We start from the raw sequence: 72,089 nt of genomic DNA on the forward strand, positions 1-72,089 counted from the left end.
GGTCTTAGGGACCGGCAATTATCTTGGTTTACCATCCATGGTAGGCCGGAGCAAAAAGGCAACTTTCAGCTTTATCAAAGATAGGGTTTGGCAAAAAATCAGTAGCTGGAGCAGTAAATGTCTATCCAAAGCAGGTCGAGAGGTTATGATAAAGTCTGTTCTTCAAGCTATCCCTTCCTATGTTATGAGTATTTTTAGGTTACCACATACCCTCCTGGACGAAATAGAGAAGATGATGAATGCCTTTTGGTGGGGACATGGTGGCTCCAGAAATAGAGGCATGAATTGGCTTACTTGGGAAAAGCTCTCTGTTCATAAAAATGATGGAGGTATGGGCTTTAAGGATTTAGCAGCTTTTAACGTTGCTATGCTTGGTAAACAAGGGTGGAAATTACAAACTAACCCTGATAGCCTTGTTTCCAAGATTTTCAAAGCTAGATACTACCCAAATAGTAGTTATCTAGAGGCTAAACTGGGTCATAATCCCAGCTTTGTTTGGAGAAGCATTCATAGTGCAAAGGTGGTGGTTAGACAAGGAGCTCGATGGAAAATAGGGGCCGGTTTTGATATCCCTATTATTAATGCACCTTGGATTGGGTCAGGTTCTAGTATTCCACCCATTGGGGAAGACATGGTGGCCCTCCAACCGTACTCAGTTGGAGAACTAATAGACCAAGAGCAAAAAATCTGGAAGGAACCATTGCTTCGTCAACTTTTTGTTCCGGAAACTGTCCAGAATATCTTGAATACTCCTCTTCATCATCAGGTTCAGAGAGATAAATTGCTCTGGAAGGCGGAGAAAAATGGCCATTATTCAGTTAGAAGTGCTTACCGGATATGTGTAGAGGAAGTGATTAACAACAATCATTTGCGTAAACCAGGGTATTGGAGTGGTATTTGGAGACTAAAAGTCCCCCCCAAGGTAAAAAGTTTGATCTGGCGCATTTGTAGAGATTGTTTCCCGACACGGAAGAAGCTACAAAGCAGGGGTGTTAATTGCCCTTCAGAGTGTGTCAGATGCGAAGACCCCCATGAAGATAGTTATCACATAATGTTTCATTGTCCTTTAGCAATCGAAGCTTGGCAGGCGGTAAATCTATGGCACCTGATTTACCCTGCTATACACCAGTTTGACAATGCTCCTGACATAATCTTTAACCTACTACAAAACGTACCAGCTGTTCATATAGAGAATATTGTTACTATTATGTGGAGTATATGGAAAGCAAGGAATCTGAAGCTGTGGCAACAAGTGTCAGATACAACCATCACTATCTTGGAAAGAGCGAAACATTTGCTACAAGGTTGGAGAAACGCCAAGCTTAAGCAAACTCCTCTAAGTTTGGATAGCTCATCTTCCAATCAAAGTTCCTCTTCCCAAAGCAAAAATACGCCTGTTAGATGGAGCAAGCCAAGAGCTGGAAGGTATAAGTGCAATGTTGATGCATCCTTTCCAAGTGATTCCAACAAGGTCGGTCTGGGAATTTGTATCCGGGACTCAGAAGGGAACCATGTACGCTCCAAAATTATGAGTTTTTCTCCAGTTTGCTCGGTAGACGTAGGAGAAGCTTTGGGTTTATACCAAGCAATAAGGTGGATACAAGAACTTCAATTAACAAATGTTGATTTCGAGGTTGACTCTAAAAGAGTAGCTGATTATTTCAACAAAGGCCATGGAGATATCATCGAATTCGGCTCCATTATGGATAAGAGTATCCAATGGTGTCACAATTACTTAACAAACTCTCATGTTGAGTTTATTAGGAGGCAAGCAAATGAGGTTGCTCACACTCTAGCCAAGGCAGCCACATCTAGTACTAGCTTCCAGATCTTTGATGATATTCCTACATGTATTAGTGATCTAATTTTTAATGAAATGATATAATTTTCTTTCTCTCAAAAAAAAAAAAAAGATAATTCTATGTCAAATTTATACAAGAAATCTTTCTAGCAAACACATTATGTCCTTAAACCGTATTTAACACTAATGTTTTGAGGCAATTTCTTCGTTTGCAACATTAATGAAGTTGTACTCCCGTTAGAATTGTTTGCATGGTCTTGTTTTTAATTTGTCGAGCACATTGGTACGGATGCAACTATAGATCTTATAAATTAGAAATCACTATTCTTGAATTAAGAATTTCTTAGTATTGGATTGAATCTTTGCTCTTTTACTCTAAAAAGCTTGTCCCAAATTGTCTTTACAATTTTCTGCATATACGTTTGGATTGTATGTTTCATGCTTGACCCTAAATGCAATTGACATTGTGGTTTGAAACTGAGATCAATTGCACTACTTAACAAAATTATATATGCAGAATGATTATTATTTTTTATTTAAAATGAAAAATTGAACATATCTTCGTTGGGTTTAATTTGTAAAGTTTATCATTGTAAATTACATGCTTTCATTTTTGAAATAGTATTAATATCAACGCAGTGCAACCCTCAAGATGATGTTAATTCACTAGTGAGTTTTAAAGTTTTAACCCAACTCCCAAATTGTCAAAATTTGAGTATCATGTGGCCCAAATCTGCAAAATCATACATAAAGTCGTCAAACCATACATTATCAATCTTCCACTAGAAATCAACCTTTCTTGTCGAACATGATTAACCAAGCTCACTTTTAAGTTGCAAACTTGCTAAAATCATCATGCTACCATTTACATGCATCCCTGCAATATTGTAAATCGGATATCTAATATTACCTAATTGTACCATCTGATAATTTACTATTGAAGACGTATAAATTTTAAAGCTTCCATCAAAAGAATTTTGATATCCTATTAGAGTTTGCAATCATACTATACTCTTTAAAGTAATAGTATGGTATGATTGCAAGCTCTACTTTGTTATTGAAATTATTCTAATGGAAGTTTTAAAACTTATACATCTTCAATAACAAGTTATAATTTGTTACAAGATGGTAATATTAGTTTTTCGGTTTACAATATTTCAGGGATGCCTGTTGATGGTAGCATGATGATTTTTGCAAGTTTGCAACTTTCTCAAAACGTGAGTTTGGTTGACCATGTTTAAATTAATTTTTTCCTTTATAACCTCCAACTTCGTATCCATCGATTCAAATCAATTGAGCTACCCAACCTATATGAACTCTCCGATGCTAAATAAATTTATATCACCCGTGCATGTAAATGGGTAGATTGTATGTGTAGCTTGATTTTTTTTTTTGACAAGATGTGTAGCTTGATTGTTAACTTGAATCGTGTGATATATGGATTTATATTGTATACATGAATTTATATTGGCTTAAATGTGTTTTTGATCCCTTAACTATTTATTTGGTATCGCTTTGGTCCCTTAACTAAAAAAAAGATTGTTTGAGTACATTATATTTATCTCCGTTACCTGTTTTGGTCCCTTCCGTTAAAAAAATTCCAAAAACCGTTAGGGTTTATATTATTCATCTTCTTCCTTCTCCTTCCATCATCTTCTTCATAATATTCATCATTAAAAACACACCAACTCAGAAAAAAAAATCATTTTAATTTACCAAACAACAATTTTTTTTAAATCCAAATCCAACCTCTTCAAACCATTACATGCCCAAAAAATTCATTCTCTTGCAACCGTACAACCAAATCCTAACCTTCACCAAACAATCCATTCTCGAACCAACAACAACAACACTTGATTATAAAAATCTTTTTTTTTTTTTATTCTTTAAACCCACAAAGGGAGACTGCAAGAGAGGGAGAGTGGGAGATCGAAAAGAAACAGAAGAATGGAAGAGAAAGGGGAGAGAGAAGGCGGCGGTCGGCGTGAGAGAGAGTTCAGTGAAGAATTGCAGGGAAGAGAGAGAAGTCAGAAAATTGAAGATCATTTGGGTTTGAGATTCAACAGATGATTAATCAAAGAAGGAAGCTTTGAGTTTAAGATTCAACACATAAGAGGAAAGATTGAAGGATTTGTTGATTTGATGAAGAGGATTTGGGGTTTGATGATGATGAAAAAGAATTTTTTTTTCTGGGTTAGTGTGTTGTTGATGATGAAGATCATGATGAAGATGATGGAAAGAGAAGGAAGAAGATGAACCCTAACAGTTTTTTGAATTTTTTTAACAGAAGGGACCAAAACAGGTAATGGAGATAAAGATAAAGTACTCAAACAATCTTTTTTTTAGTTAAAGGACCAAATCGATACCAAATAAATAGTTAAGGGACCAAAAGCACATTTAAGCCATTTATATTTGAGTAAATTACTCCTCCTCCCTTCAAAGATAATGCTATTATATGAATATATATTGTATACAAGAATTTATATTTGAGTAAATTACTCCCTCTCCCTTCAAATTAATGATATTATAACCTCTCTCATCATGATTGATTCAAAATATATACAATCATCCCTTCAAAGATTCTGATTTATATATTTTTTATCCAAATAAATATTTTTCCGTTAACTTTCGATTTACCTTGCTAGACAAATTTATATTTTACCAAAATGATTTTTTTGTCCATTTTTTTACTTTCATATCTTCCAATGAGACAAAAAAAAAATATATGCATGTATTCTCAAAAATTGAGATTAGACACAGTTAAAATACCATCTGGTCTATACATCACATTGGTCGCTATGATCAATAAGTCTTGATTGTCGGGTCAAGATTGCAAGGTGTGTATTTTGAGTTTACATTTAAAATTTGATTTAGTGAAGTCGAATATAAATAGTCTGATCTTGATTCAACGACTAAGATATCTGGTTGTGATATTTTAGAGAACCATTGTTGCTCTCTCAAATGTGGATGCCACTACTCCCTTTGTCAGAGCTAGTTCCAATAAGTCCCTCTTTCCTCATTTTCTCTTCCTTAGATTTCCTACAAAAAATAACCCAAGAATTGACCTCCAAAGCAATGGAAACACCAATAAGAGTAGAAAGCCCTAAACAATAACTCAATTTGGCATAAGACCTACTAGCTCCAATCACTTCAAATCCTTGAAACACATTCACAAAGCCAAGAACCACACAAGAGTAACCAACAAAATGGTGGTAAGATTTCCAATACTTCCTAAACTTGTTCGTAGTATTTGGCCTAAACAACAATGCCAAAGTCTGCAAAGCTCCGAGGCAAAACACCGCTATTCCGAGCTTCCTGTGGAGTCCGTACTCAACTCCTGGCGTCATTTTCCCGAGTTGAATACCAATACCAAACCCAACGGTTCCAAGAATAAAACCAAACATTTGTATTCCTGCATGAGCATAGAACCATGAAGGGCCTAATGTCTGAAAGTGTCGAAGATAACGTGCTGTTATCGCTCCTGTTGGTAAAAGTATACCCCAAGATATTGCATTTAGGACGCCATGAATCACTCTTAACATTGTGAGGTCAGTGTGTTGAGATGATGAGGATGATGAACCTGACAAAACATCAAAAGTGGCAATAGAAGATAGATCAATTGATGTTGTTGGATGAATGGTTGGTGAGTAGCCTTGAACATAAAGACCTCTATTCCAAACAAGGTGGATTTTGGTTTTATTCGATTCGAGTTTGAGTTTAGCGTAGATTTGAATAGGCGCACCGTTATGAATGGTTGCCATTTTGCCACCATACATAGCTGCAGAGGAAGAGAGGAGGTTGATATTATCAAAGGGTTGAGAAAGAAGTGGTGATTTTTGGAGTTTTACAGTAGTGTCAAGGATGAAAGGTAGAAGAACTATTTGTCCTGTATTTGGGTCTGGAAATGATATCAAAGCATTAGTTCCTGTCATTTGTGGTGAAGTAGGGTTGATACCAAATCCAACCCAACCAGAAGGTGAAATGAAAGTGCCAAAGAAAATTAGTTCTAAGGTGGAGCTATGAGGGTGTAAAGTCCATGCTATTGAGGCTTGTTGTGTAGGAAGATTCATGCATTTTTGAAAGGTTTTAGTGGAAGTTTCTGTTGTGCAGTGAGATGAGAAAACAATGTGAGGAAGGAAACATAGGGAAAGTGAGAGGAGGAAGAGATAAACATGGAACATGGTGATAGATGTTTGTAGTAATGGATGTTTGTTACTAGCTAGCTTTTGTAAAAGATTTGTGTTTTCTAATGATGTCTTTAGGGGTGAAAAGTGTGAATGTGTCATAATTGATTTTGAGGGAAGTTAGTTTGTGCTTAACTTTGAAGGAAAGCCATTAATAGTCTATCTATGCGTTTGGTGGAGATTTATTTAAAAAAGAAAAAAGAAAAAAAGAGTGGACTCTATAATAAGAATTGATGTTTTTGGCTTATTATGATTGGTTAGAATTTATAATCTAACAATATAAGAGTACAAGACATTATGGTCTCATATAAGATACACTTGTGTCTAGTGGGGCTATTCCTTTTTGTGGTAGCTATGATTTTTATAAGATATTGCAGATTATGTCTGCATATTGTGCTTGCCTTTGAAGCTATGTTATAATCATATAAGTTATGACATTATAATTTCAGCATTGTTTTTGTTTTCTAAAAATTTATAATTATAATCACAGAGAGATAGTTTTTGGACCCTTGTACTATTTAATTATATACATTGACATGTTATACAATATTGTTTTTTACTGAAAGTTTTGGCAGATATGAAGAAAAAGTAAATGTAATTTTTTAACAGGCATGACAATCGGATTATAGGACACCTCCAATAAAAACTATAATTAAAGAAGAAAAGCCTCTAATGTAGACAAAGTCCCAAATAAGAAAATCACGAGTCACAAAGGAAAGTGCAAAGGGCCACAACAATAATGAAATCAGCATGCTTGTGATAATTACTTTTGGCTCGTTGGGTTTTTTTATATCAGAAACAATAGAGTATCAGATTCAAAACACCTAAATCCAAGTCTCAACACTTTTTTGTAGGATTCAAAACAGCCATGTTCACGAAATCCTAATTTAGTTAAAATTGTTGAATGTCATAAGTAACCAAACATTTATTTATTTAGGTTGTAGCTCCTGGGATCTATTGTGCACATGATACAAAGAAGTAAGCAGTCCTCAAAATTGAAATTCTGGAAGCAGAAAATCGGTGGCCGATTTATGGAATCCGGGGCCCGATTTTGCAGTGCTATTGCAGCCTTTTGATGCGTGAATTTTCGATGCCCACGGTGAAAATTGGTGGCCGATGTGTCATAACAACATATTTTTGAAACGTATTTTTATGGGCCAGATTTGTTCCAATTTTATGAGGGATACTTTTACTATAAATATAAACTTTGTATCGAGTAAACCTTGAGATAGAGGGGACTGAAAACAAGGGTTTGGAAGGCAACACAAAATTAGGTTTATATAGAATTTGCTCTTGGCAACAAACACTAAGGTTGGGGTTCATTCACCATGGGAAACTATTAGGACTGAGTCTCTTGGTCACGGGAAGAGATTGAGACTTTGGGTAGAATTAGACGAGAGACTCACGGGAAGAGATTGAGACTTTGGGTAGAATTAGGCGAGAGACTTATTCTTGTAACCTATTGATATCTCTTTTGTAAAGTTACTCATCATACTGGTCAGTTTTGGGCCGAATTGTGTAAACAAATTTCGTGTGTTCTCTCTTCATTTCTCTTGCTGTTTTCTACCTTTGCTTGTGTTTATAACTTCCATACATTTATTTGGTTACTTGATTATTACTTGCTCCACACATCAAGCTCCACACATCAAGTATTTATTGGTGTTATTTTTCATAATAAAGTCCGGTTTCCAAATATTTTTTCTAGTTAATGAACAACTGAGAGCCAATAAATTACTAAAATAGATACAAAATGTTTGTAAAAAAAAAAAGATACAAAATGATTTCTGTGTTTGCTTTTAATTGATTACATGTTGCTTTTTTATATTTCTTTTACATGAAGAGGACTAATAAATAATAATTGATTAATACATACCCACGTACAAATTGAAAATTGAACAAAAATATAAGATAATAATCGGTTATTATACAAATGTAAACATATATTTGAAATTAAACAAAAAATATTGAAGCCTGTTGGATTTGTCACTAGCACAGCTTCCCTCAATTGTCTTTTATCCTCGCTACGTCCACCCAACCAGCTGTTGCAGCACGACACCTGGTTTGGTGGCAGTACCAAAGATAGATGATCGAGGAGGACAATGTCGAAGAGGAAGGAAGCTTGCACTTGTCATCAATGGCTTCATGAAATTGGAAGGAGCAAAGGCTATATAGCATAATACGAAACACAACCAAGCGGTGGAACACAAGACAAGGAAGAGTGATTGGTCAATGAAAACAAGACTCAAGAATGGTCATGAAACATGTGTTGAGGAGAATAAAGTGCCTACAAGTGAGTATGAGGAATGGAAAGCTTGAAAGGTGAATATTCTGTTCCAAATAATAATTTGAATGGAAAAAAGAATGGAAAAAAAAAAAAAGTTTCTTTTGGACTTAATCAACATAGGGCTATTGAATAAAGGAATAATATTTGAGTGACATTATGGTTGATGATATTGATGTTATTGGTCAATCATAATATCACACGTGTACAAAAAAAAAAAACAAAAAATATTATGAAAAAGAAAGAAGAAAGACACTTGTGACATTGTGGTTGGTCAATGTCACCAACCACAATGTTACCAGAATTTCACACACTTTGCTTTATTTTATATTATTTATATGATAAATTCATAAAATAAATGCAAATAAAAGTATTTTATATTATAGTATTTAGATGGTGAATTTTGTGTAATTTGTATTGAAAATTAAAGTATTTTTGAAATGAGAAAAAAATTAATTCCAAAAGAATTGAAACGAGTAGTTTACTTTATAGATAGGACTAGCGGAAAGACGGGCATTATCATGTCCGTCTGTGCGCTCTTTCTACTGCGCTAACGTATGTGATTATTTTATTATGTTTGTTTGTATAATTTTGATTTAAATTTTTAAATATTACTGTAAATTATTTATATATTGATTTATAAACAAAATATTGTCAAGACATATAACTAAATTATTTATGAACTCAACATATTTTAGTTTGCCTACATATAAAATAATGATAATTTATTGTTTATTCTAATAGTAATTAGTAACATCATAACATAAATGTATAAATGACATGTTATGTAAAAAAAAACATTGCTATGATTAAGATAAAATAATATCTTTAATGAAAACTTTTGTTGAATTTTGAGAAACTCCTCTTGATAAAGCTACATATAATTGACCATGGCTGAAAACATGTTGTGGAAGATAGATTCCGACATTGGGAATGGTTTTCCCTTGTGACTTATTTATGTAATAGCAAAACCTAGTCTAACGGAAAACTTTTTTTACTAAGCACAAAGGGAAGTTCTGAACTCACATTTGTTTTTAATTTAATTATGGGTAAGAATGCTCTTTTTTCAGCATTGCTTCATGTTAGGATTTCCATATCCAACATATTCTTAAATAAACCACGGCATAACAATCGTGTTCCATTACACATGCCATATATAGGGTCTATGTTTCGCAACAGCATCAACGTTGCACCTTTTTTTACCTTTAAAATATATGGTGGAATACTTCCTTGAGCAATTGAGTTTAAGAATTCATATTGATATGATATAAGTTATGAGTATTCCCTTCAACTTCGTCAAATGACAACAAATTATGTTCTTCTCCTGGAAACTGATTCATAATTATATCATTCAATTTTTGAACATCATCATTTGTAGGTGTAATTATGGCTATTTTGACAGACCATATATGATGCATCTCATCTATGCAAATCTAATTGTGGAAAAATATGATCAATAAGAGTTTGTATTGACCGTTATCCTTCCCATGGTAACGCAATTTGAGGAGGTATCCTCACCATATCATTGGGTTTGGTAGGTTCAACACCGTCACCAATTCACATAAGAAATTGTGCAAATTTCGGATCATTCATTGATAGCATATTTTGTACTAAATGTATGACCTTGGTATTAGCCCACAAATAAGACCTGATAATACATGCAAATATCATGGTTCCTTGAAAGTGTGTATTTGAAAAATTTATACCTGTGAAAATTTGATTGGGCACGTTTGGCTCACCGATATCATTAGTGCATGATATTTCAACTTCATTTCCTTTTTCTTTTTCTTTCCGTCGTTTATAATTTTATTGTCTTTGAAGTAGTCGTTGTTGTGTTTGCTCATTGTCCATTCTATGTTTTCTTTTCCTTTCATATTCTGTCCTTACTTTCTAGTGATCCTCCCTCGATAGTTAACTTTTTTTATTTCCCATTTTTCTAATAAGAACCGTAAAATATAAAAGATTAATAATGAAATGTATTTTTGTTTTTTGTTTTAAAGGGGTAATAATGAAAGAGTTACTAAAAGTACCATGTATATATTTAATTTTTTTAAACAAAAGAAGGCATGAATTTTTAATATTTTTTTTTTATCAATGTATGACTGTGATATTTGTCCAAATAGCAACATCCATCATTGCTCAATTTAGGTGTGCTCTGTTTACCCAATTTCAAGTCATAGATGTGTGACATGTCGCCAAAATAAATATATTTAAGTGTTAAAATTAAATAGAATGTGGAGCAAATGTAAATGTGAGATTGTTCCGAGGCTATGCTACAACAACAACAGTGAGGGAAGGCCATTTGAAAATATTGCAGGTCTTTATCAATAGTGGAGTGTCACAACTTGCATGTGAAGAGGACAACCATTGTTGACTAAACTAACTACAAAAAAACTTGAGTGGGGAAACAAAGATCACCTAGAAAGCTTAAAGTAGTTGAGTGATAGAGGGTTCAATGTCATCATCGACGTTACGTACCTTGCTGAAGCTATATTGTCTTTATTAAACAAATAATGATTTATTTAATAATTAAAAAAAAAAACCATGGTTCTCTTTATATAAAAAGAAAGCCACGTTATCATAGTTTGTAGAGTTAATTAAGTAAATGGTCCCTATAAATAACCATAATTTTGTTTTTAGTCCCTACAAAAATAAAATCATATTTTTTAGTCCATGTGACATTTTCCTTTAGAATTTCAGGGATCAAAAGTGCTGACGGAAATTTTTTATAGGTACTAAAATTGCTGATGAAATTTTTTACAGGGATTAAAAATGATGACACAAAATTTTCAGGGACTAAACAATGCAATTTTATTTTGTATGACTAAAAATGAAATTTTGAATATTTACAGAACCATTTACTTGATTAACCCTAGTTTGTATAAGCAATTATAAACCAACAAAGTTAAATAATCCATAAAATTAATCGACTATGATTAGTTGTAACATGAAAGAAAAAGAAAAAAAAAAACTTACATGTTAATTATGAATTTTGATGTAGAGGGCTGAGAGAGGTTGAGAAAAACTAAACAATGCGGAAACAAACTATGAACTGTGAGAACCCTACTTATTAATATTTAATATTTAATATAGTGCTAACAAATCTTTTTCTAAAATATTTTGAGTTGTAATCTTTTTTCTAGAGGATTTAAAGTCCAATCATTACCATTATTTTTCGCTCATGTTTGTTACTAATATTTTTTTTAGAGGATTTAAAGTGCAATATTTAGTAATATTTTTGCTCACGTTTGTTACCAATCTTTTTTTTTTAGAGGATTTAAAGTTCAATCTTTAACATTATTTTTTGTTCATGTTTGTTACTAATCTTTTTTTGTAGAGGATTTAAAGTCCAATCTTTAACATTATTTTTTGCTCACGTTTATTACATTTGTTTTAATATTTAAATTAAATTTATTTTTATCTATTTGTTACATGTGTTATTTTATTTAAAATGGTAATTTCTTTATATATATATATATATATATATATATATATATATATATATATATATATATATATAGTATAGATAAATGCTTATCCCAATAGTTTTGTAACAAAAACACAAAAAAATAGTTTTGTAACAATATTATTTTTCATTTGGCTTAAATATGTAAAACGTTCCTGTAATTTCGCGTGTTTTTGCAAATCGTCCTTGTATCTTTTTTTGTTTCAAAATCATCCTTGTAAGTTACTAGCCGTTTGCAATTCGTCCCTCCCGTTAACTCCCGTTACAAAAACGTTGTGGTGGCAGACGGAGACACACGCGGCGAAGTGTGAGTTGGCAAAAGCTTGCTTATGTGTCAAGAGAGATGATGAGTGGTTAGAAAGGAGGGACCAAAACCAAAAACGCAAAATTGCAGAGGGATGAAATTAAAAAAACATACATTTTGTTCATTCCTCTCCCTCTATTTTTTCTTCTTCATATCCAACCCCAATTAAAACTCTACCATCTTAAGCATTAACATATTTTAGTCTGCTAGTACCAAGCATCACTCACATGTTAAACCACAGCAGGAACATAAATAAATCCATTTTTTCCATTTAGTGTTAAATCCAAACCCAAAATTTCATAAATCCTCAAACAAGATAGATCCAAAAGCACCCTTTTGTTCATGCAACAACTCAAAAATCCAAAACATACACGTTTTAATTCATCCAAAAGGGTACTCGATTCAACAAGAAAAAACAAATTTTGGAGGAGAAACTTGAAAGGAGAAATTGTGAGTAAGTGAGTTAACTAGAGATGGGTGAAAAGGAACCGTTTACTTGCAAGATTCGAGAATGTCCCACAAATTATTGACCTCATTGTTGTAATGGAGAATGAGTGATTGTTCTACAGGTTTGAGAGGGATAATTTCAGAGTATCAAATCTCAAACGCTTGATCCAAAAATACACCTAGATGAGCAATGTTTCTTCTTCTCCTTTCCTTCCATGATTCTTTTTCTTGTTTCAATAGAAAAGAAAGAAAAAGAAGTAGATTTTTGCAATTCGTTCAGCCATGTTTCTGTTGGTGATTCCCCATGTTACTTCTCTTTTTGAACGCATTCAACAACACACTCAGCTCACCCTTCTTTTCTATTCTTCACATGAAATCAATGAATTCAAGTGGTATCATGAGCCTTTACCTAGTGTGAAGTGTTCTTGATTTTGGGGAGAAAAACTAAGAATATGTTGATGCACTCTTATCATCAAAAATCCAACACATACACATTTTTAACTGGGGTTGGAGATGAAGAAGAAAAAGTAAAGGGAGAGGAATGAACTAAATTTACTTTTTTTTTTTAATTGCATCCCTCTGCAATTTTGTGCTTTTGGTTTTGGTCTCTCCTTTCTAGCCACTCATCATCTCTCTTGACACATAAGCAAGCTTTTGCCAACTCAGACTTCACCATGTATGTCTCCGTCCGCCACCACAACGTTTTTGTAACAGGAGTTAACGGGAGGGATGAATTGCAAACGATTGGCAACTTACAAGGATGATTTTGAAACAAAAAAAGATACAGGGACGATTTGCAAAAACACGCGAAATTACAGGGACGGTTTGCATATTAAAGCCTTTTCATTTTATAAACTCATCCTCAATTGCTGCAACGATACTTTTACGTCTCCTCGGGTTTCCATTGGTTTGATCCATCAATCTCATATCCGCTTGGTTGGTTGCTGCTTGAAATTCAAACTGCAGCTTGCAATATTCGTGAAATCGTGATGAAAAGATTCGTTGTCGTGGTTTCGACAAATGAGACCGCAAAGGTAATTAAGACTCAATATATACATGATGATATTGCTTTCTCTATTCTCTCAAAATTACCTATTAAATCAACCAAACGATTTGAATGTGTGTGCAAATCATGGTCTCTCTTATTTGATAACCCTAATTTCATTAGTGCCTACGGCAAGGGTTTCTTAACAAAGGATCATTCTATTTATGATGATACATCTCTCCTCCTACATAAAAAAAATACTTGCTCCTTTTGCTGGTTATTGGAAAGAAAGATTTGAGTTATATTCTGTTTCTGGTGAGAGGTTTGGAAATAGGGCCAAATTAGATTGGCCAAGGCCGCTTCCAGGTTATGTTTCTGGTTTTGATATTTTAGGTTCTGGTAGTGTTCATGGAATTCTTTGTCTGGTTTGTGCATATAAAGAAAATATTATATTGTGGAACCCATCTACTAAAGAATTCAAGCTCATTCCTCCCAGCCCTTATAGTTCTGGACCTTACTGGGAAGCTTAATTGGGCTGATAGGGAAGCGTTTGGTTATGACCGTGTCAAAGATGACTATAAATTGTTACGACATTTAGGATTTTCTCAAATGAGTGATTGTGATCTTGATGTGCTTCCATGGGAAGATATATCTTTCGACTCCTTAATATGGGAGATGATATTTTCGATATTCGTTCTGTGCTGACCCACTTGGTGCTTTTAAATGGTTCTATTGCGTTGATCTTAAACTACACAGACACATCTACATTTCACATTTCAATTTTAGGCGAACTCGGTGTAAAAGAATCATGGACTAAGATCTTCATTGTAGGGCCCTTACCTTGTCTCGAGTATCTTATTATCCGAGCAGGAAAGAAGGGTGAGGTGTTGGTCGCAAAAAAAGACGCTGAACATGCTTGGTTCGATTTAAATACTCAAATGATTGAGAACCTTGATGTTAATAAATATGAATTTGCTTGTAGGTTAATTATTCATAAAGAAAACTTTCTTCCATTGGAAAGAAAAAGTATTTAATTTTTTCTTCTTATTTTCGTCCAAGAGGTGATTGTTGTTATTAGGATTTTACCATGTACTGAAAGTGGTTTGTCAATTATTAATATCATAATCATTATCAGGAAATTTCTAGCTTATTTTGAAGGTTTACTGTCGTTCTTTATGTTACCTTACCTGATTTTTCTTTCATTTATAAGAATGATCATTTGATTTTATTGAATGGCCTCTACCATTAAGTACAAATATCTTATATTTTTAAACCTTAATAATCTAATGAGCAAGATATATCTGTTTGAATTTCATTACTTCCTATTTGCAATATCTATGCCTAGGCCTAATTGGTTCAAACACTCTTTTTAAACCATTCCTTTCATTAGGTTGTGCATGAATCCAAAGTTCAAACAAACACATTTCTTGTCTGTGATGTGTTTGCGGCAATGTACTCTTGATTGGTAGATTTTATGCCATTGGTGTTTGGCCTAACCTAGAATGTTTCGTGCTATGAATTATGCCAAGCCTGTTTTGTTTTCTTCACAACTCAATTTATAATTTCTCAGTTCTCAATTATTTCCGCAGCATGTACTTGTGACATATATTTGGTATAAATACTTATATTGTAATCGCTCGATAATTAAAATATATTTTTGATCATTTATAGTCTAATTAATATTTATATTTAAATATTTATTTTGTATATGTCCAATTTAAACATTCATTATTGTTGGATGGAGGAGGATACTTCTAATTTAGCTGGTGTCCCAAATTAAATTAAGGGTTATATGTTTATCCCCTGTAATATTAGTGAATTCCGGTTTACCCCCTGTAAAAAAAATGTGTTTAGATTCCAACTCTGTAATTTGAAGAATTTCGGTTTTAAACCTTCATGAATTTTGGCTGTACAAAATCAATGATATGGCAGGGGGTAACCTGAAATATCGATGATATGATAGGGATAAACCGAAATTCTCTCAAATTACAAGGGCGAAAGTACCTTAAATTTTGTAATTTGATGTCATGAAGGTCCAAAATAAAAAATAAAAAAATTCAAATAACAGGGTTGGAATCTAAACAACTTTTTTTTACATGAGGTTAAACCGGAAATTGCTAATATTACATGGGTAAACATATATGGCTTAATTGCACTTTTGGAGCCCCTATCTTTTTAAAAGTTGCGGTTATGGACCCCTAACTAATTTAAATACAAAACAGCCCCCTATGTTTTGATTTTTTGGCAGTTTTGGACCCCCAAAGCAAAATAAAAATAAAAAATTTGAAATGTGGCACCTCACTTAGGGTGTCACGTTAGCGTTGACCGAGTCAACACTGGACTGGGGGTTCAAAACTGCCAAAGAATCAAAACATAGTGGACTGTTTTATATTTAAATTAGTTAGGGGTCCATAACCACAATTTTTGGAAAGATAGAGGTCCAAAAGTGCGATTAAACCAACATATATTAACCCTTAAATTAATAACTCCCTCCCTATGGAGAGAGGTGCAAAATACTTCCAACTTGTTATAACCAAACTCGCATGAAACAAAGATACAAATCCAACAAAACGCACACGGCAGTCCCAAAAAATACAGACTAAATGAAAGCAATGACAACAACTAAATCAAAATCAACGTAACTAGATGCTAGGAACAAGTACTTCGTAGCCACACAAAAACAAAAGACACAAGACACTCACATCTCCTCAGACAACACAAGCCAAAATGTACCACCACCAAAAATGGCACCAATAGAGACGCAAAAACGCAGCAGCACAAATTCAAAAGAATAGACCACATATTGCTAGCAAAAAAAAGCAACAAATTCAATTTTCTTCACTAGAACAAAAGCCGCAAATTCGAACCAATCATTCAAGAAAAAACGCAATTATATTCCCAAATGTTTTGAGAACTCAATAACGGAACCGTAGTTTAAGATGGATCAAACAAAGCTCTTGATACCACGTTAATAGTCTAGGTTTCAAAGACAATAACAAAACAACGACGATAGCTAGGGTTTCATAGAATACTAATAGCTTAGCATTACAAAAGGGTACAAAAAAAATAAAAATAAAACATAAAGGACTCTAAACTAACGGACCCAATAACATAGCCCAATAACTTTATCATCTAACAAGCCTTTGAACAAAAGACATTTTTTTGTAGTGGGTCATTGACACTGTTGATTACACAACACATCGCACATGCAGTGGCAGATCCGACGTTTGCATAGGTACATTGCTCACAAGACCACTCATTATCATTAGTTATTATGCTGGACACTGTAGCTCGATTTGTCCCCTTTCCTCTTCCACTTCTTCCCTTACTGCTCCCTGCGACATTTTTTTTAAACTCGTTGCTTTGCTTGTAGCAGCTCCATTACTATCCACATCACATAAACCATTCTCTAATGCACTAACCAAATTCTTGAAGAAGTTTTTAGTCACACCGGTCAATCCAGCTAGTTTTGAGCGAAAATCGTTGAATTCTTTAGACGGGTCTTCAGTACTGAGGAATACTTGGAGTTCCTTTTCCGCGCATTGATGAAGTCTCTCCAAACTTGATTCTGCCTCACCTTGCAAGTACTCAAAGAACTGCTTTTTAGCATGCTCATGCTCTGCTAAATAGTATCCATATGCATATGTCCACTTCAATACCCGCCTGCACTCAACTATTTGTAACCAAGCCTCGGTTATGAACTTAAGCTCTGCTTCAGCTTGGCACTGTGCGTCACGAAGCTTCTCTATATGAACCGTTTGCATCTGGTGTAGATCAGCAAGAGCTTTTTGCCTTGAAGATTGGTTGCTAGCCCACCGCTCATAATAATGTGTATACCTCTCCAATAAATTCTTTGCCATTTCTCTTCTTTTTTCAGTTTCATCATAATCCCCCTTTAATTTAGAGTTTTCATAACGATTGCAAGCGTCGTAACCGCCAGTGCTGCTACCATGGTCTGACCATGCACCAAGGCATAGCCAGCAAAATTCAAATTTGCAAGGTGGAGTACAAGTCATATGCATGCACCCTAGGTTTTTTTCAATTGGTCTCTTGCACTTGGGACACGGCTTCGAGTTAGCAAGTATCCAGTTCGTGTTTTCGGATTCTGAACTGTTTTTCAAAATCCACTTCGACACTGTGCCACAATCCACTGGACGGTGAGCATCTTCAGTGCAATTCCAGCAAAAGCTATATGAACAGAGGCAAGATACGTCATAATTTTCACCACCAGCAACAAAATTAACCGCATGTTCACAACCAGGAGCAGGACACCACTTGGTCTAAGCAAAACAAAGAGATCAGAAGAAATAATTGTGTCGTTTTATGCTATTAACATGGATGTTGTGAGTTTGTTAACAAATTCATCCTTTTTATTTTTAGCGACTTTGAATTTGTATTGTATCGATGCACTCTATCAATTTGAATAAATAAATATCGTTTATTTTTGTCAAAAAAATAAATAAACAAATACATAATTTTGGTGTGATATTTTCTTTTCCAATTTGACCCTTTATGTGCACGCGAGTGTGTTTGTGTGTGTGTGTATATATATATATATATATATTTTTTTTTTTGTCAGGTAGCCTAGTGGCTAGAATTCTTCCGGGGTTCGAACCCCGAACCCTGCATATAACAATGCATGTCCCTGCCAACTGAGCTATATATATATTATTTACAATTTAATCATTTTTAATTAAATTATTAAATCTCTTTCTTTCAAAAAAAATAAATAATTAAATCTTTTAAATACTTATACTACAAAAAGATCAAGTTTTAGTATAATTAGTTTTTATTTCAATTTTACCTTTTACTTTTTTTGAACAAAAATTTTACCTTTTACTTAAACTTGTTTTATAACATTATCTTACTTTACAAATCAATTTCATAATCAAATGATATTTCATAACTTCTACTATTTTTACCATGAAAAAGTGGGTGGGTAAACAAGCATAACATAACATGCATCTTGTGCTAAAAAAAACAAAATTTCAGATTAATCGCAGAAAACACTTATATAGCGGAAGCGGTTATATATGTTTGTTTCAGTTTGAAGGTTATATAAACTTGAGCGGATACACCAAAAAATTTAGTATCTTTTTCTAGGTTTCGCGTAAGTGTGCTTTTTCACACTCTCATTCTTCCGTCGCTGGTTAGTTACTCAGGCTACCAATTGCAATCAAAGCTCATCGGAGATGGAGAAGAAATATGTGACTGCCATGCAAGAAAAGGTTGGTACCTATATACATGATGATATTACCTTCTCAATTCTATCAAAATTACCGATTAAATCTTTGAAGCGATTTGGATGCGTACGTAAATCATGGTCACTTCTATTTGAAAATCCTTTTTTCATGAACATGGTCCGTACCAATCTCTTATCTGACGACCCTTCTTATCACCATAATGTATCTCTCATGCTACTGCGTCAAAACCTATACGGAGACATATATACGAGAGTTTTGTATTCTTTTTCTGGCGAGAAATTTGAAAATACAGCCAAATTAATTCTACCAAATCCATTTCAAGAAGGAAGTGAAACTCCTTATCGTTTCTACCGTTTTGAAATTTTTGATTTCGGCGGTTTTAATGACTTTATTTGTGTCAAATGTTTTCTTCGTAGTAAGTACACACCTGCTAGTAAGTACGAAAGTTATGCACGATTTGCACTATGGAATCCAACTACAGAGGAATTCAAGGTCATTCCTCATAGCCCGAATAGGATTCAACCGTTTGCTGCAAATGGTAGCCATGATGTGATTAATTTTTACTCATTTAGTTATGCTTGTGGATTTGGCTATGATTCTCGTACAGATGACTATAAGATGATTAATTATGTGATGTTTTTAGCCCCACCGTCCTATGAATGTATTGGTTATAAGCCATTGGGAGATACACCTGAACCCTTTTGGAAGATATACAGTCTAAGAAGTAACTCTTGGAGGAAACTTGATGTTGTTATGCCTCTGCCTATAAAACATTTTTCCTCAACTAGGGACAAGGTGTACATGAATGGAATGTGTCATTGGTTGGGTATTATAATGCATTCTGATTCTGAATTTGAAACAAAGTTGGTGTCATTTGATTTGAACAAAGAGGTGTTTTTTACCACACCTATACCCTTGGACATAGATGATGGCTCTCTTGGAGAAGGATCTACACAGAAACAATTGGTGGTGTTAAATGGATACATTGCCTTGATCACTTATGAAGACCAAACGACTACTTGTAACATATCAATTTTGGGTGAACTAAGTGTAAAAGAATCATGGATTAAACTCTTTATTGTTGGGCCGTTGCATTGCGTTGAAGAACCTTTTGGAATGACAAAGGGTAAAATAATCTTCAGAAAGAAAGACAGAGAAATAAATTGGTTTGACTTAAGAACCCAAATGATTGAGGTGCTTGATCTTAAAGGAGAATATTGTAATATAGCAGTTTACAAGGAAGACCTTCTTCCAATTGGTGGAATAAATAAGTAATTCCTTTTCTTGGATATGACATTGCATACAAATTGATATGGTTTCAATATCAATAAGAATAATCTTTTGCCTTTAGTTTTATGTAAAAATAGTATCTATGCTTTTATGAATAAACTGAATTTGGTTCAAGCTTTATGGCTTATAGTTCAAATCAATTAATCTTGTTCACGTCCTCTCTCTATAAAGAAAGTTATGTTTTTGTTGAGTAATATTCTGATTTTTGCCTTGTGAAATCTCAAGGTTGGCATTTAAAACTGAAGGATATTCGTTGTCACACCTCAGAAACATTGGTTCATTAGGTTGCAGGAACCTCGACGTTGAATCCCAGCATTGTTTGTGTCTATGTTGAAACACACCGTTTTAGTAAATGGGAAAAAACAAAAATAAATAAATAAGTAATAATAATAATAATAATATAATATACATAGAACTTTCTACACACTCACGTGGGAGAAAAAAAAAAAAACATAACACATAACTTTCCCTTTCCATTCTCCTTCACTTCCGTTAGCTCTCTGTCCCTCATTCCTCTTCTTCCATTTCTTTTTCCTTCCTTTCCCAAATCAATCATCCTTAAGAATAATTGGTCATCTAAGTAAAGCAACTTCATATTCAAGCTCTATTGGTAGAATTTTGGGGGTTAGGGTTTGTGCTTTGAAGTAGAAGGAGAATACCCATATTGTGAGAGTTGCTCATTGAGACTCTTTGAGGTATATTTATCAACTTACAATTCAATTAGTGTTTATTTACACATGAAGATTCGTTAGAAATTATTTTGTAGGTTAGAATGGATAATATAGGGATTTCATGGTTAACTCTAGTTAGAGAAGTGGTAGAATGAGTTTCTAATTCATGAGAAAATATTATTGATGTTCAGATTCGGTGGAAATTACTCCGGTGGTCATTCAGAAAGGCATCACTAGGAATTGAGTTCTTTCGTCATATCTGTGAGTTGATGACGATCATTATCACTTATTTTAATTATCGCTATTATTGATATTTTGGTGATTTTATAAGTTAAAGTATTTCTCAAAACGGGAAGCACACCCTTTGAACATTTTTCTTATCGTTGAAATTGATGTTTAAGGTCATGAATATTATTATGGTCTCTGTTTTGAACTTGTCTATGATTTATTGAGCAAATGTTTTGCAATCGAGATTTAGTTACATCTACTATGATGTGAGTTTTGAGATATAGAGAAATACGATTTTGAGAAATATGTTTGAAAATTAATTTGGTACTATTATACACTCCATTTGGATTTGAGTTTTCGATTGACCTATGTCTTATGATTTATAAAGTAGTGGATTTAAGAATTGAAATTTATTTCATGTATCTTGGCACTAGTTTTCAATGTTGTAAAGCATGGTTTAAAGTATGCACTTTTGAAATGAATTGAAACTAATATGTACGCGATTTGGATTTGAATTTACTTATGATAATAAGTAGTAGATTTTCGATTGAGTTTTGATGAACGTATATCGACATAAGTTTCGTTATGTTCCGAAATATGGTTTTAGACATGTGTTTTAAGAATGGTGTTTTGAAGATTACGGTTATAATGACGACGACCTAGGTGCACCTAGTATGTGATTTCAATTAGGTAGAGTTACCCCATTAGATGGAGCCGCCCCTATGGAAAGGCCGCCATTAGGAGGAGAGGGCTATCAATGAGAGGTAAACTGTCTAATTGAAATTGTTTTACACTTTGTTTTGAGTCGAGAGAAAAGAGCTATCCGTTAGATGGAGCCGCCCCATGGAAAGGCCACCATTAGGAGGAGAGGACTATCAACGAGATGGAGCTAGTTCTCGATTCACCCATTTGATTATTTTCACTAAAGTTGGATTTCTATACTTTATTTAAAGTTGATTATTTTGGTATTATGAAATTGAATATGGTTTTATATTTTCTTTGAAGTGATTATTTTGATTTCATTTCATTAAGTTCGATTTTTTTATATTTTATTTGGATTTGATTATCTCGATTCATTTTCATTATAATCGATTTCTATATTTTCTTTAAAGTTGTGGATTTGATTTCACCTCTTGACGACATTGAAATTCCGATAGTCTTGTTTGGTTTGATAAATTTACAAAGTTTTATGAATTTTCATGGTACACTTGATTGTGAGTTGTTATATTTTTATACGGTTACTAGCCTTGTAAATTAAAAATTAGATTTGAGAAAAGTAACTAATCGTGCTCTTGTGTGTTTCCCTTCTAGTTGGTGGTGATTGTTGTCTCTCACTAAGTCCCTGTGACTTACTCTTTTATTTTCTATTTTTTTTTTCAGATTCAAAGTCAATTGTGTAGAAAGCTTCTAGCAGGGTTAAGGATCTATCAATGTCACTCTTTTGGTAGGTTTCCTATGTATATAAATTGAATGGTCGATGTATCTGCAGCTATTGGTAGTCTAGAACTGTTCTGTTGAGTTGTACAAACATCTAGTTATGTTACTTTGAGATTCTGGTTGATAATACAAGTTTATAGACAGGATTCATATCTTGGAAAATATTCAAAGTACAGAGGATACTCTGTTGAAATTTCAGTGGATATCATTTTAAATGAATTTTGATTTAAAAATTGTTTAAATTATAGTTTGTTAAGTGTCGTCAATAGGCTTGCCGGACTAGGATGTTCTAGTTCGTGCGCCGGTCACGATTATAAATTTTGGGTCGTGACATATGTTTTGTTATATAAAAATCCTTAACACTTTCATGTCAACTGAGGCAGGACCACACTTCATGATTTGGTGTGTTCAATTGGTATATGCATGATTTGTGGTTGGTAGCTTTGAAAGTTAAATCGGCATTGTTGATCTAGAGGTGGTTGGTTGAGACATAATGTTGTTAGACCACAGTGGCTACAATGTCCGACCCTCTTGAATCAAAGCTGACCTTGATCATCGACTTTATCCTGATATTCATTCATCTCCTCCCAAAAAAAAAAACACAAGATAACCTACGATTTCATTCTTCTTCCAGTCTTTCCTTTCATTATTTTATATTTGGTGTGTATTCGCCTTTCGATTCTATTATGGTTGACTTTCGTGAACTAGGTTTCTCTTTAATTTCGAAACCACTTCCTATCTCATTGCTTGTCATTTATTTAAACTAGATGCTGAATCGTGCAACGCGCGGGAAAACTTTAAAATAAAAAAAATCTTGGGGAAACTTAATATGTGATGTAAACTTTAAATCAAAACCACTCTCTCTCTCTCACAGACACACTTGGTGATTATTTATTTTTTGTATTTTGTAGAATATGATTGCATGTTTTGTACACTAGTTTATTGTGAAATTTTCCAATATTAGGTTCTGTTATATGGAGCCTTTCATAGGTAAATGTAAAGATATTGAAAGAGAAGGTGAAGCCCGGCATCGTGAATGTTTCCACAAAACGATCAGAAAATGATCGTATTGAGTTGGAACCTGATACAAATGTTACTAGAACAGATTAGACCTTGTTAATAATTAGACTTTGAAATTGGCCCATTATATTTGTAATATTTTTTTAAAAGTACTAAACAGAACTTCTAATATGTTGGATATAAATTTTGAAGTTGTGCCTTTCAAATATTTATCTTACTCTTCATATGATATTCAGCAGGATAAACTATAAAGTTAGGTCACTTTGGTTAGTAGTATCAATATGCTTATCTGTTAGCATAGGCATTATATAATTTTAAATTATGATTATGGCTTGATTATTTGTAATATGTATTTTGCTACTATAATCATCTAAGTCACTTCAGAGTATAACCTAACTTCGTTTTCATTTCTAATTTGGTGCGTCTTAGATGTGGACCTTTTCTGTAAAATAATACTAATCTACTATTTGGAAAGTTCAAAGGAAAACTTATTTATTTATTTTTTTTGAAGGCAAGGAGTTTTTAAGTTATTGTTATTATTTAAAAAGTACATGCACCATTTTTCTAAGAATTACATAAGTTAATGCCTCAAAAATTTGGGTCGTTACAGCTCCTGTTCTGATTTTCATCCGAACTTTGTAGGGTCCCTCACAGTTGGCGGCGAGTTTTCTCTCTTCAGAGTCTTTTTGGTTTCGCCGGAGAACGAGGTCGCCTACTTTGAATTCTCGCTTGATTACCTTTTTGCTGTGGCGAGAGCGTCTATTTTTTGTTTTAGCGCTGTCTCTCGCAAAATAGCATCGTTCCTGACTTCGTCGACAAATTCGAGCTTTTCACGCAGGTTTACCGTGTTGGTCGGGAAGTCAGTGTCGGCCTCTATTCGCCATGTGAGCTCAGTTAGCTCAATGGGAATGACCGCTTTTGTCCCATACGTGAGTCGAAAAGGTGACTCGCTAGTTGTGGAGTGGGGAGTAGTTCTGTAGGACCATAGGACCGTATGCAACTCTTCAGCCCGCTTAGTTTTGGTTGCGTCCAACCTCCTTCGTATTCCTCGTAGAATGACCCTGTTTGCCGCTTCGGCAAGACCGTGGGCTTGAGGGTGTTCGACGGAAGTGAAGCTTTGTTTGATATCGATGTTCCTCAGGTAGTCTTGGAATTTTTGGTCGGTGAATTGAGACCCATTGTTGGATATCACCAGGGCTGGTACTCCGAATCTTGCTAGGATGTTCCTTTTGAAGAAACGAAGTACGTTCTTGGCCGTGATTTTCGCTAATGGTTCGGCCTCGATCCATTTGGTCGAGTAGTCGATGGCGACTACCAGATACTTGAGCTGCCCGTCGGCTTTGGGGAATGGACCCTAGAGACCAATGCCCCACCATGCGAATGGCCAAGGTGAAATTAGTGATGTTAATTCAGCAGGGGGTGCAAGGTGCATGTCCCCGTGTCGCTGGCATTTGTCACATAGGTTCACGTAGTCTTGGGCATCTTTCAGCATTGTAGGCCAGAAGTATCCCGCCCGCATGACCTTTTTCGCGAGAGCTTTTGTTCCAAGATGCTGTCCGCAGATGCCGTCGTGGACGTCAGCAAGGACTTCTTGGGTCTCGTTAGGTCCCAGACACTTGATAAGTGTAACATCCCAGACTGCTTTCAGGATTGTCGACTGACTCCACAAACCAACACGGGTCTTTTCAGCGTGTTTTGTCCTCACTCGCAAGCTTACCGAGAAACTTCCCGGTAGGTCACCTATCCCAAAATTGCTCCAAGTCAAGCACGCTTAACTGTGGAGTTCTTGTGGAATGAGCTACCGAAAAGAAGATGCATCTTGTTGATATAGGTAGTACCAAACAATTCTTATAAGTCTTCTTTCAACCATGTAGTCCCAATCCTACACGGCCTCAGGATCCCTCTCATTCCGTTGTGATTCGGTTCCTCTAGAAGTTGTCGAGAGCCGCTCATGTTGTGCCTTGTGCACCGGCGACCACTCCCCGCCCTCGTCAGCCTTGGGTGTTACAATAAGTGGTGTGACGAAACCCCTTTTGTATAGGATTCCTTCCACTAAAGTGAATGAGCATGCCCTCCGTTTAAGCCTTGTTCTCTCATGTGGATCTGAAGGGAGTTCCCCGTTAGCTATGTAACGGGAAATGGGTCCTCTCCAATCCTCCACTCCAATGATTGCGTTTACTTCGTGGAATTGAACCTTTCGCCTCTGAACGCTTGGTTCGTTGAGGACATCTTGTATGTGATGAGATAAAACCGCAAGTGCACGGTTCTATCGAAGTAGTAAAATAAGAGTATCGTTCTGACAGGGAGTTATGAATTCAATTAACTTTTAATGAAGATTAGATGAAAGAGTTTTAGATAAAAGTTTGGATTTTTAATTACAAGAAAATAAATAAGATAAAAGTCTTGGAATTATTGGTTCATCCTAACGACAAGTCCTTCACAAACCAAACTATTAAACTTATAACCTTATGTTAGACCTAACTTCTAAAGACAGTTTCTCTTTTTTTCCTCTAGCAACCAAGCCTATTTCGCTGACTTGATTACTATTAGATTTTTGTCCTAAGTTGCAACCAAGCCTATTTCGCTGACTTGATCACAATTTAGAATCCTTGAAGTTCGAAACTATATGTCTCAAAGATTGTAAAGACTATTTCGCTGCCTTTACAATCTTTGTCTAAGTTCACTTGTTCGAATATCAAAACTCCACTTTCGTTTTACGAATTGATATTTGAGATGATGGACGAACAATTATCAAACCCTCCACTTTCGTTTCCACAGTTTGATAATGGTTAATCCATGTTAAAGCGGTGAATTTAGATTAGAGATTAGGGTTACATAAGATCAAGGTTTAAAGCTTGGTTTGATTAGGATTATGTCATTAGACTTATCCAGCAATCCCAAGACAAGAGAAGTCTACTCACTAATGTTCATCGTAGACATGGAGAAGAAGAGAGAAAGCATAAAAGTAAATAACAAGAAAGTAAAAGGAACTTTTATTAGAAAGACAATTGTCACATATTGAATTCCAAGAAAAGATGAATATTTGTGATGGCTAGCTACTCTATTTATAGCATACATTCGACATAAAATCTAAGCAATTACATTACTAGAATGTTCCACAAGAAACTGCGGGCTAAAATAGAGTAGCTTAAAATCAAAGCAAAAGCAGCAAAAGCGATTCTGGAGGGTGGCACAGTCGTGCCAATGCTAGCACGGGCCGTGCCAAGCTTCTGACTTTGGGGAAAAGATATTTTGTCTCCAAATCTTCATATTTTCGTACCGAATCAGCTCCAAATCCCTTTCTTTTGCTCCAAGACTCAATCCATCCAATATTCGTTCCTGAAATATAATAAAATGCAATTTGTAGTAAACTATCTTAAAAAGGAAATAATACTAATATAAAATAAACTTAAATCTAATTAAAACTAAACTAAATAACATATAAAAAAGGATAATAAATGACTCATCAGTATGACTATTTTGTTTTCGTTTGTAGTTTGTGTGCTGGCGAGCTTTGAAAGAATGTTTTCCCGTGTGTTATGTTCGCGGTGTACATGATGTCACACGAGGCCCCTGTGTCAATCAGGACTCATCGGACATCGATGTTGGCCATTGATGCTCATACGAACAATGGAATGGCTGCATTTGAAGATCCACCGGGAAGTTCTGAGTCGTAGAACGCCAAGGGTGGTCTCCCTCCGAGGTTGGAAGGGGCCAGCAAGTTGACGCTCATGAGCGTCCTACCGAGATGTCTAGCGTCTCGCCTGTAATGATGTTGGTGGATGGGAACTGTTCCCAAGTGCATGAGTAGGGGGTGATTCCCACGTTGTCAGGGAAATCACCCAGCTGTTCCACGGACATAGCGACTATCTTGTTCACATCGTTGCCATCTGCAATGATCTCGACGGTCTTCCTTTTCGACTCGGGGTTCTTGATGAACTGCTTGAGTCATCCTCGTTGGATGAGGAGTTCGATGGCGTCCTTCAGGTGGATGCAGTCGTCAGTGATGTACCCGTGGCATTTGTGGAATCAACAATATTTTATTTTGTCGACTCCCTTCCTCTCCTGAGACGGAGCCTTTGGTGGCTTGATGCCAGCTTCTATCAGATCGGCTACCGCGATCTCGGCGAGGATGTTCCCCCCTGGATATGGCCAAGGGTGTGTACTCGGTGAAGTGACCGTTAGGTCGTTTGCCTTCACGTGTCTTCACGTGTCATTTTGCCTTCCCTCTTCTTCTCATGGAAGGGATTTTTGGAGGATTCAGCGGCAGGCTCCTCCTTTCTGGATTTGTTGAGGCTGTCTGCATACAGCTCCTCTTCATATGATATGTAGATCTTTGCGATTGCTAGGAACTTGTTGAGAGTCCTTGGGCGAAATAAGAGGACAACTTTCTTCACGTCTGTGCCTTCGCGCATACCCTTGGCAATGAGGTAGCATTTCATTGTCTCATCGACACCTCTCACCTGAACAACTTCTTTGTTGAACCTCCCGATGTTGTCTCGGAGAGGTTCACTCTTTCCTTGAACAATAGCTTCAAGGTATGCCACCATTTTTGGTTGCATCCTTGAAGCGGTGAAGTGGGTTGTGAACTTGTAGCAGAGGTCGCTCCATGAGTAAATGGAGTTTCTCCGTAAGTTCTTAAGCCAAGTGACGGCTCCTCGTCGTAGCGTAGTGACGAATAGTTTACATTTCACGGCGCCTTGCACCGATCTGTATGTAAGACCCGCCTCGATGTTCTCGATGTGCTCATCCATATCGATTGTTCCATCATATGAGTCCATCTGGGGGGCTTCTCTAGCCCGCGGGGAATAGGAGCTTTACGGACGCGCCGTGTGAATGGACTGTAGGAGTTATGATCATTCTGGGCATCACAGCTATCCTCGGAGCTAGAACGGGACCAAGAGTGTCTATTGCGTCTTAGTGGGGATCTCCTTGGAGGGGATCGCCTAGGAGGAGACCGTCTTGGTGATCTTCTCCTGGTTGACCTCCTCGTGTAGCTCGGAGATCTGATGTTGACTGAATGTCGGAGAGATCTGGAACGTGAATAGCGGGGGCTCCTTCCTCTTCTGCTAGGTATTGGGGAAGGAGTCTATTTGGCTCGTACAAGAGGGCACGCTTGTTCCAAATCCATCAAGTGTCGGTTATGTTTTGATTAACGACATCTGTCGTCGAACCGTGCGGATCAGGTTACCGACGAGGACACCAGTTGGTGTGGCATTTTCAGGTGTCTCTGTAGGTCATGTGGGACCTTTCAGAGGCCTTTGCTGGAGAGGAAATATATGTATAGGTCCCTCCCTGGGTGTACCCACTGGAAATGGTGAAGATGTCATTCCATCCCGTTGAGGGATGCGAATTTCACTTCGTATCTGTGAGCTGGCACCATTGGCAGTCATGCTAGTATTTTGGAAAGCTTTGGTTTTTAGGAGTATAAAAACGGTGAGAGCTTATATATTTCCCACTAACAGCGCCACTGATAGTACCTGATCAGAAGGTGATTGCCGGTGCTTTGAATGCAGTGATTTATGTGGTGGTAGAATGCGTCAAACGCTCCTTGGAACGGAGGGGGTGTGTACCTGCAGATGCTCCGACGCTTAATTAAGTAGAGATTAGAGAATGAGGGTTTAGAGAGGGAGATAGATTCTACCTTGGGGATTGTTATGAGTCCCCTAGTTATAGAGGTGGAGGGCTGCAGAGCAGTTGTAGTGGCACACCTGGCTCTGGCGGTTACGAAATCGTGGGAAGTGTAACCGCTAGAGAGTTTATTGCGGGAACGTGCAGAGATACGTTGTGACTCGTTTGAACCGGTCTCGCTTGCTCTGTGCACCCCCCTTGCAGTAAAGGGGGTGTTGCAAGTAATATCGTCAAACGTGGAGTTTGGGCTTTGGTTGATATTGGGCCTATATATATATATATATATATATATATATATATATATATGATTATTTTATCTTAATTTTATATGCAGACAAATTAAAATAGGTTGAGTTCAAAAATAATTTTGTTATATGCCTTAACAATATTTTGTTTATAAATCAATATATCAATAATTTCCATTAATATTTAAAAAATTTAAGGCTTAATTAATGATTTGGTCGCTTAAGTTATTTGTTGGTTTCATTTTGGTCCCATAAATTATTAATGTTACAATTTGGTCCCTTAAGTTAGTACTCACTCCATTCCTTTTCTTTTGATGTTTTAGAGCTTAAACTTTATTCCAAAACTTTTGATGTTTTAGAATTTTTAATACTTTTTATCCAATTTTACCCTTGTGGAAAAACATACTTTAATAATTAAATAAGTTGAGACTATTGACTTATCACAATTGAATTAAAAAATGGGTTAAAAAATTCACAAAGAATACAACCGCCGAGGAGTACTACTTCAACTACCCATGCACTATTTAAAACTCACCATCACTCCATATACATGCATGGAACTATAAAAGAAAATACTGGAAAGAAAAAAAAAACAATTGCACAACTCCCACGTTGGATTTAAGGTGTTTGTGATAAGTTTGAGAAAATTGAAAGTTTAAATAATAAATGCAGTTTGTGTGGTGAGTTTCAATAATTAAGGAGATTAGAATTTTGAGAAGAAAAAAAATCATGGAGTAAAGTAAGGGTATTTTAGTATAAACCATACAATTATTCCTATAATTTAATGATTCCTTAATATTTGTGCAATCACCTAAAACATCAAAAGAAAAGGAATGGAGGGAGTATATGTTAGCCAAATAAATCCTCACCGTCAATCTTGCCAAAATGTTAAATTGGAACATGTGAACGGTGATGTGACAACTTGCAATGTGTATCCATCTTAGACATTGGATTAACGATTTTGACTGTGAAAATTTATTTGGTTGACAGAAGATAACTTAAGGACTAAATTGTAACATTGATAAAATGTAACCAACACACTGTTTTCGTTCAAGTGTGGAAGGTTAACCTTCCTATATGCGTGAGTGTGGGAAAATGTAACCAACACACTGTTTTCATTCAAGTGTGGAAGGTTAACCTTCCTATATGCGTGAGTGTGGGAAAATGATTATCATAAATACTACGAACACTGGATCGATCAACAAACGAAAACTATTTTTTTTTCTTGAGGGAAAACGAAAACTATTTTGTAATGGCACATTCGATGAAGTTAATTCTTATTTTTTCTTTTCTTTTTATATCAACCATTAGTGCATTCGATGCTTACATGGTGGTCTCTCAATACCCACCAACTGTTTGCAAGCCACCGAGAGTATGTGCTGTGAATTTAGAACTACTACCTCGTACTTTCCTACTATACGGCGCCTGGCCTGTAGATACTACTAATCCCAAAACTCAGTTGATAGCAGACCCAAATGCACCTGCTTTTGACGTGGTACAATTTCATCTTAACAATATTTTTAGGTTTCCATAAATTTTATTTTGCTAACCTCTTCACTTTTTATTTTAGAATCTTTTTTCGGAGGCGCAAAAGCAAATGTTAGAACACATGTGGCGTGATATAAAAAATGGAGATGACATTAAGTTTTGGGAGGAACAGTGGGACAAGCATGGTAAGGCTTCCAATTTGGATCAAGTAGCATATTTTATAATGACCGCCTAGATGTAAAATTTTATGATGCTAACATACAAAAAAGCCCTAAGCCGCAATCCATAAGTTTTATCAAAACTTCCCTAGCAAAACTAATGAATGGAGTTGAACCTATACTGGTTTGTCTAGGAAAAAAAAACAATCGCGAGTTAGCAGAAGTTAGATCTTGTATAAACTCGACTGACCATTACGTATCTTGTGGTATAGGTGTAGGAGATTTAAATTGTGATCCTTCACAAGATGTAGTGTGGGAATAAAATATTACTATGTAATCTCTATGCAAGATCTAATAATTTCACAAAAAAAAATTATATTTCAATAAATGTTATTTACACATAATTTCTTTTGTTATTATTCACATGCTTAAATGATGATGAGAATATAATATTATCATGGAAATAGAACTTGACTTGTCATCACTTCCTACCACCACTTATATCTATTTGCATTTTTATTTTTTTAATTAAATAAATTTCTAAAACATTCTCAAGAAATCTAAATTTTTGCCAAACATTTGAGTAAGAATGTTATTCCTGTGAATACCATTACAAGACATGTAATTTCTAACCTTGAAACAAGCACACACTAAGTTACAATTATGGGGTAATAATATACGTGGGTCGTGGTTCGAACCATGAACCATCCACTTTTTCACAATTAAAGTGCACGAGTCCAACAACTATACTATTTGATAAAAAAGAGCATATGACACTCAATACAATAAAAAAAAGTGTTTAGACACGATCAAAACCTTGACTAACTTACAAAACCAGTAGCAAATAAAATTAGGCAAAATAAAAAGTAAATTAATTAAAAAAACAAAGGAGTACAAAACTAGAAAATTATCCAAAGTTATAAAAACAGTGAATCCACAGAAAGCAAATAGAACACCTCTTGCAACTTAAAGTTATCTAGCCATAGTTCCTGCAACTTTGATGTCTTCATTTGTTATGATAGAGATATGTACACAAAACTATGACCTAGTTATTTGATAACCATTTTATGAAATACTCGGTTCGAATGCATTAGTTTAAAAATGCAAGAAGCATTTAGATGAAACATATGAATATTTAGTAATAAAATTGCAAATCAAATATAAATATTTAATCCTTAAAAGAATCTTCATATGATATATAGGGCTGACAATTATATTAACAAGTTTATCAGAGATGACGATGAACTCAATTATTATATAAATAGTGTCGTCATTTGAATAGGAGGTCAGATGATTTATGTTTCAAACACAACTCATGACCCTTCTTTGTAAGTCTTCATTTTCACATTCTTTATCTCATCATGGGATCAATGGCTTCTCCCTGAATTTTATTAGTCAACATTTTGTTTAACTCCTAAACATATTACTAATTTATAAGAAAAAAGTAAAAAAAACAAAATAGAGTATTAATTATAGGTTTAATAAATATGTATCATGACCCCTTAAAACATTGTACACTGCCGGTGCATGTGACTGTATTGATCTCTCTTTCGCATTCAATCATAAAGAGATATGGATAAAGAGGAGATTAATGATTCCAAAATGTACACAACACATTTTGGTAAATATAACAACCCTGCTTCAATTTCACATGCTTGACTTTTTGTCTTTTTGCGTCAAATTTTAGATGAATTTGAAGCGAAAATTTTGAATTTAAATTTTAACATAGATATTTAACAAGCTATTAACTTACAATACTGTAATTAACACACGATACAAGTTCAGAAATCAACTTGCTAGTAACAAATTTAACATGTTAACAATTATAGATATAGTGATATTTGAATGTATATATCATAGTGAATCATCACCATAATTTTGTGAAAGCCACACTTATGAACTTCCATAGAATCACAGTGTTACATGATTTTGTCTCACCTTGGATTTTTGCCGTGGTCTGAAGCTTAACCAACACACCTAATTAGTAACTACTCATAGAATAAAGAAGAAGCAAGCACACATTTGTTCTAGTATATATTTAATAGAGAGTTTTTATTGTACATTTAAAAAAAATATTAAAGTGACAAATTAAAGTGATTTGATTCATTTTCTTTCTAAATCAATGAAAGAAACACATTTGCGCTCATAAAATAATAAAACCATTTTTTTTGGAAAAAACTAATGTATGTTCTCTTCATATGTTCTCGTAATTGATTATAGTTTGACTATTTCTTTTCTCACTCTATCAACTTCTCATGCGTCCTATTTTTTTTGCCAAAATGTTCGTGGGATTTCGGATTATCTAATCCGAACACAATTAGAATGTATTTGGATTATAGAATTCAAAATATGCTTATATATAAGCAGCAATCAGAATTTCTCTCATTTCAGCCATTGCAAAATTTGTTTTAAAAACAACAAAAAAATTGTAAAAAATGATAATAAAAAAAACCTATCAAATATGTTTGTGCCACTTCTTTATTTTGTGTTATGTTTGTGTACGGTTGATTAAAAAGGAAAAAGCTTGCCCTTTGTTCTTCTTCAAGTAGAAGTTATGTACAGTTGTCGGTAAAGGTTTGATCATAAGGATTCCCTTTTAATATTCATTCTTGAACCTTTATTGGATTTGAATTAAATTGTGTCATTATTCTCTTGCATAAGACAAGAGTCAATTTGCAGAGGATCCGTAAAATTAAATGTGTCCGGAAGCATACACATGAAATAAGAGTTATGGAATACGAGGAACCATGATTTAAGTACATATCAAAATCGCTTCAAAGATTTAATAGGTAATTTTGAGAGAATAGAGAAGAAAAGATCATTGGGCATGTTTAATTACCTTCACATCATTTGGCGAGATGGACATGGCTTTCCAAGAGCGACTTTTGTACAAATCGGTCAGAAACCAGTTTGTACGGTCCATTCATGACTGTCGAATGGACCGTACAAACTGATTGCGGGATCAAAACAAAACCAGGTCTACCTACTCCTAGCTCCTTCATGAGAGCCCAAAAACTGACTGGTTACTTGTCGTTGTGATCATATACTGCTTCTATCTTCATTCTTCAATGGTTTTCCGGCTGCCTGGCATCAAAACAACAAAGGACACTAATCTTCTAAAGGCTAAATATCGGGATTTGGAAACAACCACATGTGATTATATTAAGTTAGACACAACAAACAAAAATGACCAAACGATCGAAAGAGAAGAAACAAAGGGTGAGCCTGCAAATAGAGAAAGAAAATGTATTCCAACGAATTGGTAGAATTGAACTATCAAAAACTTCTTTGGAAGATAAGATGTGTCATTTAGAAGCAGTTTTATCTAACCTTCACCAAAATATTCAATCCATTTCCCTATACATATTAAAACAACGTAACTTCCAAAATAATTACGGCTGAAAGAGAGGCCTTAGCTTCCACCCTAGCTAGTGAGCCACAAAGCACAATATAGAAGCAAAATATTTTTATGACCCAATTAAACGGAGTCATAGACTAAGTATCCTATCGGAGTGGGGAAGAAGGGCAAGGTCTTTTTTATTAAAACAGACAACAAATGTGGTTGTAAAATGAGATTGGTCTTGCAGAAGAGAAATTTGTTTGTAAGAAGATATTAGTCTATAAAGAAAGCATTCGCCCAATTGGAGGAGTGTATAATTACTTTTTCATCATTATTTTCACATTAGAGATATATGATCGTCGTTGCTATTTGGATTTTACCCTGTACACAAAATGGCTAGTCAAATGTGCATATCATAATTATTATCAACTATATGCTAAATCAAGAAACCATTTGATAATATGAGTTGTGCTTTACTTTTATTTTGAAGGTTTAATTTTTAATTTAATTTAATATCTTAAAACTGATCCAATTTCTATTTAATTTGTATGAATGCTCTTTTGTCGATTCTGTGTAGAAATAGCTTATATTTGGGAAGCTTGTATGAATCACAGATTAAAATTTAGCAGACATGATAGAATCACATATTAATATTGGAAGATGTTACTACTTTGTCAACATTGTAGTTAATGTAGTTATAAGTTCATTTAGACCTTTCTTTTCCAATCTGCTGTTATAATGCTCCCTATTATTGGGGTTGCGTAGCAGAATTAGGAAAATCAAGATCCATGACAGGCAGGGAAGTGTAGAGCAAGAGGGTTCAGACGTATATATGGAGCTAATAGACTTTGAATGTAATCCAGTTGCGATGGCTAACTTTGGGATAATCACAGTAACTGGATCTGTTGCTTTTCAAAATGTTTAACATGGGCCGTTGAGTGGAGCTTGAGGCAGAATTGTGGGGAGTTTTAGAAGGGTTGCGACTTGCAAAGAGTACAGGTTTTAAAGCAGTGGAGTTATGTGTGGATTGTGAGAGAGACTGTTGTTAATTATGTTACGCAGAGTAATGTATGAACATTGTTGGAAAGGAGTCTTATCGAGTGTATTCAAAGACTTGTAGAAATGGACTGGGAGGTGAAGATATGCCACTCGTATCATGAAGCAAAGAATATAATGATGCTTTGATTGTTTGAGTTGTGTCTGACTCAGTTGGTCCAGTTGCTCAATTCTGATAGTAGACGAGTTTCTTCTCCTCTATTAGTTTCGGTGCAATTTCTCTTTTTGTTTGGACTTAGACCCTTTCTGTATTGAAAAAATTGTGCACTGTACAAACATTTTAGCACAATCATTGGTCATGCACTTCGCAAATATGAAAGCAAACATAATTCTAATGAATCACAACTATTTTAAGCAGCTAATATAATTATGTGTGATCATGTTTATGATTTTATTTTGATGAACCAATTCATATCATTTAATGTATGGCCAATATTTAGTGTTCTCTATCCTCCAAAAAATGCTAGGATAGTCAACACCTTGTGGATCCTATGAATTATCATCCGGGCTGCTCGAGGTGAGTTGTCGAGTTGTTGAGGCACGGGATGATTGGATTCGGGTGAGGCAAAAAACTGAGAACTCTTATCAGGTTACCCACCTTGTCGCAGCTCAGCGGTAGATAAAATCAGCACGTGGATCATTGAAATGTAACAGTCATGCAGCTATGTTCGTGATTCAAAATAGCTTTGGGGGTAGGATTGGGTTCTATAACTTGTGCAATGTTTTGTTATTCCTGTATCATTAATCGTTTCTCTCTAAATATTATAAAACCCATAGGTGGTTAATGCTAGTTTCAAAACTAACCTTGGGAGGTACGTAACTAAGAAAGTTATACAATGACTTGAATATTTCTCTCATATTAATGTTTACCAAATTATAGTAAAATTGAGCATGTAACTCTGATGAAGATTGGTAGAGAAGTATGCTTGTCAATATTCTGTTTATTGTATTTCTATTTATTTGTTACGTGAAGGAATACTTCAATCAACATGCAGTATCTCTACTTCAACATCCTTAAACACTGCCATCAAAACCCACGTTGAAAACTTATAACAGAACTTATCATGGTGATTTGGAAAATACATTTGAATACCGCTTATCACACCATAGGACAGAAACCACATTTCAAAGTGCTAGTAATATTAGCCACAAGTACATGCTGCACAAATGAGTTGGAAATGTAATATAAATTTGAAAACTAATATAACAGAAATTACTAGTGTTTTAATATCTCAAAATCATTGTAAAAGCAACAAGATAAGCTTTGACTAATTAATTCAGAAACAGATAGTGACATTTTGGATTCAAACATGACAAAAAAGTATTGTCTTTTGGAACTCAAAACACATATATTTAAGTTTATTTTCGATCGGCCACACAGAATTAAGGGCACATTACAAAAGGATGTATTGGAGAAACATGATTGTTTCAGCTTTAGTTTTACAAATGGTATAAGGAAATAAATATATAGTTTCAAATGCAATAGCAGAAGAATAATGACCTCATAAGCAAGAACCTGATTAAGCATAGTGGTTTAGATATTATAACTATGGAATTAGAAAGTAATGAAATTAAAACAGAGAAATGTTGCTCATTATATAATAATGTTATCTAAATATATAAATTTCTAAAAAAAAAACATGACAGGCCACTCAATATATAATAGAATAAGATCATTCTCATAAACATTTAAAACAAAGAAGAAATTTTTAGATGATATTTGAAACTGAGAAGCCACTTCGAATACACTCTAGAATCTTAATAACCATAGTCATATACCACTTGGGTGAAAATAAAAAGAAAAATTAGATATTTTCTCCTTCAAATGGAAGAAGGCTTTCCTTATGAATTAATATCTTACAACATAATATTTCGGCTGTAACACCAATGTCCTCAATCGTTTGGGAATTTAAATCCACCATCTTTTTTTCTGAAAAACAGATCACCCTTCTTTCCCGCTCCGACAGGATAGTCAAGGCAAGGTAAAGGCCCTACGGTGAAGATTTTAGTCCATGATTCCATTACATCGAGTTTGTCTAAAATTAAAATGTGAAATGTAGCGGTGTCTGTGTCATTTAAGATCAAAGCAATATATAAAGTAAGATTTTTTTATGTCAAGTGTCACTTTCACGTTTAATCTCAATATTTTATGTCAAATAGTTAAAAATAGTTTTAAACAAACAAACTTTTATACCCAAACACTTAATATAATAAATGATGTTGAAATGCTTAAGATACGCGCAACTCCATGCGGAAACGATCCTATTATAGTCACGTGTAAATAGTTTTATGACATGTAAAAATCCTACATCAAGTGGTCGGGGTTCGAATTCCGAACACCTCACTTCTTCGCATTTAAAATGTGTGAGATCTAATCACTAGATTACTTGACAAAAATAAATAAATAAACTTAGACATGATCTATAAATTTTAATTCAATTGATAAAATGTTGTGACTGAGTTTTCCTCTACAATTATCATCATTTTATTTATCTACAGATAAGATCTATTTACTTGTGTATCATAAAATTGACCGTATATCGATCACGTAAAGTAGTAAATTACAAAATGAAATGAAACTCATATAAATAAATTAACACAGTTGGTAATTCCAATTCTATTTTTTTTTGTCAGGTAGCCTGATGATAATTCAACTTATAAGATGAATAAGTGAGGTGTCCGGGGTTCGAACCCCGACCCCTGCATATAATAATGCATTATCATACCAACTGAGCTATGATCACGGGACTGGTAATTCCAATTTTAAAGTTTATAATAGATGACTTATAATTTATATGATTAAAAAAGATCGATCTATTCAATAACAATATTTTTATTTTGTCGCAGTCGCACGTCTACATATGACATTGCCGTGAAAATGAGAAGCAACTATTTGTTGCATAAAAAAAACGTGTGTGTGTTGGTAAAATTACATATGACATAGAATGTATCTAACGAAATCCGAAATCAGGGTCATTGCAAAATTACACACGTCCAAATTTCATAACAAACGAAATAAAAGATTGCATTACGTCTTGGCTCAGATACACGGGTCAATACTTAATGATATCGTTTTGCTAGACAATCATGAGGAAATTTTTCGCATTTCGATTTTTTTTTACTAGTTTATAACATTTTTTTTTAAGATACTTCAACTACCGTTTGAATTTATAACTCAGATTTCTTCTCAATTCTACGCTTATCCTCTTCATTAAAAAAAATCTAAATATAAGCTAAAAATTCCTTTTATGCTAGTATTTCACAAACATTCATCATGTAATTTAACAATTAAATTTACCATACATTAAAAATTCAACTAACCAATTCTACAGCTATCAACTCATATGTACAAACTTAGAAATGAAAGAGTTAAAGAAAGGATAGTTAGGAGAAAACGTGAAAGTGAAAAGAGAATATTTGAGTATAGTTTGCGCCACTCAACGCAAACAAATGTCGTCTTATTCTTCTTCATCTTTTAAATGAAGACACACTTCATTTCACTCTTCTCCATGTCCTTCTTCGTCTTATTTGTAAAGAAAAAGAAGATAAGAGGAGAGGTGAGGCGAAGAAGAAGAACTCAGCTTCAAGTTTAAAAGTGGTTGTTTTCTATGATTTCTTCGCAGAGAAGAAGAAGAACAATACTGATGCATCCTCCTCCTCGATCACAAATGAAGACAGCAGTAACTCACTCCCATCCTCTTTTGGAAATGCTTAATCCACCCCCTCCCCTCCCCTTCCTTTTTATTATTAGGTCTGTCTATGTCCATGTAAGTAGTAATTATCTCAAATGTCCCAAAATGAGGTTGGCATTAAGAGTAGTCTAATCAGAGCTCTCAATTGAAGAATATGTATCTTTTCAGTTTCAACAATGTAATCTAAGAATCAAAATGAAAATTCTATATTTTCCCCTCCTTTTAAGAGATTCTCTTGAGTGTAGGTTTGGTATCACTATGGCGTGTCACAATTATGGTGATCCATCGTGATTTTTCGAAAAATACACTTATAACTTCTGCAAAATCAATTAAAATGAGTCACCGTGATTCTAGTATACCCATGTAAGTTAAGCAACGCAAGGGTTCGCTTTTTACCTAAAATCAAACTTTCTTTTTCATTTCAACAAGGTAGTGCTTTCGTTGACAGAGCAAAATTGGCTAGATGGATGGAAAGCACACAAAAAAATAACACTACATTTGAAAACATAGACAATGGTGTAAACAAAGTTCTTAACAGAACTTATCATAATGATTGGGAAAATACATTTGAATACCACTTATCACACCATAGGACAGAAACCGCATTTCAAAGTACATGCTAGTGTTTTGATATCTCAAAATCATTGTAAAAGCATTAAAATAGGCTTCGACTAATTAATTCATAAACAGAAAGCTAAGGTTTGGTCCTTCAAAAAAAAAAAAAAAAACTAAGGTTTGGATTCAAACTTGACAAAAAAGTAATGTCTTTTAGAACTCAAAACACATATATTTAGGGTCACTTTCAATCGGCCACACAGAATTAAGGGCACATTACAGAAAATGTATTGGAGAAACATGATTGTTGCAACCTTAGTTTCACAAATGGTATAAGAAAATAAATAGTTTCAAGTACAGTAGCAGTAGAAAGTAGTGAAATTAAAACAGAGAAATGTTGTTCACTAGATAATAGGAAAAGAAGGAAATTTTAGATGATAATGATGATATTTCAAACTGAGAAGCCACTTCGGGTACACTCTAAAATCTTAATAACCATGGTCATATACCTCTTGGGTGAAAATAAAAATAAAAATTACATTTTTTCTCCTTCAAATGGTTTAAGGTTTATGCACGATTATCAAAGAAATAATTAATTGTGTTCATTTCAATTGTAAAATTAGTAGTATTTACTAAAACACCATTATTAATTGTAGTTAATGGAGTGGTTAAGTTGGATGAAATTCAATAAATAAGAGTATAATATTAAAAGAAAATAATAAATGATGCATTAGTACTGTAAAATGACAATTATTTTGAGAAAATGAAAAAATGTTAAAAGAGAAAATAATTATGAGAAATAGGAAGTAGTGTTTTTGCGTAAGTTATATATGTGTCTTGGTGTGGGAATTAAAAAGGTGGAGGTTGAGACGACAGAAAGGAGAAATCGTGTAAATAGGAGAATTTGAGTAAAATTTGAGAAAGGAGGACGGTAGTTTTATATATGCAGTCTAAATGGTACACATATGACACTAATATTTTTTTATTCTTTTTTAAAAGGAACACTATGTATTATTTTTTAAGAGAAATGTTATTAGACCATGTGCAATGGGATGTTGAATTTGCAATTCAACATGTTGAATCATTGTAGGGGGTTGTTGAATTGGGAAAAATCTGAGTTGGAGGAGAGAGGTGTTGAACAAATACAATATGTTGAAAGTCTGGCCACAGAGATGTGTGGCGCGCTCGGATTTGTCAAAACAGGCGCGTGCATTACACATGCCGACAGGGCGCGTGGGCGAATTCGGACGCGGAGAGAGGAAGAGAGAAATGGATAATGTTGTGACACTTGGCATGTTTTGATTGGCTACTTGAATTTTTATCTTCTTAATAATTTGGACTCAATTATTTCATTGCAAATAATTTTATTTTTTTTTACCAAAATTCGTAATTTTTTTTCCCTATAAATAGAGACTTGAATCATTTGATTTGGACACAGAAAAAAATCAAGTTTTTCACTCTCTTAATCTTATTGTTAGCTTTTCTTTTGAAGTTTTAGTCTTTATTTAGTGAAATGGATCTCACTAACAATCAATTCAACACCCAAAATTCTTCTGATTACCCTTTTAACTACCAAAATCCCAACAATTATCAACACCCAAATCAATTTGTAACACCCCATTTTCCCAATATGAAAATTTCTAAACATTTATCAGAGTAAACAGCATAAACGGGATATCACATTATAAGATAATCCAAAATCAGTTAAATAACAATTTAACTTTCAACAAATTACTTAAACAATGCTGCGGAAAATTATTTCGAAAGTTAACAAATCATTTTGGCACGTAGGCCCCATCAAAATATTTCAACTGTTAATCAACATCATAAAAATTAACATAGTTGTCACGTAGGAGAATGAAGCATGCATAATCAAAACCCAATCCTGTTACGTATCAGAGCGACCTAGAAGACTCAGTGAGGCAAGGCCACTCACGACAGCAAACTGCACACTAAGCACGATCATCTGCAAGTTACTCATACGAAGAGCAACATTTTCAAGCAGAAGGGGTGAGATTTCATAACACAATAATATTAATCAATATAATTCGAAATCATAATTAACATCATAATCAATCTTAATCAACATTGCATCTTTGATAAACAATTATCGCATAATCACAACTTCAATCATCATCAATAACATAAACATCTTTAAAACTCGACAAATGCGACAATGCAACTTAGACACTTATATGCATGTGGTACCAATCGTCATCATTGTATTAATATACTTTAATCGTGTGGAGGACAAAGCTCCTATCGTGTGGAGGACAAAGCTCCGATCATGGTGAGGACAAAGCTCAATGAATGCTAATGCATGGACTCTAACAACAAAACATCTTAATCAACTTATCACTTATACATCCAATAATTTGGAGTTCATCATCAACTTAATTCAGACTCATGCAACTTGGTTAAATAACATTTGCAGCATAATCAAATCACATCAAGCTTAATAACAATTCATTTTCAACAATTCCTTGATCATTTAATAATAATTCAAGTAAATAAAATCAATCCATAATTCACTTTATATTCACTTAACATATCATAAAAGCTTCACAGTTCTCAGTCAATATCTTTAATAGGTCTCAATGGCACCTAAAGTTCCTTTCCTAACCTATCAAAACAACTCAGGCCTCACAATCCTCAAAAGCACTCAGTTCTGGAAGTGCTCGCGAGGCGAGAGCATCTGCTCGCCATGACGAGTACAAGCCAGAATTCCAACTAAGGTTGTTTCAGGTTCAAACTCGTTCTGAATCATTCCCTAATCAATAGTAAGCACCTAAAGGTACTCAAAGGCATCTAAGGTTCAACTCAAAAGTCAAAAACTCGGAAAATGACATGTTCACTGGTCAAGCTCGCTATGGCGAGTAGGGTTGCTCGCCGTGGCGAGCTACAACTTGTAACTCGCGTGGCGAGCGATGAACTTTGGCTCGGGCAGAATGCAGTGTTTACACAAATTTCATCAACTAACATGGTTCTAAGCCTAATTTCAATTCCAGAATTCATCCTAAACATATTCTAAGGTTATATGACGGTTTCTACATCAATCTAAACAACTTTTACCGGTTGATCATCAATTTTAGGGATTTGACCTAATTTCAAAACTTTTCTAAATCAATCCTAATTTTGTCAATTATTCATCAGAATTATAACAATTTACATTACTGAATTATTAGTCTCACCCTTACCTTAGTTTGAAGAAATCGCAGCTTTCCTAGGTGATTCTCTCTTCTCTGGTTTTTTCTCCCTTTTCTCCAAAAACAGTCGTACGTACTAATTTTCTACAACCTAGGTCTTTCTTTTTATATCTCTTCCTAATATCTTATCTTATCTCACTTTCTCCCCCAAAACTCTCTAAAATCTCAAAACAGCCCTCAACTAAATATTTTTATTTTCTTATCAAATCTTATTTTATTTAACAATAAAATAAGTCTCATAATCTTATCAAATCATCAAAACACATCAAATCATCCAAATCAACTTAAATCAACAAAACTCACACATATATTATAAAAATATAATATAATCGTCTAAACTCGATTAAATAAATAATTAAACGAAAGTGGGCGTTACACAATTTCCCAACCAAAATCCTCAAAACCCAAATCAATTCTCTAACCAACATCCTCAAAAGCCAAATCAATTCCCCAACCAAAATCCTCAAAACATGTCTAATTTTTGTTTGTTGTCTTGCATTTTAAGCTATTTGTGTGACCCGTACTTAGTTTGTTGTATTGCATTTTATTTATGTTAAGAAAATAAAAATAAATTATTTAAATAAATTTTATTTTTACAAAAAAAAAAAAATTGTTAAGTGTTTCTTCATTTTAATTTAATTATAATCGATAATTGTAATTTTATGTAATTATAAAAACAAAAATATAAAATTAAATAAGAATAATAAATAAAAGGTGGTGGGGTAGGGTGTTGAATGAAAAAACCATTAGAGATGTAAAAATTGAATGGGTGTTGAATTAAGAGAGAGAAAATGATGTGGAGTGTTGAGAATTGAAAAAGTGGGTGTTGAGGGTTGTTGAATATTTGTGACCATTGTAAATGGTCTTAGAACAATTATTTTTTTGGCAACTTTTGAAACAACCTTCTATCTTATAATTATATGTGTTTCTATTTTCTCTTTTTATATTTCTCTCTATTGTTTTTGTCCAATAAAAAAAGAGGAAAAATGTTGTCATAAAAGTTTTCTAAAATTGATAATATAAATATCATTTCTTTATTTTATTTTTTTGTTCGAGTGAATCATTTCTCTATTTTTAAGAGAATTGATATTTATGCGTGCACTTTATTACAACTTTCTCTCTCATATTATATTCTTATTATCTCTCTTCTTTTTTCCTCTCTTAATTGTTTTGGACCAATAAAAAGAGAGAAAATAAAAGTTGTCATCAAAATTATCCTAAATAATTTATATATATCAGTACTCATTTTTAATAGTCACCTAATTATTAGCAACCGCTTAGCTCATTCTTTTCGGTTTTTCTTTTCTTGCGTCGTTGGTACATAACTAATGGACAGAAGTAGAAAAAGGAATAGGAGACGAATTTGAATTAAAAAAGTAGACTTTCATTGAATTGAACAAACATAAAATTACAATGTCGATTGTATAAAAAAAAAACAAATTACATTGGCAAAATAATTGAATTATGCCATCAAATCAAATAAAATTATCGTCGCTGCCTCTCTCTCCTATCGACCGACTCATACCTCGACCGTCTCCTTTTGAAATGTCGATCATCATCGTCGCTGCCTTCGCAATCATCAAAATCGTCGTTATTTCTTCTCACTTCGTAATAACCGTTTGATGTTGCGGGAGATGAAGAAGAAGCATCGTTCTTTCTCTTTTTAGTAATGGCAGCTTCATCTTCGGACGGGAAGCTCATGCGAGAGAAGATGCTGCTTTTCTGCTTCCGGTCTACTGTTGGTTCAGATGATTCTGATCGGTGGTTGTTGTGGTGGTGGTGCCGCTCATGCGAGTCGTAGTCGCGATCGGATTTTAGTTTGCGTTGGCGTGGTGGCTCTTCTTCCTGATGACGGTGGTGTTGATGATGATAGCCATTTGATGACGGCGGGTTTGACTTCTGCACACACCAAGGAAAAAACCATCATATATGAAATTAAATTAAAAACAATAATAACATATACTTTGGGAAAAGAAAAAAAAAGGAATTTAATATATTCTAAAAGCAACTTTAAAATCACCTAGTTTATTGTACATGACTACTTTATACAATTTGTGTCATGTGTTCGTATTTTATTTTTCAGCACAAACTCGCTTGGTTCTTGCCATAAACTCATTATTAGTATCATTTTGGCTAAAAATTATTACAATAATTTTAATAACTCATTTAGAAATTATAGTAAACATCGGCCATCACAAAAAAAAAAAAAAAAAAAAAAAAACATAGTAGACCAAAACATTAATTAATCACAATATTGTCCCACAAAGGAGAAAAAAAAAACTCATGGTTGTTACATTTGGTTTTACTTAGTTAAACCGTTAACAAATTATAGGTGTTCAGCGTGTTTGAGTATTGGACCAACCTCATGTACACTAAAATTTGAAGGGAGAAAACTAATGATGGAAATTAAATTGAGTGTGAGAAAGCAAAAACCTTATGCAATTAGATGATATATGGAAGAACACTTAGATCAGAAGGGGGGGGGGGGGGGGGGGGGGGGGGGGGGGCGGATCAATTATGGTACAAAAAGATGGTGGAATGAAGAAATGTAATATGGCATTCGGAATTTGGTCCAGTTTGGATTAGGCTAATTTTAAACTTATGCAAAACAGCTTATGTAAATAAAGGAGTTTTTATTGATGTATTATTCATAAGTTTGTAAACATAGTTAATGCAAAAACAATTTATGAAGATACAATTTTCGTTAACAGGGACTTAAAAATAATACATAAAAGTTTATTTATTTATATAAGTTGTTTTCCATAAACTCAAAATAAGCCTACTTTTCCTTTGTAGTTTTGTAGGAGCAAAAAGAAAAGTTGGGCACAAGCTTACACTATGGAATAAAGGAATGTAAGATACCGTACGTAGGGAGCCTGAATGTGAATGCAAGGGACAAAAAAAACTCAGGCTAGGAACTCTGAATGGAAAACAGAGTTTGAAAGTTTTTACAATTTGAAAAGGATGAAAGACTTTAGATTTAAAAAAATTACATAAATATATAGTTTAAAAAAGCTAAGGTGGTCCACCTTAAACAAAACCCATTGTTTGGATTAATTTAAAATCACCAGTTTAATACCCTTTTCTCCAGTCAATAGTAATCATGATCAACTTCTGAAATAACTTCTCTTTTAAAAATAAAAAAGACATTCTATACCAACATTAATAGACCATTTGTTATCCATCGAAAGCATAATAGTACTGGCCATGGCAACACCAGATTTGCAAAAGATTTAAACTTAGGAAACCCAGTTGCCAGACAAGTAAAATCAAGTTATCCAAAATCTAGGAATTTAAAACTTGAACCAATTTATTCCCCCCCACCCACAACAGTGAAAATTGATTATCATCTGGACCATGTACAGAAAGACAAACAATGATCTTCGATGAATCAATTAAAACTTTAACGGTTAACCCAATTACAATACAGAGATAAAATGCTTCAAATCATGCCCATAAACCATGGTTTGAATAAATGGTCACAAGAGATTTTGAAACGGCGAATCAAGATTTTATAACAGCACTGCACCATTATCATATGCAGCAATGCAGTTATCCAATATTTCATCATCAACGTTTTCTTTTACCCACTTTTAACCATTAGTTGCTGTTGACCATAAAATAGGTGAGACAAGCCGGAATAGCTCCCTCAACCATTTCGTAAACAACCACGCAATATAACTTGATAGATAAATACTATTAACAATAAATGAAGCCAAGAGAAATAACTTCCAAAGACTACAATAATTAAATCCAAAAAAATAACAAATGGGATTATCTACTATAATGATGTTCTTTTGCATGCTTGAGGTTTCTGGACAAACGTGTGGTAGAAAACCCACAGAAATTAATAAGCGCATAAGCTGAAAATTAAAACAATAGAAAGTACATACTGCTTTTGGTTTCGACGAAGAAACATCTCCAACACTACTCACATCTCTACCAAATTCTCGATCTTTGGATAAGTCCCTGTTCCATGAAAGAATTAAACTCATTAAAAGCAATAAGACAAACTTCGATGACTCTTAAGCACTCCATAGTTCAAATGCAAAAAGAATAGTGATAACATTATCATCCTTTTACAATATGTTACTCTGCCAATCATAAAAGTTGGAAACTAAATTCACTATGTAAGTAGTTAATGACATGGAAAAATGTCTTGTGTAAAGCAGTGCTTTACAATTATTTTATGAAAATCCACAACATATTCTGCTTTATCAAGAGAGGAAAATGGAATAAACAAGATTTGTTGTAGAATAATTTCCACACGAAATCCCAATACACTACTGCTGGGAAACAAAAAGTAGGAGAATCGTACAAAAAGGAAAGGATGCAAAAGGCAGATAATAAAGTCTTAAATGTTGCTATTTTACAACGGTGCAAATATTTGACTTGCAAGTTAAAACTCTATCAAACTGCTTAAACATGCATATAAGAACAAAACAAAGCCACCCACGAAAAGTTCCATTAGTACCTTTCAACCCGTCTCTCATTTTCCTGCTTCTTCAGAATAGCATTTCGAGCTTCAAAATCCTCTCTATTCTTATTCATAACAGGCTCTCTATTCATATTCATAACAGGAGGTGGGACATTCATTCCTATATTGAACTCAGCAAAATCCCTGAACACAGTCATATTCATTATATTAGAAAATAGCATTGTAGAGAATATCAATTCTATAGAGTCAGACAAACATGTAACCACATTCACTATCGGTGTTCACTTTACAATCCCTTACTCAGCATTCAACAAGGCATACCCCAAACAGTGTGTGCGCCTGTGTGCGCCTGTGTGTCAGTGTCACAGAGCGAGAGAGAGAGAGAGAGAGAGAGAGAGAGAGAGAGAGAGAGAGAGAGAGAGAGAGCAGGGAGAAGGGAATGCAATAGCAGGGGAAAGGCTAACGTCATACCTATGAGGTGGATGAACAGGCATCACGTAACCATGCATGCCAAATGGGTCTTGAGGCAGACCACCTGCAAATGGCATGTCAAAGGGGCCTAGACCATAACCCATCATTGTCATTGGAGCAGCATATGGTCCCATATATCCATCCAAACAACGTTGCATGCCATTCCAGTATGAATTATAGCTAGGAGGCGGCAGGCCTATCGGTTGCATCATATAGCTATTCCATTGTAAATCTACATGATAAATAAAGATTGTTCAATGTTATTACTTGACTAAAAGCCAATGTATTGCCTGGTCACTAAATGTTCCAGCACTACGTAAGGCAGAACTAGAAAAAACAGCAGATTTACCATTTGCAGGCATACGGACTTTCTTCTTTTTCTTCTTCTTTCCTGCAAAGTTAATAAATAAAATGACAATGCCCTCAACAGAAGATCAACAAAGAACGCATGGTTATATACACATTCTACATTACCTCCGTCGGTGGGGACCAACTTTTGCTGCACTTCTTCCTCAACCAGTTTAGCACTCCCTTGGGAGGCTGGTTCCGGTTCCTTTACACTCATAGACTCATGAGTAACTTCAGATACAACTGCAGCTCTAGGGATCTTTACTTGCTCTGATACCTGCTGTGTAGCAGAGACCTCCTTTCTCTCGGCAACTATTTCCTGTATATTTGCCATTCCTTCATTAACTTGTGAAACCTTTGGTTCTCCCTTGGAGGTTGCAGATGAAGTTGGAGATGGTATCTTGGGCTGTGGGCAACGAGAAGACAACATATCTGGAAAATAAAATCAAACAAAAAAAAGTTATCTTCACAAACCGATAGCCAATAATAGTGCAAGTAAGATCCAAATCATGATTGTTTCAATCACCTTGAACTTGATAAGTGCTCCCTGCATTTTCAGTACTGCTATTGCCAGACTCCAATATGCGATGGATGGCATCTCTAAGCGTCTTATTTGGTAAAAGATCATCTGCTAGAATATTTGTTGCAAGACATACGCATGCAGACTTGGACATAATATAGTTCCTAATACCTGAAAAGATTTTTAAAAATGATTCAGTATAAAATAAAAATTAATATACAATATATAGTTCGGAAAAAAGTTACCGAGAAGCAAAACATGTAAAATGTTCAAAACTTGCATAATGAAAAAGAGGAACTTTAAAGACACGCTAGTATAATACTCAAATTCTGAAATATTTATTATAGAAGCATAAAAACTTACATTTGTCACAGAAGCTTTTAAAACAACACTTGCTTGTCAATACAGCATCTTTCATGACATTATTGCACAAGGGGCAGTGGAGCTCAGGTGGTAGATCACCAACTGAACGTGTAGATGACAACCCTTCCATTTCTTTATCGAACGCAGCCCTGTTTGCAAGGAAAACATGAAACTCAATTTCATGTCATCATATAACAGAACAGACAAGAATCAAGATGTACTCACTCATTTGGCTTCAAAACAGCTACTGAACCATTTTGTAGAGCATAGGAACCTTGTGGATTTACCATCAGCATAGATCTAGGAATACCAGTAGGCTGCCTGACTTTTTTGATGTCAAAAGTGGAATCACCATTTGTAGGGCAATGCTGAATGAAATGTCCTTAACAGATGTAACAAGAGACAAGTTAGCCAAATTAACTGACACAGGTAACCAGCATTTTGCAAACAGAATGGGTTATAAAGTTGAGAAATATGAACATACCAGACACCTTGCATCTGTGACATACATAGCCTTCTGGAGGTGTTTTCCGCTCCAACCCTGCAAGATCCCAGCAAGTATATAGGCATCAGTTTATTAACTGTTAATATTTGTATTCAAAAAAGAAAATCACCCATAGATGTTATAATATATATATATATATATATATATATATATATATATATATAGAGAGAGAGAGAGAGAGAGAGAGAGAGAAAGAAAATCACCAAAACCACGTCCACCCCCAATCCTTCCACCAACTGCACCCCTTCGAAAACCTCTACCAGCGCCAAAGTCTGAACCTTGTCTGCATACAGGAAAAAGAAGGTGTCAACCTAAAACATCAAAAAGCCCAGAACTTGGAAGCTTTAATGGAAAGAAAATCATATTTGACATGTGGAATTCAATCTTCGTTGGGAATGAGGTTTTCTTAGACGACTATGTTTGGATTTGATAAAATAAACGAAATCAGAGTAGAATGTTATTAGTTACCATTGTTTGGATAAAACTCATTTTGTTGCATCAAATGCCTCTTACCCCAACCCCCACAGGAAAAAAATAAGTATATTAATAAAATAAATATGGTTTGTAACTCCATTTGATGGGCAAAATGGAATGAGTGAAGAAGGAATTTATAATGATTACATTTAGTTAACATCTCAAAACAATGTAAAGAATATTTTTCTCCATTGCATTATGAAACGTCCGAACTTATTTTATAGTAGTTTTATCCCATCCCATCGTTTTGACTTCATCAATTTCACCCATATTAGATCCACACATAGCATAGACAATAATTTGAATTTGAATTTTTTTCTTTATGCATCTATTGATTATACTTGTAATTCATTCTATGCACCAAACAAAACACCAGGTAAAGGAGGATAATCTACTCACTGTTGCCAATCCAGTGCAGGAGTATCAATCAAGGCCTTAATCTTACTGTCTTCGTCAGCTTTGCTAGTTAGAGGAGCATCTGGAATCATGGTGCTTGATTGAACGGGCAGTTGATCAGGTATTGAATATAAATCATTGCCAAATTCATCCCAATCCAAATTTTCAGGCTGTTCAATGGTCCAAAGTTATCAATTTATTAGGAAATGAATATGAATTGTTTGTATAAAAAAATGAAATGAAAAAAGAGACTTACATATTGCATGGAAGATGTATAATCTGCCGGTAAGGTACTATTCTCAGGTTCAGTTTCCACAACCTTATTTTCAAACTCTTGTCTGCAAATAGCAAAATACAGTTACAACTCAAGAACAGACAACATACTTTATTTCACAAATGAACAATACAGTTTCTAATTTTGCCAAAGTATGACAAATTGATGACTGCCTATTTATACAGTTACATACACAATGCATGATTATTTGTAAACAAATCAAACAAGAGTAATGAGATTAAAGGTTTGAGAAAGTACTTTTTTTCAGTAACAATCGGTAAACATGGCCGTCCTGGAACCCGTCGAATTAACACTGACGTATTTTTAGGAATCAACATTTCTTCATCATGATATTCTGAAATTCCAAAAGACAATAAAACACTGTAAATGTGCTATTTCATGAAGCCTAATAAAACCACTATGATAGTACAAATTTCGCAGCAAAGTTAGGTGCTTCTAATACACAACTACATTGCAGCCTAACTACATCTTCCAGGTCAATTTTTATGCCTTAATTGTAATTGTTTTCTTTTTATTTCTATTATAAGTGAACTCAAATTAAACCTGTTGCAGTTATGACAGATAGGGCTAGTGAAAACTTGTACTTGGCACAAGAAAAGATTGCAACTTTATAGTCTAAAGTGTAGTTATTGAAAAAGGGAATACTGATGAACTCCCTTCCATCACAGTATGATTTGAAAATTTTAATTATGTTGAAATACATGTGCATGAATACGATATTGCAAAGATGAACACTAGTACACCCTTCAACAACAGAACACTCAGAACTTCTATAGCACAGACACCCTCTAATCAAAGGTGCCAGTGTCTGTCTGACACCGATTACATCCGATTCATTCAGATATAAACCCTAATCGAGATTAACCTTTCAAACAACTAATGCTGTCGAGGTGTGACTGTCGTGTTCGTGTGCCCATGTCGGTGATTCATAACTTGAAACTCAGTTTACAAGTTAACCTAACTACCGGTGAGGAGGTATCACTGTCCCGTGTGCCCATGTCGGTGATTCATAACTTAAAACTTAGTTTACAAATTAAGCATCAAATATAAACCCTAATCAAGATTATGAACCCTAATGAAGAAAATCAATAAATCATAAAACACTAATCAAAATTATTATTAACCCCTAACGATGAAAAAAGTTAAATTGAGATCGAAATAAGAACCGACCTTCATTGGTCTGAGCGTTGGTGACCAGAAGGTCAAAATCAGTACCCCTTCCTAAATGCTTGGATACAAATATACTTTGTTTCAATGTACCAACAGATATGAAAGGACCATCCATTGGAATTGAATTATAATCTTTTGCACTCTTAAATTTATAATACACCGCCATTGTAGAATACTCTATTGAATTAACAGAAAAACAATAATCAATAAATCTCTTCAAAATTGAAAATAAATTACAAAATTAATAATCGTGAAAATTAAAACAAATCAATCGGTACAATATATCAAATCTCTTTCTTTCTAATTTTTTTTTCTATCTAGGTTACGATCGAATAAATCGAACCACCAGAACGATTAAAATAAATCTAAAATTCTTCAAGAACGATAAGAAACGGAGTCTTGAATGATCTTGAGAGCATCAACAACAATGGAATCCAAATCCAGCGAAGCGAAACCCTACCGAATCAGAAACCGCGAGAAGCAACAGCAACGGGTTAGGGTTTGGTGATGAAATGGAATCTTGGTGCCTTCGATGAAGGAACCGGAGAAAACCTCTCTGAACGATGACGGAAGCTTGAAACGTGAATAGCGAATAATCGCTTTTCCTTGTGACGGTAGCTTTATAATCAGAAGCGATTATTTGAATAATCGCAAATATGTGGTTAGAGACGATGAGAATGACGTGTGGGTAGGATGCGATATATATACGATATTACAGGTGGAAAACGGGCCGGGTTCGGACCCAAAAGCACCACACAGCCCAACCCGCGGTTGACCCTTTTCAGCCCTTTCAAGGTGAGTTATATATGTGTGTGGAAATTTGACCCTGTACCCCAACATATTTACCTTCACCCCTACATTCTACTTGAATTGCCTATTTTACCCTTCTATAGTTCTATATAAAATTTAAACACCAATTTTTTCTTATTTTTCTCCTTAATTTTCCTGTTCACCCTATCCCAACAGCTATCGGAAAACACTGAATATTTGGTTCGGGCTCATTTCTTCAATAACCAATGAGTATTCATGTTCATAATCATCATTGTAGGTTGTAACAGATCACGGTAATCCAGGAGCTTTAGGTCCACTGTGACAAGTGCCACACCAGCCAGTCCAGGCCCAGTTTAATATTTTTGTTAATTGGACACTGCCTTTTGCTTTTGGCACATATCCTGCCGTTACTTTTATTTTTTTGGTGAAGATCCTGAACGTTACTTTAAACAAAGTAACACAAGTCTGCATAATAAATTAATAAAACCAATTATTATTATTTAAAGAAAAAATGAATTCATCAAAAAAGGCACCAAAAAAAAATTAATTAATTTTCAAAATATATCCAATAGTTAGAAAGGTTCTAGTAAAAACATATAAAATTCATTGTCCTACCAAATGAGCTATGCTCCGGACACCGAACTTATTCACCTTATAAGGTCAATTCTAGGCACTAGGCTACCTAACCCAAAAAAAAAAAACAAATGTAACAAAGATTCGTTTATTTTTTATAATCATATATAATAAAAATGAATAATTATTATATTTCCTATGGAAAAAGGCACCAAAAAAAATTATAATTTTAATAAAAACCAATTATTATTTTATCAAAACATCTAATAGAGAAAAATATTTTTTCAAAAAAAAAAAGGACACAAAGATTATTTTTTAATAAATATTCCATATTAAAATATATTTAATAGAAAAAAATATTCATTTGGAAAATATGTACAACTAAATAAAAAAACTAAATAATCATAAGATTTCTTATGAAAAAGACACACAAAGAAATTGAAATCTAATAAAACCAATTCATCATTTACAAAATATATCTAATAGTAACAATATTTAGTCAAGGTTCATTTATTTTTAATAAATCATCTTTTTTTTGTGGTGGTCGAGGTTTGAACCCCGGACCTTGTATATATTATGCATTGTCCTATGAATTGAGATAAGCTATCGAGGACTAATAAATCATCTCTAATATAAACAAATATTCGCTTATAAAATTTATCTAATAAAAACAAAGATTCATTTGTAAAATATGTATAATTGAATAAATAAAAAAACTAAATAATAATCAATTTCCTATGGAGAAAGCCAGCATAAAAATACCAAAATTCATCTCTATAAGGAGGTAGTGCTAGGGTTAGGCGGTATTATTAAAAAGTGGAAAGACAGTTAAAAAGAATTAGAAAATAGATTTAAAAAAATTCTATACTGATTATTTACAATAATGATTTAAAAAAAAATAGTAAAATTATTGTGATTCTTATGTTCATGTGTTTTATTGTTATGCTTTTTCACATATTTTTCAAGACACTAGGGTCATCTTTACTACTCTAAATTACTCTCTTTTTTATCTCTACTCTTCACTTTGTAAAATTTCATCGTTAAGACTTAACAAGACATAGTTCTAAGAAAATGCTTCATCCATCACGGATTTATCAGTTTGTTTTTCTGCTTTAGCTTAGATTGAATTAAAAAAAGTTAGTATACTTAATTATTATCATTTAATTCTAGTGTAAATATAAGAGATTATTATAACAAGGAAATAAGGTCTACAACTAATAAAGTTCTAAATATATTGGTTAAAAACAATAAAAACTACATGATAGATGACACAAAAGGGAAAGCTCTTTTCGAGCAGGAGAGGCTCCAGAGAAGATGAGAATTTGAAATTATTAAAACTAATAACAAAAAATAACAAACTAAGGAATGTTCTACCAGCTCAAACGTTTCACTAGTTTAGATAAAAATCCTTCATCCATTCTGGTTGAAGCGGCAAACTAACTCATCATAGTTTCCTTCGAGAACACATCAACTAACAATAACAACAAAGAAACAACATGTCAGTTCATAATGGCTCAATATAAAAATATATATGTAATTGAGACTCTCTCAGAAATACAAAACTTGTTTATCACCACATAAACATTCACCGCGACCTCTGATTCGATTGATGCAAGACGGGGTCCAATTTACTAAGGGAAAGTTTCTACGGAAACTGTGGATGTAATGGTTCCCGACCAGCACCAAGCAAATCAGAGATCGAAAGAAGAAGAATCATCATCACCAAGTCTACCATAAATCACCTCTCTAAAGAGAGAGTAAGAGGATTGACTAAACTAAACCCATTGAAAGTGTTTTCTAAATATTGGGTTAAAGAGAGGTTTATTTATAAGGAGAGAGACAAATGGGGTTGTAACATATGGAAGGACACAAAGATTCATTTATTTTTTATGAATCAATGACTAATTTTTTTTTATCAATATTCAATAATAATAATATATATAATAGAAACAAATGTTCATTTGTAAAATATATATGTACAACTAAATAATAATCAGATTTCTTATGGAGAAAGCCACAAAAAAAAATTGGAATCTAATAAAAAACCAATTCATCGTTTATAAAATATATCTAATAATAACAAATATTTTGTCAAATAAAAAGTAACGAAGGTTCATTTATTTTTAATAAATCATCTCTAATATAAACAAATATTCACTTATAAAATTTATCTAATAGAAACAAAGATTCATTTGTATAATATGTATAATTGAATAAATAAAAAAATAAATAATACTCCATCTGTTCCGTAATAATTGAGCCATTTGCAAAAAAAATATTGTTCCAGAAAAATTGACCTATTTCACTTTTCAATATAATATTAATTACTTTTTTTCAATTATAACTCTAATTAATACTATTTTCACCACTCTCATTCAATATATTCTACTTTACATTTATGATAAAGAAGAATGCACCAATGATTAATAAGGGCACTCAAAACCATTTTTCTTTCTCTTTTACTTATACACTTTTTCTTAATAAGTGTGAAATGAGTCAATAACTAAGGTAAAATGGGACGGAAGGAGTAATCAATTTCCTATGGAATAAACCAGCAAAAAATACCAAAATTCATCTCTATAAGAGGTAGGGCTATGGTTAGACTGTATTATGGCAAAAACAATAGAGCATTAGGAACTTTGATTGATGTATAAGTACATCGAATTATTTTTGTGTTTGTTGTGTTAGACCATACACTTTTGACATTGTAACATGATGAACATTTTAGTCAAATCATAACAAATAATACATGTGTTTCTATAGATACTAGTTACAAACCCGTGCTTCGCACGGGTTGAATAACGTATCTTGTAAAAAAAATTGTTCCAAAGGAAAAATAAGCAAAATCAGCCACCGCTTATAAAAAATTGCTACAAAGACTTCTTTCCTTTTGAATTGTATTTGAAGATGCGGTATACAATTTTGTTTCATTCTGATATTAAAATTTAACTTGCATAACTGTACGCGATTATCAAGTATGAGATATGGAACACACATATATGGCTGCATTTGATCTCTTCCCATCTATGCTATTTGTAAAAGAAGTCTCTTTCATGTTACTATATTGCATACGGATGATCAAGTTTACGGAAAATGCAAACTTCATAAATGAGAAAAGCAAGCAAACTGCACAATTCCTATCTATATATTAGAAAATTTTATCAGCATTTTTAGTCCTAAAAAATTTTCCACGAGCACTTTTAGTCATTGTCAAAAATTTCCATCAACAATTTTGATCCCTAAAATGCTTAAGGAAAATATCACAGGAACTAAAAAGTATGATTTTATTTTGTAGGTACTAAAAGATTTGATAAAGCATTATAAAACTTTGTTGTACAAAAAGAGCATGTCTTATTTTGATCACCATATCTTTATAGTTCTAATTCTTACAACAGCATACCAAACATAATTCACACTAATAAAATATAACCCTTTTTTTTTTTTGAAGAAATTAATATAATATAACTCTTAAAAAAGTCTTCATGATTAATTTTTCAATATAGTACAACAATAAAATTCCTAAAAAATTAATCAGGAATAAAGCTGCAAAAATCAACAACTAATAAGTGTCAGTTCTATGTAGTAAAATGATAGCTCTTTTGTTTTCTTGACCTTTTTTTTCTACCTTTTGTACAATTAAAAGTGGTACAAACATTAGTTTGAAAATGAAGGTAGCAAAGCAGACAGAGGTATACAGGCTGTAGATATCAATTTCATTGTACTGTTTGAGCACTTCATCCACACCGTTAGTACATTCTTCATTTTTCCATGAATCACTACTGTTAAAGTCACAGCTTCTTCGGATTGTTTTATAGGTTTCATCATATATCACTGCATGACTCCAAGCATAATCAACCATTCCTAACTAATCTTCAGCATAAGTTTCAGGGTTTCCCAGCTGCCCAAAAAATAAAAGCATTATTTTTTCTCTTTCATATTTATTTTAAATTAAGATTCTTTATACTTTGATATTTATCTAGAACTTAAAGCTAGATTTTAAATCATGTAGGAACATACCAAAATGCCCTTGAGATCAATATGAAGGGAAGGGTTATTGTTTCTATCAATGATAAGTTCAGCAAGCTCTGGTACATACTTTCCTGCAAAACATGTTTTATGATCAATTCAGAGGATTAAAATTGACTTTTTTTTTATCATTAAGAATCGAACTCAATACTAAGACACAAATTTTGATTTCAAACTAACTAAACAAAAATCAGGCTTACATCTTTTGTATCTGTCCTCTCAAAGACCACCACAATAAATTTCAGGCTTATAAATTTCAAACAGCAACACCTGCAATTTGTTCACAAAATTAAACAATTTGATGAGTAATGACAGTTGCATATGCTGAAAAGAATCAGCCCAAAGAAAAGATTGTCCTTTAGGCCATTTTTAAAGCTTTTGCTTGATGCAGTACTCCTTAAGATTCATCAAAGCTGGCCGAATCGTATTCCCGACTTGATTGGAATATTTCAGGCATAACAACCTTTGTGCAACATGATAAGCACTCTGTATCGAGTGATTCTGCAAGCAGTTGACATCCATCCTTTTCTTTTCCTAATGACAGTGAGTCATATCACATGTTAGTTTCAGTGCTTAGTGCCGGTTTATGTTTAACACTTGCTAATCCACTGCATACTTAACAAATGGATATGAAAAACAGACAAGAAGCAAACAATTTTGTGAAACATAGCTGTATTCAAAATAGATAGCACAATCATTGTGATGGCAGATTGATAACTTAATGAAATAAAAATAAAAAAACAAAAAGAAAACCAATTAACCTGTTCATATAACAGTTTGTTTGACTACAAATTTTATATGCATTCATGTATGAGTTTCCATGTAAAAATTTAAGCACATGATTCTCTGCTATTTGCACTGGAATTTCCTCCAAGAGTATTTATAATTTAAGGAATCAAGCTTGATTATCTTTTCTTTCACGGAAAGTTAAAGTGTGCATGATTTAAATTAATATCCTATTTTTGCAAGCATGATATAATCACCTTTTCTGAAATCCTTAATGTGATCATTCTGGTGGTCTCAATAACGGAAACAATAGGTTCATAGCTAGATTGAAAGAGCTCCAATTCAGATTTCTTGGAAGAAGCCATATTATAAATAAATGAAATAGAAAAAAATTGAAGCTAAAACATAGAGAATATTATGAATCTTAAGGATTGTGAAAGTAACTCCTCATCTTATTTGACCTATCCTTTTCTAGAGTTTGGGCTCATACAATACTGTCAGAAAGTAACATCCTCATCTTATTTGAACATTCTTATTGTGTCTCAAATAAATTCCTGACAATTTTTTTTTCACATCAGTTAAAATGGGTCTCAAATAAAAAACAGAACCACAAACACAAAAAGTAATGATCATATTATATAATTGTCAAGTGCCAAAAATATTTTGCGATTGAAAATGAAAAAGAATCCATTATACCTCTTTATAGACCCTTTCTACATTTTTATCCACTGTCCCTGCAGAAAGCATGGCCTCACGCTCTGATATATTGAAACCCCAATTTTCATTTTTAGGAGCCACCTCAAGCCTAATTGCCCTCCAGCTCATCATTTCATATAACCCATATTCTACAGAGACCTGCAGTTGTGGAAGAGAGTTGGAGAACATTGCCAACTTAATGGTTGGTGTATCTATGCACCAAGTACCCAAGATTTGTATGTTATATTATAATGTCATAATGAAAACAAAATACCACCTTAGTCTTTCCATTAATAAAACTTTACATTTCTAGTTCCACATAGAAAACCAAACCACTTTCATTATAATGTGTGTTCTACGTTTAGTTTTCATCAGTAGGTAAAGGTTTAAAAGTTGGATTGAAGTGTATGCTTCAAACATCAATCAATTATAGACAAATAAAACATTACCATATGGTGCAGTGACATACTGAAAAATTTATTCAAAGAAAATAAACTATTTGTGATTGCCGTACGAAGAGTTAGTGCTTACACTGCAAGAACCACCTCTGATAATCAAAGGTAATTCAAAACTGACTTTCATTTCTGCCAAAATCGAAAATTTCACTCAATAATGACAGAAACTGAACATGATTATATCAACAATTGGTTCTATACAAAGAATGTTCCATTTTTAGCAAAAAGCTTCAAAGCGCAGCATATTTTGAAAGTTAAAGGAGAGTACTGTTTTGTTCTCAATGAGTCACTGTGACTATGACTATATAGAGAAAAGAACCAAATGCTCTTTAGTGTATTTCCCAAACGTTTAGGAACTCTTAACCAAAGTAAGATCATGAATGACTTGATATATAAGGACACCAATTAATCTGATGGTAAAGGTTCAGATTGAGATTCCAACTATAACCATAAGATGGCAAATTAACCGGCATAAATACGTATTTTGATAGAGACCTTCATGTTATTATTGTGACCACATAATTGGATTGGATCAAAGAGCCTAATGCTTTAAATCTTTCTCAAATTGAATACAACATGCAGATAAATCTCCCCAATAACTCATAAAATAGTTGTAACCAAGATAAGCAAAGAGTGTCACGTTCAAGTACATGCACTCTTTGCACATATGGGAATACAATTATACATCTACTTTTGAACTCAACAATGGAATGGAATCATATACTTCTCCACACTTTCATGCTTATCCAATGATAGTGCCTATGCATATGTTCCCAATAAATATGTGTGTGCAATGGCGGCAGAAATGGGGGGCCATGAATAAAACTTATATAATATATTTTGCATGGTATATAAAATAAAACACTAATTTGGCATACTAATTTGATGAACTTTTTAGGCATGTTGCGTATAAAAAAGACTTAAAATTCTCATTCTAAACTCTTCATGAACAGCCAATATGTATCCACACCTTATATCACACATCATACGATCATGCATATTATTTCCTAACTACTCCCTCTAAACTCAGTTATAAGCAAAAATACATACAGAGATGCCATTTTCCATCTAATTCAAAAGCCATTTTCCAGAAATTTTCATCCTTATTCATACATACATCATCTTCAATGTTGAATCTTCATTGATTAGTACCTCATACATACCCAAAGCTTCATCAACATTCTTCTGTAGAAATTGAAGGACCTATCCTAGCCAATGTCATCAAAATAGCTTATAGCATACACAATTTAAGTTTTTTCACAATATAAGCTATTTTTAACACCTATTATGACAACTTAACGACCAATGTAATCATCAAGGTATGTATTTTGATAAAATTAAGATTTTTCGCAATTTCTGTGAAGCTGTTTTTGTATATACAAAAGCACCTATCACGACAACTTCATTTCACAATTTACCATCAGGTGCATACTAATACCTTGATGAGGCCAGTTCCAGTAACATGATCAGCATGTACATGTGTATTTATAGCATACACAAACTTCAAACCCAATTCTTGAATGAGTGATAAGTCTCTATCTACTGTCCTATCAGCAGGGTCAATCAACTGAAGTTTTCAACAAAAAAATCAAAAATCAAAATCATCAATCAACTAAAATTTTCATAAAAACACCAAAATCATCAAAACAACTGAATTTTTCATAACCAAAAAAAATCACCAATCACTAAAACAGAAGAAACCCATTATTCAATTCAACAAATAATTCTGACCCGCATAAAAAAATTTCCACAAATAATCAAACAGACACTTCAAAATCATTTTTTTTTCACAGAAAAATAAAAATTCATCAATCACCAAAATAGAGGAAACTCATCATCAAATTCAATAAATAATTCCAAACCAGATATAAAATTTAAACTTCAGAAAAATTAATTAAAAAGGCCACATACCTGACATTCTATATTTTCACCAATCAATTCATCAGAAGTTGAATTGGACGAAATCCCTACATCAATTTTCCTGGACGAAATCCCTACATCAATTTTCCTGGACAAAACCAAACAACAACCCAAATCCAAAAAAAGTAAAAAAGTCACCATTGATAATCAAGAAAATGGAAGAAGAAAATGAATAAGCAAGTACCTTTCCTAATCCCTTACCTCCCTTAACAGTCAAACCTCTACTTTGTACCATCCTCCAATTAATTGGTTCTGGTCACCAACACAACACACAAACAGTTCCAAAATCAACACCAGAAACCACATGCATGAGATTCTAGATCCAATTTCTGAAATAAACCCCAAGAGCAGAATAGAGAAAAGCTGCGCCCTAGAGGGAAGAAATGAGGAAAATTGAGCTTGCTGGAAGTATGAGATAACAATTAAGTCATGACTGTAGCCTTGCATGTTGGTAATTTTGAGTGAAAAGGGAGAAACATTTGGAGAAGATGGTGAATAGTGAGAGGGGGGGGGGGACGATGGGTTTTTAGAAAGAGAAGGGAAAAAAATTATGAGGTTTAGAGAGAGAAGGGGAAAAATTTCTGTATATATAATATAACATTATCCAATTACCAATTTACTGAAATACCCCTAATAAGGGCAAAATGGTCAATAAAAGGGACAAAGATTGTCCTATATAGTAAAGTAGACTACTGTAGATATTTCGTATGGTGGACTAAATCCATAATCCACGATTTAAGGAACATTTGTGACATGTGAGAAAGATGGTTATGTGGAAGAGAAATGATATTTGTACAACCACTTTATTATAATTTTTATTCTCTCTCTATTGTTTTGGACCAATGAGAAGAGAGAAAATAAAAGTTGTCAACAAAATTGTCACAAATGGTTGTCAATATATCACTACTCTATGTGGAAGCCCTTTTTCTCCATACTTCAAAATTGTCAAATTCATTATTCAAAGTCACTTGAATCATCTTCATCGTGGACACATTTGTACTAAAAATGAACGTTAGTTTTCAAAACGTTATAATAACATTTCGGAACCAATCATTTCAAATATATATAGTTCAAAAGTCGAATTTTTTTTTTCTCTAACCCTTTTTGCCAAAAAAAATCCAGATATGACCCCCTTTGAAAAAAAAATACCGAAATGACCCACTTTTAAATTTTTTTTTTTTTTTTGTCTTCTAGCGCGTTCCCGCCATCTGAAATGGCGGGACTGACCGCCGGTCAGACTGCAGTCGCGTCAGCCGTCGCGTCATGACGGCAGGTGGCTTTTTTTTTAATTTTTTTTTGTCGTTCCCGCCGTTTGATCTGGCGGGACTGATTATTTTATTTATTTTTTTCGTTTTTTCTTTTTTACATTAAATAATGATGATAATAATAATGATAAATAATAATAATGATAAATATTTAATAAAAAAACTACTTTCTCCACGGAAACCAATTACGCCAATGTAAACTATGACCTCCCGTAGCACATAATTTATCTTTTTTTCGTTTTTTCTTTTTATTTTTTTGGCAGCATTGTTTTACATTTTTTTTTTTGAACAAATAGCATTTTTTTACATAAAATAAAACACAACAAATAATAATGATAGATAAAAATATATTAATTTATTTGAACACATAATACATAACGTTATTAACTACCGATTATTTAAACTCGGACAATTTCTCCTAATATGACCGGTATGCCGACACAACCCACACCGTCTCGGTGTCGGAGTCCTCTCCACCACCTCCTCGTCCATTTCAGTCCTTATGCGGGTACTATTGGGTCGACCTTTCTTTAGTCTTCGCATGTTTGGATTATGGCAAATCACGGGACCGTCGTATGGAAGCCAATAACTCTTGTCGTGGACTACTTTGAAGGCTGTGTTGTAGATGGAGTAAACACTCTCGTTTTTGAACACATGTGGAATAAGGGTTGTGTAGTCATGGCGAAATGAAGAACACGCGGCTATGACATGAGAACATGGCAAATGTAAAGCTTGAAATTTCCCACAATCACACCACCCCGCTCGTAGGTCCACCTTGAAAGTTCCCATTGGCCTTCCTTCCCTGTAGTTGACGGTCTCACGGACTGAGAAGGTATACCTTTCTCGGTCAAACTGTTCGACATGATGGGTGTTGGACTTAACAATGTCATCCTGAATCGCATTTTGGCAATATTCACTGAACAAATCTCCGGAACCTACCCTTGCAAACGCTTTTTGAGCCCTATCAGCAAAGAGACATGCCAGCCTATAGTAGGTTGATTGAACTATAGGTGTAACTGGTAGGTTGCGTGTTCCCTTAAACACAGAGTTCCACGACTCAACGATGTTGCTTGTCATGTGGCCCCATCGTCGACCCTCATCATATGCTTGAGTCCACTTTTCTTTCGGAATATTGTCCACCCAATCTAATGCACGCTGATTTGCCTCCTGGATTACACCACGATAGTAATTGAACAAGGGTACGTTTAGGGCATATCCTGCATGTTAAGAAAAAACAATTAGTTAGATAGTGAACCTATTTAATAATAAGACGATATAAAAAAAACTGTAACATAATATTCTTACCCATATTATTGACAACATCCTTAAGATCTCCATCCTTGATTGTCCTCATGAAGTTTTGCTTAATGTGTCGAATGCAGTACACATGAGCTGAACCAGTTGCTTGCCAACCATTCCTTGGGTCATTGAATGCGCTTTTAATTGATTCATGTCTGTCGGAGACCATGCAGACAGATATTCCCTTTGTGACGTGCCTTCTTAGATTTTTCAAAAAAAAACTCCAGCCCTCCTTTGTCTCACCTTCGACAAGCGCAAAGGCGATTGGAATCGTTTTGTTGTTTCCATCTTGTGCTACCGCAAGCAACAATGTTCCTTTGTACTTGTCATACAACCACGTCCCGTCGACATGGACAACTGGTTTGCAATACTTAAACCCATTGATGCATGGATAGAAGGCCCAAAATAGACGATGAAATTGTGCTCTCCATTCTCGCCAATCTGCGTTTTTAAATCGAAGACGGTCCTTGGCATCGTCTCCTTCATCACATTCAACCATTGTGTTTGTGAGAGTAGCTCGGTGTATGGTAATTGTTGTGATGAAGATGGGTGTTCAAACTCATATTGTGTTTGTGAAAACAATTGAGGTGTTTGACGCGGTTGTGAAATCTCCCGGTTTTCAATAATAACCGATAACTCAATGGAACCAACCGCATTAAAATATTTGTGAGTTGCAAACATATCTGCAATGTCATCGTTGTCGTATATTTCGGTGTCATTATACTGGATATGACCTTGAACGAAGGCTTGTGGTGCTCGATATATAATTTTAGATATCACCTGAGATTCAGTGAGATGTAGCTTCTGCTCTATTCTTTTTTTCAAATGATCAATGGTGCTTTTGATGCTAACATAAAAACATTTTCTTTGCTCACTTTCAAAAAATGAACCAAATTGATTTCTTGAAACTTTTCCATTATAGTGGACAATGAAAAATACATTCTCTGGTGTGGGTGCCATTGTTGTTGGGTGCGTTGAAAATATTTGTATGTTTGTAACTGTTAACAATAAGAGTCCAAAATATATAGGCAATTGCATGCAAAAAAAATTGAACACGCGTGCCACGTGTCGCGTTGTAAGTGGCCAGTCCATTCCCGCCAGTTGAAATGGCGGGACCAAGTCTTTTCCTGCAGCTTTGCAGGCGCGTGGAAGGCTTTCCTGCAGCTTTGCAGGCGCGTCAGCTGACAGTTGCGCAGAAACCAGCACGCGCTACAGTGCACTTGCAGGCGCGTCAGCAGCTTTGACTGACGGAAGGGACACGTGTTGGATTTTCGTTGGCTCGACTGGTCATTCCCGCCGTTTGGAATGGCGGTAATGGAAGCAATGCAAGGCAGCTTCTGCAACGTACACTGGCTTCTGTTACAAATTCAAGATTCTTGATACAATTGATGCATGCTTTTGAAAAGACTATACCATACCATACTGAATAATTGAGCTAACCTGTTGTGAACATTAATTCATAACTCTTCAATTCTTCTTCTATAAAATCAGTGTTGTGGTTGAACACTACACACCAGTTTTCAATTGCTCTCAATCTAACATTTATCCTTTCCTTGTGAGAAATAGCATACAGTTAAGCTTTTCTTTCCTTCTAATTTAAAGATGGGAGACATTCTTTATTTAGGCAACAAACATAGATCTCGTCATATTTCAGAAACTATTAATGTAAGTTTATTATTTTATTTTAATTGAAACTTAATTATTTATGTTTAATTGAAACATAGATCTCCTTTATTTATGTTTAATTATTTATGTATATCAAATCTATTAAGATTATGTATGTATAATTAGTAAGACTCAATTATTAACAATATTAATATTTTGTAGAACGAAGACCAACATTACCTTCGAGTTCGATGTCATCGCAAGATTTCCCCGGCGCCCCCAACCATTGAAGATAGCTTAAGGTCAGCCGGATTGTGGGACTTTGCTAATTTAAACAAATATAACGTTGATAATCGTTTAATAGTCGCGTTATGTGAAAGATGGAGGCCGGAGACCCACACATTTCTTTTTCCATCGGGCGAGTGTACAATAACGTTGGAAGACGTTCATATGCTCCTTGGTTTAAAGGTTAACGGTGAACCGATTACCGGTAAAACAGAAGTTGGGTGGGAGATTGTTGAACCAATATTAGGAAGTAAGCCATCAAGCTCTCGCCATGACGGGAAGAGTATTAGATTATCATGGCTTCAAGAATATATCAACGGTGTTGGTATGACAGGTCCCCCCACGACTCTACATATGTTTAGAGCCTATGTCTTATACTTGATAGGCTCTCGAATAATGCCTAATAATAGTGGTAATCTTGTACATTTGTCGTTTTTGCAATTGTTGGATAAATCACCTGAGGAGGTTGGCCAGTATAGTTGGGGTTCAGCTTGTTTGGCCACGCTATATAGATCCTTGTGTGACGGTGCAATATATGGCAATATCGAAATGCCTGGGTGCACAATTCTCTTGCAAGCATGGGCGTGGTCAAGAATGTCATGCTTAGCTCCCGTGCCAAGGATACCACCGCAAGCTCATGCACAACTTCCGTTGGCAAATATGTAAGTAAAATAAATGTTATTTTTTTTATTAATTTTTACATAAATTTATCCAGACTTTACTAATTATAACATTTTCAAAATTAACTAGATGGCTAGAACATGGTAATAAATTCGTGGAAAATCCTCGGCATAATCTCGTATGTACGCGTTTAAAAATCGACACCATGACATATGATCAGGTATTACACTTTCTTTTAGTCATTGCTTTTTAGTCAACAATTGAAGACTAATATTCATTCTTTTTAAACAGTTCTCCTGGAGGCCTTATGTCAACTTCAATTACAACAACGAAGAAGAAAGTCAGATATGGTCTGCAAACACATATCTCATCTGTTTTCAGATTGTCGAGAGACATCAGACAGACAGAGTAAGGCTTCAATTTGGCTTACCGCAACACCCACCTTCCTTACCAGAAAATTTGAAAGATTTCCACAAAATTAATTTGTCAAAAGATAGAATTAAAGGCTCGTGGGGAGATAAGCATCATCGTCAAGTCCAAAACTGGAACCAACGTCATCAATTAGCACTTCACGGCGTTCGGTATAACCATGAGGTTTATCCAAATCGTCAATATTTTGCATGGTATTGGGAATTTTTCGGAGATTATCTGTGGCTTTCTAGAGAAGTATTATTGTCAAACACAAGGCAAGCATATGCATCAATTTTACCAGGATTGCCGCGTGACTATCCTGCAGTCCCACAAACTTATACGGTGCCAGATGAAAATATGTGGTCAAATACACCTCCACCCTATAACCAATTCATGACACCTCCACCCACTAACTTTGACCAAACCTTTAACCCATCCACCAACTACAACTACAACCAAACTTACCAATCACCGCCACAACCCACAAACCAAATCTTACATAACACCCCAATCCCATATCCAAGCTATTCTCAACAAAGTCATCATGGAGAAAGCTCTTGAACATCAAACTATTCATTTGATGACTACAATCCAACTCAATACACCACACAAACCAGTTATCCAGACCAATCACAATACTCCTCGTTCAACCTACCAACCCCTCCACCCTTTGTCAACTATCCCCAAGCAAGCTATGCACCTCAATGGCCAAATTCACAAACAAATACCATAGAAAATCTGGCAGCAGGGTTTAACGACGATGACTTCGTTAATGAAATTTGGACCAACTCAGCTTCACAAGTGCAAAATGAAGTCGCTATGGAAACTAACGATGATGCTGAAATTCTTGACGAGGATGTGGAAGAGGAAGATGAAGAGGAAGAGGAAGAGCAACACCAACGACCCGTACGGAATAAAAAAAGATAAATTATGTGCTACGGGTTTACATTGGCATAATTGGTTTCCACGGAGAAAGTAGTTTTTTTATTAAATATTTATCATTATTATTATTTATCATTATTATTATCATCATTATTTAATTATAAAAAAGAAAAAACGAAAAAAAATAATAAAATAATCAGTCCCGCCAGATGAAACGGCGGGAACGACAAAAATAAATTAAAAAAAAAAGCAGCGCCCAGGCTGACGCGACGGCTGTCAGACCGGCGGCCAGTCCCGCCAGTTCAGATGGCGGGAACGCCACTAAAAGACAAAAAAAAAAAAAAAGTGGGTCATTTTGGAAAAAAAATTCAAAAGGGGGTCAGACTGGAATTTTTTTTTGAAAAGTGGGTCAGAAAAAAAAAATTTCATTTGTTGTAAAAAAAAAATTCTACCCTACTTTATTCACAAAAATATAAATCTATCCTACTTTTTCAAAAATTTCCAAAAATACCATACTTTTTAGATTTTTCTGGTACCAAACAACTCCAAGTTGTGGGGTACCCTAAAAGTTGCAAAATATTTTGTCTTTATTATACCCCACAACTCCAAGTTGTGGGGTACTTTCTTTTCTTTTTTTTAAATTTTTTTTAATACCCCACAAGTCAAGATTGTAAGGTAGTTTCTTGTTTTTTTTTAAAAAAATTTAAATACGCCACAACTCCAAGTTATAAGGTACCTTAAGGTGGGACCCACTTTTATCACCCACATTTTTTTTCTATCAAAATTTTTAAAATATGATAAAAAAAATAAGAAAAAACTTAATTATAATAAACTAATAAAAATTATATAACAAATAAAATTACTTTAATTTTATACTCTTGCTCACCGGTCAAGTCAATAACTATAATAGACATGCCATTATTGTAGGAACAAAGCAAAGTTGATAAATGAATAATACTGATTCAGCAAAAAAAAAAAAAAAAAAAGATAGACACTACACTATGTACTCTTGTTCACCATTCCCGCACATGGATGTTCGGAGATCAAATCATTGCAAATTTATAAGATAAACATCGTGATGGTTACCAAAACCGTTAACATTAAATTTTACAATGATATTATTCCTAATAAGTTGACATTTGATACTTGGAAAATGAGAGTCGAGCATGACATTGATGGTAGTTTTACTAAGCTTTTTAAGGTTTCAGTTAACGTCAACACCCTAAACCACGTCTAACAAGTGGGCCCGTCGTTCACGAAGGACGGTAGGTTTGTTGGACATGCTTTAAATTATGAAAATTTACAATCTAAAGGTATAATGAGCTTGATTGGCGATGACGCTTGTCTCCAATCAAGCCTAGTGTATCTTTAAATTGTAATTTTTTTTTATCTAAAGCATTTTCAACCAACCTACCCTCCTTGTCTACCGCAGGGCCCACCTTCCAAACATGGTTAACGGTGACAACGGTAACGGAACCTTAACATAGGTATAAAGCATCTGTAATGCTCGGCTCTCATATCCCAAGTATCAATGGAAACTTTCTTAGAAATAACGTCATTGTGATATTTAAAGTTAAAGGTTTTTGCAACCATCGCATTGTTATTATCTTTAAAAGCCACAATGATTTGTGCTCCCAGCATTCCAATGTCGGCTGAGTCTATTCCCTAAGAAATCTAACCTTTTGGATTTTGCAGGTTCCCCCTTGAAGACCCGGTGAGAGAGAATTCGAATGAAAGTTAGGAAATTCGAATATTTCTTTTTCGATTAGACAATTACAAACGAAGAAAATTAGAGAAACGGGTTCGACATTGAAATTGAACATTTTAAATTACAAGCATCTCTAATATAACAAACATTCCTTTTATAAGAACATTGGTTTATATTATTTTTAAATGAATTACAATTGTGAGAATAATCTCTATTAATAGATAGAGAGTGAACCGAGTGCATTCATGCACTATGCTAAAATCAGGGAAATATACAATACTACATAAATAATATAATATAATTACTATAATTATATGATTTGTTTTGTTGTCGACTTTTGAGCTGTAACAGTTCCATGCTTTAATTTGTTGTGGTATGACTTTTGCTCCTCATTAATTCTTTATTATTTCATATTAATTCTCCTGTACCTTTCTGTTGTCTTGAATCTTGATATCTCAAAAACACCAAAAAATAGAGCAATTGACCTCACAACAAAAATATTCTAAGTTGATCTACCACGCAGAATTAAGGGCACATTACAAAAAACGGAATGAATAGTTTTAAAGAAGGGTACTCCAGCAGTGCCAGAATAGTGACCCAATAAACCTAGTGGTATAGATATTGCAAGTAGAAAGTTATGAAAATAGTTAGATTATAAATTTATCCAAATATATGTTATTTTTATATAAAACGAGAGGCCATTCAATAATAGAACAAGAATAAACATTCAAAACAAACAAGAAGTTCTTTATAATAATTAGGTTTAAATGTGTCTGCACTTTCGCCCAGTTTTGGCATTGGTCCCTACGCTTTTTTTTGTTTGGCATTAGTCTCTGCACTTTCTAAAACTTTTGGCTTTAGTCCTTCCGTTAACTTTCCGTTAAAAAAAAAAACCAAAACTAACGGTGTGCCACGTGGCCCAATCATGACACGCCACGTGGCACACTAAAAACAAAAAAAAAATCAATTTTTAATTATTATTTAATTCATTATTTTTTTACTTAAAAATATCATTAGTCCCTGCACTTTCAGCATTTTTTGATATTAGTCCCTGCACTTTGGTATTAATCCTTGAACTTTTTTAAAAAAAAATAAAAAAATGCTTTCAATCAAATTATTATGTTTTAATTATTGTTTTGTTCATTATTTTTATTGAGAATAATCATAAAAAAATAAAATCAAAAAATCTTTGTTAAAAAAAATTAAGTAGTAATTGTATTACATTGCAAATGGAAATTGTATCGTATTAACACCGCAACAATAGATAAAAATCAACAAAGAAGATGGAAATTAAATTGCACTTTGGATTTTTTGTTACGGTGTTAATACGATACAATTTCCATTTGCAATGTTATACAATTATTACTTAATTTTTTTTAACAAAGATTTTTTGATTTTATTTTTTTATGATTATTCTCAATAAAAATAATGAACAAAACAATAATTAAAACATAATAATTTCATTGAAAGTATTTAAAAAAAAAAAAGAAGTTCAAGGACTAATATCAAAAAATGTTGAAAGTGCAGGGACTAATGATATTTTTAAGTAAAAAAATAATGAATAAAATAATAATTAAATTTTGTTTTTTTTTTGTTTTTTAGTGTGCCACGTGGCGTGTCATGATTGGGCCACGTGGCACACCGTTAGTTTTGGTTTTTTTTTTTTTTAACGGAAAGTTAACGGAAGGACTAAAGCCAAAAGTTTTAGAAAGTGCAGGGACCAATGCCAAACAAAAAAAAGCATAGGGATCAATGCCAAAACTAGGCGAAAATGCAGGGACTAAACACACATTTAAGCCTAATAATTATGATATATTAAACTAACAAGCCACTTCGACTACACTATAAAGTTCTAATAACCATAGTCATACACCTCTTGGGTGAAAATAAGAAAAATTAAGCATTTGCTCCTTTAAATGGATGAAGGCTTTCCTTATGAATTACTATCTTGTAAAATCTACCTTCAATAATACCTACGTCCTGAATCGTTTGGGTATTTAAATCGAACCAAATTAGTCCATCATCTTTTTTTCTTAACAACATATTACCCTTCTTTCCCGCTCCGATAGGATAACTAAAGCAAGGTAAAGACCTTACAATGAACAATTTAATCTATGATTTCTTTACACCGACTTCACCCATTATTGAAATGTAAAATGTAGACGTGTCTATGCAATTGAAGATCAAAGCAACCGAGCCATTTAAGAAGACCAAGTCAACCAACAGTGGATATTTTTGAAAATAATAATAGTTCACATATGAGGGTATGGGTGTTGTAATAAAAACCTCGTTGCTCTAGTCAAATGACAACAAATAAACTTGATTACGTCCTTCATTGCTACACATCCAATGAGCAAGTCCATCTAGGTACACTTGTTCACAATCCATATGATTATGCTCCATATCGACATTAATTTTTCTCCAAGAGTTGCTTCTCAAACTATATATCTCCCATATATAGGAACCACTGTAAATTCCGTAGTTATATTTTTGAATAACTTGCCCATGGCACATTACTTTATAGTCGTCTCTGACACGGTCATAGCCAAAACTACGATGGTCAATCAAAACACCCCAATAAGGTTCAGAATCAAAAGGGCTGGGAGGAAGCAGCTTAAATTCCTTATTAGATGGATTCCACAATATAATATTTTCTTGAGATGCACATAGCAAACAGATAGTTCCATGAACACTGCCAGAACCAATAATATTAAAACCGGAATCATACTCTTCTTTATGCAGATATATCGGATCTAACTTGACACTTGGCCAATCTAAGTTGACCCTTTTCTCAAACCTCTCACCAGAAAGAGTTTGCAACTGGTATGGTTCTTGTAAATAAGTATGAAAAGTTTGATGTAGGAGGACAGATGTATCGTCATAATAAGGATGATTCTTTGTTAAGAAAGAGTTGCGATACATAGTCATGAAATAAAGATTATCAAACAAAAGGGACCATGATTTGTGTACGCATCCAAATCGCTTCAAAGATTTAATAGACATTTTGGAGAGAATAAAGAAGAAAAGATCATTAGGTATATGAGATTGGTTTCTTACCTTTACATTCTCGTTTGTAGCCTTAATCACATGCGCACAATTCTTCATCTTGAATTGCACCGAGGATATTGAAGCATCAACCAACCGAAACCCCACTCAAGAGTGAAGTAATAGAATCGT

At 34.0% G+C, this 72,089-nt stretch overlaps 6 protein-coding genes, 1 long non-coding RNA gene and 1 pseudogene across 14 annotated transcripts; 3 read left to right on the forward strand and 5 right to left on the reverse strand.

Annotated features, from left to right (window-relative positions):
- Positions 1–4,510: 4,510 nt before the first annotated feature.
- LOC11419646 (cytochrome b561 and DOMON domain-containing protein At2g04850) lies at positions 4,511–6,115 on the reverse strand. The gene has a single exon (XM_003617931.4). It carries the CDS (start codon positions 6,085–6,087, stop codon positions 4,759–4,761), a length of 1,329 nt encoding a protein of 442 aa, XP_003617979.1. The 5' UTR covers positions 6,088–6,115; the 3' UTR covers positions 4,511–4,758.
- A 10,485-nt stretch (positions 6,116–16,600) lies between these two features.
- LOC11434880 (probable E3 ubiquitin-protein ligase ARI7) lies at positions 16,601–18,827 on the reverse strand (annotated as a pseudogene).
- A 1,576-nt stretch (positions 18,828–20,403) lies between these two features.
- Positions 20,404–22,496, forward strand: LOC112421825 (uncharacterized). The gene is made up of 3 exons (XR_003012142.2): positions 20,404–20,657; positions 20,825–20,894; positions 22,242–22,496. It is a non-coding gene; the product is annotated as an uncharacterized lncRNA (long non-coding RNA).
- A 7,926-nt stretch (positions 22,497–30,422) lies between these two features.
- On the forward strand, positions 30,423–31,183 carry LOC120580487 (ribonuclease MC-like). The gene is made up of 2 exons (XM_039834097.1): positions 30,423–30,689; positions 30,765–31,183. The coding sequence occupies exons 1-2, from the start codon at positions 30,447–30,449 to the stop codon at positions 30,915–30,917; spliced, it is 396 nt and encodes a 131-aa protein (XP_039690031.1). The 5' UTR covers positions 30,423–30,446; the 3' UTR covers positions 30,918–31,183.
- A 12,868-nt stretch (positions 31,184–44,051) lies between these two features.
- LOC11430926 (E3 ubiquitin ligase PQT3-like) lies at positions 44,052–52,359 on the reverse strand. 2 transcript variants are annotated; one of them, XM_024784607.2, is made up of 16 exons: positions 52,130–52,359; positions 51,670–51,846; positions 50,737–50,833; positions 50,461–50,542; positions 50,208–50,374; positions 49,538–49,617; positions 49,314–49,370; positions 49,055–49,211; positions 48,830–48,978; positions 48,473–48,637; positions 48,073–48,378; positions 47,948–47,989; positions 47,599–47,830; positions 47,164–47,310; positions 46,583–46,658; positions 44,052–44,588 (listed from the first exon to the last, which is right to left on the reverse strand). In XM_024784607.2, exons 2-16 carry the CDS (start codon positions 51,833–51,835, stop codon positions 44,175–44,177), a joined length of 2,337 nt encoding a protein of 778 aa, XP_024640375.1. In that variant the 5' UTR covers positions 51,836–51,846; positions 52,130–52,359; the 3' UTR covers positions 44,052–44,174. The 2 variants fall into 2 exon arrangements, with proteins under 2 accessions (XP_024640375.1, XP_024640376.1); XM_024784608.2 differs by lacking the exon at positions 51,670–51,846.
- Positions 52,360–56,529: 4,170 nt separating this feature from the next.
- LOC11430927 (uncharacterized) lies at positions 56,530–61,392 on the reverse strand. Of its 7 annotated transcripts, none has more exons than XM_024783637.2 (9): positions 61,038–61,392; positions 60,828–60,924; positions 60,355–60,483; positions 60,069–60,119; positions 58,462–58,620; positions 57,434–57,573; positions 57,240–57,309; positions 57,031–57,113; positions 56,530–56,911 (listed from the first exon to the last, which is right to left on the reverse strand). In XM_024783637.2, the coding sequence occupies exons 4-9, from the start codon at positions 60,075–60,077 to the stop codon at positions 56,875–56,877; spliced, it is 498 nt and encodes a 165-aa protein (XP_024639405.1). In that variant the 5' UTR covers positions 60,078–60,119; positions 60,355–60,483; positions 60,828–60,924; positions 61,038–61,392; the 3' UTR covers positions 56,530–56,874. The 7 variants fall into 7 exon arrangements, with proteins under 7 accessions (XP_024639405.1, XP_024639409.1, XP_024639404.1 ...); XM_024783641.2 differs by having other exon boundaries at positions 60,034–60,119; XM_024783636.2 differs by having other exon boundaries at positions 59,967–60,119.
- A 3,786-nt stretch (positions 61,393–65,178) lies between these two features.
- LOC112422205 (serine/threonine-protein phosphatase 7 long form homolog) lies at positions 65,179–67,249 on the forward strand. The gene is made up of 4 exons (XM_024785067.2): positions 65,179–65,952; positions 66,041–66,131; positions 66,203–66,684; positions 66,940–67,249. Exons 1-4 carry the CDS (start codon positions 65,456–65,458, stop codon positions 67,247–67,249), a joined length of 1,380 nt encoding a protein of 459 aa, XP_024640835.2. The 5' UTR covers positions 65,179–65,455.
- A 3,958-nt stretch (positions 67,250–71,207) lies between these two features.
- Positions 71,208–71,834, reverse strand: LOC11424067 (F-box/kelch-repeat protein At3g06240). Its single transcript, XM_003617946.2, has one exon. The coding sequence runs from the start codon at positions 71,832–71,834 to the stop codon at positions 71,208–71,210; it is 627 nt and encodes a 208-aa protein (XP_003617994.2).
- Between the last annotated feature and the right edge of the window lie 255 nt (positions 71,835–72,089).

Source organism: Medicago truncatula, chromosome 5 (assembly GCF_003473485.1).
Source record: "Medicago truncatula cultivar Jemalong A17 chromosome 5, MtrunA17r5.0-ANR, whole genome shotgun sequence".
NCBI lineage: Eukaryota > Viridiplantae > Streptophyta > Magnoliopsida > Fabales > Fabaceae > Medicago > Medicago truncatula.

What these genes read in the sequence shown, in the direction of transcription:
- LOC112422205 (XM_024785067.2), top strand. Translation starts at nt 65,456, where the DNA reads ATGCTCCTTGGTTTAAAGGTTAACGGTGAACCGATTACCGGTAAAACA. An exon ending in CAACTTCCGTTGGCAAATAT is followed by an intron (nt 65,953 to 66,040) that starts GTAAGTAAAATA and finishes AAAATTAACTAG; the next exon opens with ATGGCTAGAACATGGTAATA. An exon ending in GTGCCAGATGAAAATATGTG is followed by an intron (nt 66,685 to 66,939) that starts GTCAAATACACC and finishes CACACAAACCAG; the next exon opens with TTATCCAGACCAATCACAAT.
- LOC11424067 (XM_003617946.2), bottom strand. Translation starts at nt 71,834, where the DNA reads ATGTATCGCAACTCTTTCTTAACAAAGAATCATCCTTATTATGACGAT.
- LOC11419646 (XM_003617931.4), bottom strand. Translation starts at nt 6,087, where the DNA reads ATGACACATTCACACTTTTCACCCCTAAAGACATCATTAGAAAACACA.
- LOC11430927 (XM_024783631.2), bottom strand. Translation starts at nt 58,650, where the DNA reads ATGTTCTCCAACTCTCTTCCACAACTGCAGGTCTCTGTAGAATATGGG. An exon ending in GCTTTGATGAATCTTAAGGA is followed by an intron (nt 57,310 to 57,433) that starts GTACTGCATCAA and finishes AACAAATTGCAG; the next exon opens with GTGTTGCTGTTTGAAATTTA. An exon ending in AGAGGACAGATACAAAAGAT is followed by an intron (nt 57,114 to 57,239) that starts GTAAGCCTGATT and finishes CATGTTTTGCAG; the next exon opens with GAAAGTATGTACCAGAGCTT.
- LOC120580487 (XM_039834097.1), top strand. Translation starts at nt 30,447, where the DNA reads ATGGCACATTCGATGAAGTTAATTCTTATTTTTTCTTTTCTTTTTATA. An exon ending in ATGCACCTGCTTTTGACGTG is followed by an intron (nt 30,690 to 30,764) that starts GTACAATTTCAT and finishes TTTTTATTTTAG; the next exon opens with AATCTTTTTTCGGAGGCGCA.
- LOC11430926 (XM_024784607.2), bottom strand. Translation starts at nt 51,835, where the DNA reads ATGGCGGTGTATTATAAATTTAAGAGTGCAAAAGATTATAATTCAATT. An exon ending in ATACATCTTCCATGCAATAT is followed by an intron (nt 50,375 to 50,460) that starts GTAAGTCTCTTT and finishes ACCATTGAACAG; the next exon opens with CCTGAAAATTTGGATTGGGA. An exon ending in GAGCACTTATCAAGTTCAAG is followed by an intron (nt 48,379 to 48,472) that starts GTGATTGAAACA and finishes TTTATTTTCCAG; the next exon opens with ATATGTTGTCTTCTCGTTGC.